The 72,089-nt window shown below is 42.2% G+C and overlaps 2 protein-coding genes across 2 annotated transcripts; both read right to left on the reverse strand.

Moving 5' to 3' along the window:
* Window positions 1-4,364: 4,364 nt before the first annotated feature.
* YEATS4 (YEATS domain containing 4) lies at window positions 4,365-32,006 on the reverse strand. Its single transcript, XM_070409754.1, has 7 exons — window positions 31,734-32,006; window positions 26,402-26,521; window positions 24,009-24,075; window positions 23,807-23,901; window positions 14,941-15,033; window positions 14,767-14,854; window positions 4,365-4,803 (listed from the first exon to the last, which is right to left on the reverse strand). Exons 1-7 carry the CDS (start codon window positions 31,782-31,784, stop codon window positions 4,634-4,636), a joined length of 684 nt encoding a protein of 227 aa, XP_070265855.1. The 5' UTR covers window positions 31,785-32,006; the 3' UTR covers window positions 4,365-4,633.
* A 4,242-nt stretch (window positions 32,007-36,248) lies between these two features.
* LOC139006920 (lysozyme C-like) lies at window positions 36,249-40,690 on the reverse strand. The gene is made up of 4 exons (XM_070409755.1): window positions 40,513-40,690; window positions 39,448-39,612; window positions 37,695-37,773; window positions 36,249-37,151 (listed from the first exon to the last, which is right to left on the reverse strand). Exons 1-4 carry the CDS (start codon window positions 40,646-40,648, stop codon window positions 37,085-37,087), a joined length of 447 nt encoding a protein of 148 aa, XP_070265856.1. The 5' UTR covers window positions 40,649-40,690; the 3' UTR covers window positions 36,249-37,084.
* Between the last annotated feature and the right edge of the window lie 31,399 nt (window positions 40,691-72,089).

A 72,089-nucleotide genomic window follows, 5' to 3' on the forward strand; every position in this document is an offset into this window, starting at 1 on the left:
CTAGTTTATATATTTACTACGTTACACTTCTTGTCATTTTGTTTATTTAATTGATTTCAGAGAGAGGAAGGGAGCGGGAGAGAGAAACATCAATGATGAGAGAGAACCATTGCTCCACTGCCTCCTGCATGCCCCCTACTGGGATGGAGACCGAAACCTGGGTATGTGCCCTTCTGGTTCATGGGTCAATGCTCAACCACTGAGCCACAGCGGCCGGTCCTCATTGTCATTTTAGAGTGTACTCTTTCTACTTAAAAAAAGGTTTGCTGTACAACTGTGCTGTGTTATGTGTGGGCATCAGCCTCAGACATTTTGTGTACCTTTTCTGAGTGCAGATATACAAATACTTACCATTGTGTTACACTTGCCTATAGTATCTAGCACAGTAACACGCTGTGCAAGCTTGTGTAGCGTAGGAGCAAAAGGCTATACCACAGGGCCCAGGTATGTAGCAGATGATACCATCTAGGTTTGTGTAAGTGCACACTGATGTTTGTATGTCAAAACCCCTTAATGGTGCATTTCTCAGAAGGTATCCCTGTGACACATGACTGTACTTTAAAGCAAATCTCAGGAGATTCCTAAACTCATTCAATTTGGAACTTAGAACTTTATGATTTCTGGGTTTCTCACTGTACTTTAAAAATTCTTTGCAATTCTAAAAACAGTATTTACTCCTGTTTTTACTCCTCATTTTCCTTGGTTTCAATCTCAAGAGTTTAAAGTCTATTACTGTTTTTTAAAAACCAACTGGAGATATTAGTGGGATATGCTAAGGAATGTCTTGTACAAGAGATTTCAAATATCTATTCTTTAATATTCCACCCACCAGAACTTAACACCAGAATCCTTTTACATGTTACTAATGCCTAGCAAGCTTCTTATCCCAATGTTTTGTATTTATGCCACCTGATGTTCAAATTTGACACAGTCTTAAATTACTCCAGGGAAAGAAATTTGCTAAGTATTTAGGCATGAGCTAACGCTTTGAACCTGAGAAGAATTGTTATTGAGGCAGAAAGGCTGTAAATTACTGGTCTGAGTCCATTGCTAGATGACTAACCCCTTAATCTCCTATCTCTTACATGCAAAATATGGATAGCAGCCCTACCTACCTACCACACTGTTTAGAAAAATGAGACTTACACTTTGCTCTTCTTTAAAGAAGTGAGCTACCTAATTAGCTGACTTTACTTGTTCTTAGTCGTTATCTCAAAAGTAATTAATCCTTGGTAAACACATATTCTCTTCCATTTGTACAAGAATGGAGAAAATCAAAACCTTGTGTTTTTAATGTTTGCTTTAAAATTCTAAACAAAACTTGTCATGTTTTACAAATGTTGAGATAAATTTACACAGTATTAAAACCATGTTTAAATGTACAATTCAGTGTTTTTAGTATATTCACAAGATTGTGCAATCATCACTACTAACTCTAGAACATTTCATCACCCCAAATGGAAATCCCCTTTGCCCCATCCCTTGGCAACAAGTAATCAAGTTTCTATTTTTAAGAATTTGCTTATTCTGGACATTTCATATAAATGAAATTATATAATATGTGGCTTTTGTGTCTGGCTTTATTCATTTATATTTGTTTTCAAGATTCATTCTGTTGTAGCAAAATTAGTACTTATTTCCCTTAGGTTGAATAACATTCCACTGTATGGCTATGCCCCATTTTACTTCCTTCATCGCTGATGGATATTTGGGTTGTATCCTTTTTGGCTATTATGCATAAGTCTGCTACAATCATGTACAAGCATGTTTTCATTTCTCTTGGGTGTACACCTAGAAGTAGAATTGCTGGGTCATTAGAATAACTAAGATTAGCTTTTTGAGGAATTGCCAAACTATTTTTCCAAGTAGCTATACCCATTTTACATTCGCACCAGCAACATGAGGGTTCTAATTTCTCTATATCCTCACTAACTTATTTTAAATATATTTTTATTGATTTCAGAGAGGAAGGGAGAGGGAGGGATAGAAACATCAATGATGAGAGAGAATCATTGACTGGCTGACTCCTGCAGGCCCCCTAACTGGGGATCAAGCCCACAACAGGGGCATGTTCCCTAACCAGGAACTGAACCATGACTCCTGGTTCATAGGTCGATGCTCAACCATGGAGCCACGGTGGCCAGGCAGAAACATCGATTTTGTTGTTCCACTTATTTATGCATTCATTGGCTGCTTCTTGTATGTGCCCTGACTGGAGATCAAACCTGCAACCTTGATGTATCAGGATGATGCTCTAAGCAACTAAGCTACCTGGCAAGGGTGTTACTTACATTTTCCAAAATACTTTCCTATCTATTGTTGTCCCTCGGTTGCGAAGATAGTTCAGCCAACATGATCTTAAACATTAAGTACTACTAAATGCTCAAATCACAGTAGGTGAGTCCAAAAGTAGAGGGCTCACCATGTGGATGTGAACAGAAGAGGCTGAGGAAGAGGTAGAGAAATTAGGGGTAAATGTGACGGTGATGCACTGGTGCTTCCTGTGCGTCTTTGGGACAGGATGAGAGATTAAATTGTTCCCTGTGAAAACTAGTGACACTACAGGGTAGTTAGGCAGAACAATACTTAAGATGTGATCTTTGCCATCAAAGAGCTTCTGTTACTACAATGGATGCCAATAAAAGATGTGTGGTCACAATACTATGAAGACATTAATTGTAATAAGAGAGCTCCAGTCATCAGAGAAAGGAAGAAACCTTACAAGGCAGGAAACGGGTCAGTAAACTATATTTATTGAGTACTTACTGGATACTGGTACATCAAATACAAAAGAGTCAGGATGAACAGGAACAATGACCCCTAGGAGCACCTCCATCTGGGAGAAAGCCACCCCTGAATTCCTGCCCTGATGTCAGACAGTCCACTTCCTCCCTGTATGTCCCTGGTTCACCCAATGCCGCCGCCCAGCGCTGGAGCTTGGAGGAAGCGGGACTGTTCTCAGCATGAAAAGGAACAGTTAAAGAAATATATGGAGTTAAACCTATCTCTGCAATATAGCTTGCATCAAGAAATGAAGAAAAATGGTGAATTAGAAAAAGAGATTACCAGAATGATGATCTTATAGCAAAAGTGCAACCTGCATCTTCAAAATCTATACATCTGGATGAAAAAAATACACTTCAAAAGAAATGTGAAAAACTAAGGAATATAAAAGAGAAGTGGAAACAAGCAGCAGTAAACCTCAGAAAACATGGAAATTAATATGGTAGAATACTGTAAAGTAAAACAGTATAAACAGAAGATTTAAGAAAGAACAAGACAGGATATAGCAGAAAAATTAGAACAAGTCAATCTATTTTTACAGACACAAGCATGTCTGTAAACTGCTCAAGAAAATCTAGAGCAGTTAAGAGAGAATAATAGTGCGCTTCAATAAGAAGCCAGTTTGAACTCAGAATTAAAGATGTTGAATCTGAACTCTCCAACATGAAAACTTAAGACTGTAAATGGGGAAAATATAGGCAACTCTACCGAGAAGAAACAGGATGTAGAAAGTCATCGGCAAATGAACTACACGAGACTAACGAGAGGGGAGCAGAGGTCAGCACCGAACTCCTCCTGCAGAAGCACCAGCACAGCCTTCACGCAGCACTCCTCATACGAGGCCAGCCTAGAAACACTGTGTTGGAAATGTTAGTAATAGTTCTGTACCCAAAAGGAATTCTACTCCAAGAGTAGTTGGTGATTCCTACCTCAAGAATCCTTTTTTTTTTTAAAGTATATTTTATTGATTTTTTACAGAGAGGAAGGGAGAGAGATAGAGTTAGAAACATCGATGAGAGAGAAACATCGATCAGCTGCCTCCTGTACATCTCCTATTGGGGATGTGCCCGCAACCCAGGTACATGCCCCTGACCGGAATCGAACCCGGGACCCTTCAGTCCTCAGGCCGACGCTCTATCCACTGAGCCAAACCGGTTTCGGCAAGAATCCTTTTTATGACTTAAATAAACTTGTAATACTAAAAGGAATCAGGATGAAGGCAGTTAAGAACTTAAGAAATTAAATATACACATTAATTTTACCACTAATTCTAACTACCAGGGAAGTACGAACTGTGTATAAATTACATTTTATAATGATTTTTAAAAAATATATTTTATTTTTTTTTACAGAGAGGAAGGGAGAGGGATAGAGAGTAAGAAACATTGATGAGAGAGAAACATCGATCAGCTGCCTCCTGCACACCTCCTACTGGGGATGTGCCCGCAACCAACGTACATGCCCTTGACCGGAATTGAACCTGGGACCTTTCAGTCCGCAGGCTGATGCTCTATCCACTGAGCCAAACAGGTTAGGGCTATAATGAATTTTTATGCCTGTCTAAAGGATAAGCTATACAATATAATAAAAAAAGTTTTTAATTGTGCTTAACAGCATAGAATTTACCCTAAAATGGGTTAAAATGCATATACAGAATTCATATCTATTATATACATATGTTTCACATTAAATATTGCTTGAAAAGTACAAACACTTTGACCGCATTGCTGAGGAACCGATGGTCAACAACTATATATGCAGCTCTCTAAGAAGCATTTGCAATCCATTTCCCCTTCAAAGTCCACCTTATTTTCAGTTTAGTTTCCTACCAAGTTCTCTTCAGAACTGTTTACATCTCTTTTGTTTGATCATCTTCTTCGAGTTTCCTGATTTCATTTTTTAAACAATTTATAGTTTCACGACTTGCTTTTAATCTCTCCTTAAGCTCTGCAATTTCAAAACTTGTTTTTTTCTTCGCAGCTTCTAATTTTTCTCTGGTTTTCACTTCAAGTTCTGCAACTAAGAAAAACATACACTTTTAATGAACTATTTCATTTTTCTTACACGTCTAAAATATGTCATAGAGTAATATATAAGGCATTTCCTGAAGTCAATGTTCCCATGATGAAATATGGGCAACTTAAGAGATATAACATTAAACATAAGAGGGTGGGTAAGAAAATCTGAACTACCAAGAGAGAATCTTAGATGTTTTCTTTAATAGTAAAATTATGGCCACTAATATTTCAATTTATAGTTAGAATTTTGTAACATAATATCCTTGTTTTTCTCTATATACATGTTAATCTGGAAATAAGGGGGCATACAATCCAAAGACATCCAGCTAATAAGAACACTAAATATATAGTGTTCTTACATTTATGTACAGGTAAAACTGACATAAACCAAAAAGAGAGCAGTAACTGTCTAGGTTTGAATTCTAGTTCTACCATTTATTAGCTGTACTACTCTGAATAATTTATTATCTCTATGCTCATTTCATCATTTCTAAAATGGATATTATAATTTAAAAACCACCTCCATATTCTTTTTTGAGGAGATTTTAAGTGAATTCATGTATATAAATTATCTAGAATATTATCCGGTACATAGAAAGTCATATTAACTACTATTATGACAGAGAAACATTAAATGATATAACATTCAAGCTGCCTATATAACAAGTTACTAAAGAAAATATCACTAAGCAAAATAGAATTCATCTATTTAAATATTCCGCTAGTGTAGCATTCTATTTTACAAAGAGAAATGTCTACTTTCACCCAACATCTCCATCTTGTGGACATTTCAGGTAATTGCTGCTGATAACCATTAAAGCATAGTTATGCTTTAAGTAAAGCGTAAAATGATCTCTAATTGGAAGAAGCAAGGTTTGGTGAAGGAAAAAAACCCAAAAACAAAAAACCTTTTGAGCACTGCTGGCGAGGCTCAGTGGCTGAGCATCGACCTATGAACCAGGGCACACATCCAGGTTGTGGGCTCGATCCCCAGTGTGGGATGTGCAGGAGGAGGCAGCCTATCAATGATTCTCTCATCACTGATGTTTCTATCTCTTTCTCCCTCTCCCTTCCTCTCTGAAATCAATAAAAAAAAAACACATACACAAAAACCTTTGAAATCTGAAAGACTTGAGTTCAAATATACCCCTGGCCCCTTATTAGCTGAATGCTGACATCTCTAGGTCTCCCTCAGTCTCATCTTTCTGTATGATACAGTTAAAATTCTGTATTTCTCAGAGGATTTATAAGGATTAATCAATAGAGCTGGCCCTTTGTATCCATGGGTTCTGCATCTGTAGACCTAAAATACTGGGGTGGGGGTGGGGGTCGAGGGAGAATGTTACCTTGTTATTAATGTGTACTATGCAGTTAGGCCTAGATGACCACATCTGTACTGAACATGCACATACTATTTTTTTGTTATTCCCTGAACAATACAGTTCAATAACTATTTACATAGCATTTACATTGTATTAGGTAGTATAAGTAATCTAGAGATGACTTAAAGTATATAGGAGAATATGCATGTTATATGCAAATACACCATCCTACCCTATATAATAAAAGGCTAATATGCAAATTATCCCCTTTACCAGGAGATGGACCAGGAGTTGAACCAGGGGCCGGGGCCAGCTGACCAACTGCCTGCAGCCCCTCTCCTCGGCCAGCCCCAACCCCGATCAGCCCCCCACCCTGATTGGGGTGGGCCAGCCAGACCCCACCAGTGCACAAATTCGTGCATCAGGCCTCTAGTTTTATATAAGGGACTTGTGCATCAGCAGATTATCATATCCTCCGGGTGTCCTGGAACCAATCCCCAACGGATACCAAGGGAAGAAGACTGTATGTATATGTGAGACATTTAGCACATTCAAAACATGCAATGTTTTATTTTGCTCATTGCTAGTGACTTTCTTTTTGTGATACATTTTGTAATACAGATATTTATATTGCCAAAACAATCCATATTTTTCTCTGTACTTTCTTTCACTGCTTTTATTTCTAAATTTTTTTCACCTCCATTTTTAAAAAAAAGTTTTGGCCCTAGCTGGTTTGGCTCACTGGATAGAGAGCATTGGCCTGAAGACTGAACGGTTCCGGGGGGTTCAATTCCGGTTGAAGGCACATGCCTGGGTTGCGTGCAGGAGGCAGCCAATCAATGATTCTCTCTCATCATTGATGTTTCTCTCCCTTCCTCTCTGAAAACAATAAAAACATATTTTTTAAAAAAGTTTTACCTCACGGAGATGTAAAGCAGGGCATAGGCAATACTAGTATAGTCAATAATATTGTAATAATTATGTTTGGTGCCAGGTGGGTGTACTAGAAACATCAAGGGGAATACTTTATAAAGTATATGACTGTCTAACCACTATGCTGTGCACTTGAAACTAATGCAAAATACTACTGAATGTAAACTGTAATTAAAAAATAAAATTAGCCCCGGTCAGTGTGGCTCAGTTGGTTGGAGCGTCATCCTGATATGCCAAGGTTGCAGGTTCAATTCCCCACTCAGGGCACATACAATAATCAACCAATGAATGTATAAATAAGTAGAACAACAAATTGATGTTTCTCTTTCTCTCACCCTTACTCTCTCTCTCTAAAAATAAGTAAATAATTTTTTAAAAATTAAAAAAAAAGTTTGTACCTTTTGACCCCCTTCATCCATTTTGTCCACCCCCCACCTCCTGGCAACCACCAATCTGTTCTCTGTATCTTTGAACTTGTTTTTTTTTTTTTTTTTTTTAATTCCACATATAAGTGAGCTTATACGGTATTTTTCTCTCCCTGTCTGACTTATTTCACTTAGCATAATTCCTTCAAGTCCCATCTATGTTGTCACAAATGGCAAAATTTCCTTATTTCTTATGGCTGAATAGTATTTCACTGTGTATATATAGATACCATATCTTCTTTATCCATTCATCCATCAATGGACACTTAAGGTAGTTTCCATATCTTGAGTACCATAAATAATGCTTCAATAAACATGGCAGTGTGTGTGTATGTGTGTGTGTGTGGTGTGTATATTTGTATGTATGTGTGTGTATATATATATATATATGTATATTTAGTATTTTCATTTTCTTTGGATAAATACCCAGGAGTAGAATTATTGGATCATAAGTGGTTCTATTTTTAAGATTTTGAAAACCCTCTATACTGTTTTTCCACCATGTCTGCACCAATTTACAATCCCTCCAGCAGTGCATGAGAGTTCCCTTTCTCCACATCCTTGCCAACACCTGTTTGATGCCTTTTTTTTTCTGTTTGTTTTCTCTTTGTTGCTGTTGATGCATTTTTTATAATAGCAATACTGACAGTTGGGAGGTGATTATTTCATTGTGGTTTTGATTTGCATTTCCCCGATTAGTGTCGTTGAACACCTTTACAGGTACCTGTTGGCCATCTGTATCTTCTTTGGAAAAATATCTATTCAGATCTTCTGCACATTTTAAAATTAAATTGTTTGCTTTTTTTACTCTTGAGTTGTATGAGTTATTTATATATTTTGGATATTAACCTCTTATCAGATACATGATTTGCAAATATTTTCTCCCATTCACTAGGTTGCCTTTTTATCTTGTTGATGGTTTCCTTTGCTGTGCAGAAGCTTTTTGGTTATTGGTTACTGGCCTTTCAAATGAGGTGTAGGAGCTCTTTATATATTAAAGAAATTTGTCATTTGTGATATGAACACAATAGTTTTTCATGGTTTGAAACAAAGTCTTCACACTTTGTTTACAGTGCTTTGTTTACAATGCAAAATATTTTATTCCCTTGCTCTCTTCTCCATATCAATTAAAAAACACTGTTACATGCTGGGGTACAGACGTAGGAGATGGAGAAGAAAGAAAAATGCAGTACAACGTCATAAGATAATCATAGGGAGAAATGAAAGCAGACTGGATTTATACTAAGGGGAAAGGAAAGGGTATGTGATTATGAAGGAAGGCATCTTGGAAGTAGGAAAAACTGAACAAAGTTCTACAGAATGAAAAAGGAAGTAGGTAGAGGAAGTACACATAGCAGGCCCTAGAGCAGCCGTGGGCAAACTACGGCCCGCGGGCCGGATCCGGCCCGTTTGAAATGAATAAAACTGAAAAAAAAAAAAAAGACCGTACCCTTTTATGTAATGATGTTTACTTTAAATTTATATTAGTTCACACAAACACTCCATCCATGCTTTTGTTCCGGCCCTCCGGTCCAGTTTAAGAACCCATTGTGGCCCTCGAGTCAAAAAGTTTGCCCACCCCTGCCCTAGAAACAGCACATGTACATTTGGGGAACAACAAGGAGTCCTGTATTATTGTAAGTCTTAAATCTAGTCAGGAAGACCTGACTCATTTGTCAGAAAGACAGCATTCACAGTAGATACACATTCTGTTGGTCTGATTTAGATACCCTTTATTCTTGACAAATCATAAGATCGCAAAGGGCAGGATATATCTGGAAGAAGGCCTAGGTTAATTAGCAATGAGATCATGGGGGAAAACATTTTTAAACCTCTTTTATTTTGTTCCACTTTTCTGCTTTCTACATACTAAATGCTTATATTTTTAAATTTCAAAATGAAGCCTCAAGCTGGAGTAAATTAATCCAAAGAAGAATAATTATTTGTGCAGAGCCGATCTTACTTACTGGTTTGAAGCACAAATTATAAGGCTTTTACACAGAGATCGACAGCTTATTGGTTAAGAGTACAGACTCTGGGTTTAAAATCCTGGCTCTGATCTGTAGCTCTAGGGCAGTGGTTCTCAACCTTCTGGCCCTTGAAATACAGTTCCTGATGTTGTGACCCAACCATAAAATTATTTTCGTTGCTACTTCATAACTGTAATGTTGCTACTGCTATGAATTGTAATGTAAATATCTGATATGCAGGATGGTCTTAGGCGACCCCTGTGAAAGGGTCGTTCGATCGCCAAAGGGGTCGCGATCCACAGGTTGAGAACCGCTGCTCTAGGGTCTTTACTTATACAATGGGACTAAAAGTAGTACCCTCCTCTTATGGTTATTATGGTATCCAATAAGTTATGAAATGTTAAGGGCTTGTCTAGTACATAGTAAGCTCTCACTGCATGTTCATTTAAGTTATTCCTTGTAAAAGCAACTATTACTTTAAAAGCTATATCATTAGTGTTTAACTAAATTTGCATGGGTTTACTACTAGCACAAGTATCTTTATAAACTTTTAATATGCTTCATAATGAGAAATGTCTATCCTGAATATCACTCTATCTAAAAATATTACTAAGTTTTTAGAGCCTAAGTTCTGAGGAGTGCTTGGGATGTAGTCCTGACTCTACCAATAATTAGCTGTATTCATGGGCAAGTAATTTAACTTATCTATACCTGTTTGCTTTTATAAAATTGGAGTACTTAATAAAATAATTGTAGAATTAAATTTTATACATGTACAGATTTAGAAGAGTACAAATATTAAACACTCTGCCCTAGCCAGTTTGGCTCAGCAGATAGAGTGTCAGCATGTGGACTGAAGGGTCCCAGGTTCAATTCCGGTCAAGGGCACATGTCCAGGTTGCTGGTCTGATCCCAGTAGGGGGTGTGCAGGAGACAGCCAATGAATTATTCTCTCTCATCATTGATGTTTCTAGCTCTCTTTAAACACTTCCTCTCTAAAATCAATAAAAATATATTTTTTATAAAACCATAAAAACAAAAACAAATAGTAAGCACTCAATAAATCTGCTATCTTATTATTACCAAATATTGAGTATAATGCCCTCAAATTGGTAAGAGTGTACATATCTTTTTAGGTCTTTGATTAACATTCATAAATTGTTTTCCTAAGAGGCTAAAGCAATTCATACCCACACAAACAATTTATGAGAATGTAAAGTTCAACACATCCTCACTATTCTTTAAAATATATTTTATTGATTTCTTAGAGAGGAAGGGAGAGGGATAGAGAGTTAGAAACATCGATGAGAGAAACAATGATCAGCTGCCTCCTGCACACCCCCCACTGGGGATGTGCCCACAACCAAGGTACATGCCCTTGACCAGAATTGAACCTGGGACCCTTGATTCCGCAGGCCGACGCTCTGTTCATTGAGGGCACATCCTCACTATTAAAGATTCCTTTTGCTGATTTGATACCCATTGTTTGCTTGACAGTTTTTAAAATTTATCTTTTCATTTTATTTTTAATATATTTTTATTAAACATATTTCAGAGATGAAGAGAGAGGGAGAGATAGAAATATCACTGATGAGAGAGAATCACTGATGAGAGAGAATCACTGATCGGCTGCCTCCTGCACACCTGCTACTGGGGACTGAGCCCACAACCCGGGCATGTCCCTGACCAGAATCAAATTGTGACCTCCTGGTTCAGAGGTTGATGCTCAACCACTGAGCCATACCAGCAGAGCTCACTTTATTTCTTTTTAAATTTATCTTTATTGTTGAAAGTATTATAGATGTTCCCCCTCCCAGTTTTTTGCATTTTAAAAATTACTAGCAGGGACAAATATTTTCCCATTTTATTTACTAGTGATCTCTTCTTTCACCTGTCCATGTCTTTTGTCCATTTATCAATTGAAGTTTAAAATTTTTATACAGTGTCCCAAAAAAATGTATGCATATCCTATATAATAAAAGTCTAATATGCTATGTGTCTGGTAGTCCAGTTGGCCGTTCAACCAATCAAAGCATAATATGCTGATGATATGCTAAGGCCACTCAACCGCTTGCTATGATGTGCACTGACCACCAGGGGGCAGACGCTCCAACCAGTAGGTTAGCTTGCTGCTAGGGTCCAGCCAATCGGGACTGAGCAAGATAGGCAGAACATGCTCTGGAGCCCTCTCACGGTCCCTCCCCAGCTGGCCAACCTCCCATGTCCCTCCCCAGCCCTGATTGTGCACCCTTGGCCTGGCCTGTACCCTCTCGCAACCTGGGACTCCCTGGGGGATGTCCGAGAGGCGGTTTAGGTCCAATCCCACAGGCCAGGCCCAGGGACCCCACTGATGCACAAGTTCGTGCACGGGGCCTCTAGTTCTTTGAATAATTATAAAAACAGTGTTTATTAAAATAAATTTCATTTAAAAAAACTGAGCTATCAGCTTTTAAAATGTATATACATTTTTTTGGGGACACCCTGTATTTCATTTGTCCATTTTAGGGTTTTTAAGATACTAATCTTTTGCCATATTTCTACAAAATTATTTTTCTTCTTTGCCCTTTTGAAATGTAGAAGTTAAATATTTTTTACAAAATCAGGTTTTTCTTTCCTTTAATGTAATTTCTTCTAACATCTCAGTTTTAAAAACTCTTCCCCAGCCAGGTCAGCCATTTCTCTAATCTTCTACACGAATAAAAGAGAAACATGGTAATTAGCGTACGACTGCTACCCTTTTCATTGGCTAATCAGTGAGTATATGCAAATTAACTGTCAGCCAAGATGGCGGCCGGCAGCCAGGCAGCTGGAAGCGAACATGAGGCTTGCTTGCTGCAGTGAAGGAGGACTCCAACATTCCCCACCTCACTTGCCAGCCTCTGAGTTGCAACTCTAAGCAACTATGTACTATGTTGCAAATAAGAAGATAAACAAAACCCCAGAAACCGGCTTTCATTCAGCCGGGCTTTAGCAGCATTGTATTGATGTTTTCAGCGGCGAGGCCTCAGAGCTAAAGCTGGCCCAGAATAAAAAAAAAAAAAAAAAAAGAAAACAAGGAGCGGGAAGCTTCAGTCACTCGCTTCCAGAAAACAGCCCTCAGCCCCTCACCCAGACTGGCCAGGCACCCCAGTGGGGACCCCCACCCTGATCCAGGACACCCTTCAGGGCAAACCAGCCGGCTCCCACCCGTGCACCAGGTCTCTATCCTATATAGTAAAAGGGTAATATGCCTCCCAGCACGGGGATCAGCGGAGCAGTGAGGCTCCCAGCACCGGGATCAGCGTGACAGGAGGCAGCGCCCAAACCCCCTGATCGCCCTGCGGCTGTGTGTGTGACAGGGGGCGGGGCCACAACCTCCCTATCTGCCCTGCTCTGTGCCTGATAGGGGGGAGCTCCCCAATCCCGATTGCCCTGCGGCTCTGTGTTTGACAGGGTGCAGCGCACCAACCCTCTGATCGGCCCTGCTCTGTGTGTGACAGGGTGCAGCGCCCCAACATCGCCCACCCCCCCACGGGCCCTGCTCTGTGTGTGACAGGGTAGAGCCATAACCTCTCCATCAGCCCTGCCCTGAGTGTGACAGTGGCAGCGCCCCAACCCCCTTATCCTCCCTGCTCTGTGTGCGACAGGGGGCGGTGCCCCAACTCCCCTATCGGCCCTACTCTGTGAGTGACAGGGGGGAGCTCCTCAACCCCCTGATCGGCCCTGCTCTGTGTGTGACAGGGGGTGGCGCCGCAACATCCCCATCAACCCTGCCTTGAGTGTGACAGGGGGCGGTGTCCCAACCCCCCAATCGGCCTTACCCTGAGCGTGACTGAGGGTGGCATCGAACCTCCCGAACCGCCCTGCTCTGTGCATGACGGGGCGGCGCCCCAACTCCCCAATCGGCCCTGCTCTGAGCCTGACCAGGGGCTGCGCCTAGGGATTGGGCCTGCCCTCTGCCACCCGGAAGCAGGCCTAAGCCAGCAGGTTGTTATCTCCCGAGGGGTCTCAGACTGCGAGAGGGCACAGGCTGGGCTGGGGGACCCTCTCCCCCCCTCCCCGCCCCGAGTGCACAAATTTTTGTGCACTGGGCCTCTAGTTTTTTAAATAATGGGTTGACTGACTTTAAAAAACATTTAACTATTTTTAATTAAACTGGAATCTGTTTTGATAAATGCTATGAAGCAATGATCTAAATTAAGTTTTCTTCTCAAAAGCTTATCAACTGTGCCAGTACCACTTTTGAAATTATCTTGTTTTTCCTTACTGATTTGATATTATTAAGAAAATAAAGTGAATATAATTCATAACATGCAATTTACTGGTAAAAACTTCCCAAGGATATACAGCTCCATGGATAAGCTTTAACACATAAAATATATTTTATAGAAAAGCTTTTTTATAAAACACATTAATTACTTGTACCTACTTAAATGAGTTATTTGTTTTGTTGAAAACACAAAAATGTGGTCACTTAAATTTTAAAAGAATTTTCCTCTATCAATTTGGTACATTTTATGCTATGGGAGAAAGAAGATCTATGGAGCACAAATGACCAATAACAAATTAAAATAGCATATTAGGTGCTTTTTTACCTTGTCAAAGTGGTCATATACATGTTTTATGTTCATAATGAAGTAGGCCAGGTAAATACATTTGCAGATGCAGAAAGTGAAGCATAAAACTTTTAAATGAGTATGATTTTAAATTTTAAATGACTACCAAGTGGCAAAATTATAATCAATACTCAGATCTTTTAACTTCTAATCATGAGTTTCATAAAAATACAAACAAAACAATATTGAAACCAACAAGGGTTAAACAGAAACTGCCTTCTCCCCTGTATTCTCATCCCCAACCCATTCTTTTACTGGGTCCCATCACTTCTTTCAGCCTATAAATATACTGGTTTATTTCCCCCTGAAAACACTACCCTCTAGACCAGTGGTTCTCAACCTTCCTAATGCCGCGGCCCTTTAACACAGTTTCTCATGTTGTGGTGACCCCCAACCATAAAATTATTTTCATTGCTACTTCATAACTGTAATTTTGCTACTGTTATGAATCATAATGTAAATATCTGATATGCAGGATGTATTTTCATTGTTACAAATTGAACATAATTAAAGCATAGTGATTAATCACAAAAACAATATGTAATTATATATGTGTTTTCCGATGGTCTTAGGTGACCCCTGTGAAAGGGTCCTTCGACCCCCAAAGGGGTCGCAACCCACAGGTTGAGAACCGCTGCTTTAGAGCATTACGGGCACCTAGTTTTTCTTTCTCCATACTCACTATTTTCCAGGATTAATTATAAACTCATGGCACTTACATTCTGTTTCATGCTTGTAGGCTCCTAATGTTAGCTGACGAGATGTTGTTAATAATTGTTGCATCATTGCTGTTGGGTCTTGAAATATCTAATGAGATAAAATGAGAAAAGGCCTAATAACTTCAAAGTTCTACAATTTAAAATGCTTTTAAAACTCTCGTTATAAAATCTTACCATTTCATCATAGAACTCTGAAACCACTGTCTTTTTCCCCAGCATTGCATTGGTATCTGATTGGAATAGCTTTAATAAATGATACAGGGTTACCTGTGAAATAAAAACAGACATCAGATCTGTACAATGGTTACCTTCATCATTGTGAAATGCTGTCATTTCTGTAACTGAATTAGAGACTGGAATTAGTAAACATACCAAATTCAGGATCTTGTCTCAACTGTGGCAAATCACTCAAAACTCTCTGTACTTTTACTTTCCTATTACGTATTACCATCATCCACATCTAAACATGAACATTCTGAAGATGGTAAGTAAAGATCTGTTAGAAAGCATTTCTAGAGAGTGACTGTATACAAAAATAACATAAGATACAGCTCTGGAAATTAAACTGGAAAATCATTAACACAAGTGAAATTAGATTATGACAGTTGTTCTGTGAAGATTAAAGTTTAAAAATTTGCTATGGGAAAAAACATTTTGATACTTTCAAAAGGAATGACTAATACTAAAATGCTTATGAGGGTAAGATAATTTCTTTGGCGACCTATAAGATTATTACGTAAGGAGGAGAACCAAGATGGCGGCGTAGGGAGTAGACCTGTGCGTGCTGCCCTCTCACAACATCATTGAAACTACCAACTATAAGACAAACAACCACCATTCAGAACCATGGGGAAGTTGGCCCAGTGGGAGATCTACAACTGGAAGAAAAGAAAGAAGCGCAGTGAGACTGAGTAGGAGCTACAGAGGCGTCAAAAACAGAGGTACACAGTCACGCGCCAGGCGGGCTGCAACTGGATGTGCGGTTTTTTTTTTCAATCGGACGCAGTTACAAACCCTCGAATCCTCTGGGCTTGCTCGGGGCGGGTCTCTGAGGCCCCAGACCCCATGGGGGAGAGGCAGCACGGCCTTGCAGTGGTCGGAAAGCGAGGGAAGCTCTGAGGCGCGGCTATTCGCAGGCACTGGGGGACACGAAGTCCCGGTGTGGTGGAGAGGCGAGGAGCCACAGAAACGCCACCAATGCTATCTGCTCCTCGCTGGCGACTCCCTGAGACCACGCTCTACTCAATTTACATCCCCATCCGAGCTTTGCCAGAGGCACAAGAGGAAATGCCTGTGCTTTTACAAACTCTCAAATCCACTGAGCTGGTTTGGGCGGGTCTCTGAGGCCCCAGGCCTCAGGCCCCACGGAGAAACAGCACGGCCTTGCAGCAGTCAGAAAGCAAGGGAGGCTCTGGCACGCGGCTGCTCACCAACACTGGGGGACCCAAAGTCCCGGTGTCCTGGAGAGGCGAGGGGCCACGGAGACCCCGCCCTATTCAATTTACATTCCCATCCAGGCTGTGCCAGAGGCACAAGAGGAAATGCCTGCGCTTTTACAAACTCTCAAATCCACCGACCTGGTTCCGGTGGGATCATGAGGCACCAGACCCTACGGGGAGAGGTGGCATAACCTTGCAGCCGTCAGAAAGCGAGGGAGGCTCTGTCGCACAGCTGCCCGCCGGCACTCGGGGACTCGAAGCCCCGGTGTCCCGGAGAGGCGAGAGGCCGAGGAGATGCAGCCAGTGCTATTTGCTCCGCCATGGCGACTCCCTGAGACCCAGCCCTAATCAATTTACATCCCCATCCAAGCTGTGCCAGGTGCACAAAAAGACCCACCTGCGCTTTTGCAGCCTAACCCAACAAATTACAGACTTCAAATCCTCGCACCCATGGGAGACACACTCAAGAAGCAGACCCAGGAGAACCAAGATGGCGGCGTAAGGAAGAGACCTGTTCGTGCTGCCTCCCACAACAACATTGAAACTACCAACTATAGGACAAACAGCTATCATACGGAACCATGGGAAAGCTGGCCCACTGGAAGCTCTACAACTAGAAGGAAAGAAAGAAAGAACACTGAGACTGAGTAGGATGTGCAGAGACACCAAGTACAGAGCCCAACCCAGCAGGCTGCAGATTTCAGCTCCTCGCATCCGGGAGGGACACACTCGGGGGATGGAGTCGGGTTGGGGCAGGCCGGAGCCAGGCCCAGCTGGGTCAGTGATGTGGAACCGCTATACCAGCAGGCGCACAAGCATGCCCACCGGTTCGTCTCAAGTGGGACGCTGGGGACGGCAGACAGGCAGTCTGTGCACTTGGTGGAGGGCGTAGTCCGAGCAGGCGTGCTGGATGTTCAGCCACCAGGAACACCTCGAGATTCTGTCTGATGGGGAGCCGCCCAGCAGGGGACAGAGGGCCAAACTTCGTGTTTCCCCAGTGAGGCTGGGACGGCCCCGGTGAGGACGATACAGCCCCGGTGAGATGGGGAGTGCCCTAGTGAGGTCGGGATGCCCCCGGAAAGATCAAGACAGCCCTGGTGAGGTTGAGACTGCCCCGGTGAGGTCGGGATGGCCCCTGTGAGGTTGTGATGGCCCCGGTGAGGCTGAAATGGCCTGGGTGAGGTCAGAATGGCCCCGGTGAGGTTGGGACTGCTCCAGTGAGGTTGGGACAGATAATGGGGACCAGTATAGACTGATGAACAGGGGTAGATGCAGAGGCAGAGCAACATTGAACAGACTGTCATACTATAGTGGGAAGCCTGGGGAGGGTTGGGGGGGGGATTAAGAGATCAACCAGGGGAAGCCGGGGTATTGTCAAAGGCGGGGGGAAAAAAAGGACACATATGTAATACCCTTTGTAATGCTTTAAGCAATAAAAAAAAAAAAAAAAGAAAAAAAGTCAACCGAAGGACTTATATGCATGCATATAAGAATAACCAATGGACACAAGACACTGGGGGGTAGGGGCTGGGGAAATGTCAAGGGGGGGAAAAAAGGAGACATATGTAACACTCTTTGTAATACTTCAAGAAATGAAAATTATAAAAAAAAAAGATTATTATGTAAGTAACAAAGTCAGTGGTAATTCACTTTGGCATGAACATGTCTTCAAAATACTTAAAAAAAACAAGTGTAGTAAGACATCAAAGGAAAAGTTTTGTAGAACAATGTGTGATTACTTTAGCAAAATAAAACCCAGCTGGCAAAATATCAGAGTTCATGTTGAAGTTGGAGAAACCAATTCAGAGGCCTCAGAGAATTTTCCAAAACTTAGCAAAAATCATTATAAGTAATTGTGCATCAATCACAAGCCATATTCCAAGCAGATAATTTGAGAAATGTATGGAATAGACAAGGGCATGTGACTACATGGATGGCTATTCCATAACAGGGAAATCACAACCTGGAAACGTAGGGAAGAGAACTGTACACAGGTGGGAGCCGGCACTCCCAGAGGAGCCCCAGAGAGGTTCAGAGCTCAGAGTTGGCAGGTGGAGAAATCAAGAATGCTGGGGGCGGCTGGGCCTGCTAGCTTTCTACTATCTTCCTTCACACATAGACAAGAGAACATGCATATCTTCTTGTGGAACCTAGAATTTTTCACCCAAACAGTATGAAGTAAAAATAAAGAATTTTCAGATAGCAATGGCTCTGAAAGTTTATTTCTCAGGCATCCTTTCTGAAGAAATTCCTCCAGCAAAATGAAAAACAGAAACCTGGAAAGATGAAGAAAAAGATCATCTGTCCCCATTAGTAGTTGACAGGCACTATCTAAAAGAAAAATTCAAACTATATGAGATGCATGGGAGTAATTTCTAGAGAAACAGAAAAGAATAACTATGGTTTTCCTGGACAAGGGGCCAGATATGGGAGAAAACAAGATGTTATGGGTTGAACTGTGTCCCCCAAAACGATATGATGAAGTCCTAATCCTTAGGCCCTGTGAAAGTGACCTTATCTGGAAGTAAGGTTTTTGCAGATGTAATCAAATTAAGTCAGTAGGATGTGCCCAAATCCAATGTGACTAGTGTCCTCATAAGAAGAAACACAGAGAAAGGCCATGTGACAATGAAGACAAAGATGAAGTTATGCTGCCACAAGCTAAGGATCCTGGGGCTACCAGAAACTGGAAGTGACAAGAAAGAATCCTCCCCTAAAGGCTTTGGAGACAGCAGGGCCAACACCTGGATTTTGAACTTCTAGCTTCCAGAGCTGTGAGAATAAATTTCTGTTGTTTAGCCACTCAGTTTGTGGTACTATGTTATGGCAGCCATAGGAAACTAGTACAAAAGACTTGTACTTTTTGTTTTTAAAAACTTAAAAAAAAAATCTGCATGTTTGACTTTTATAATTCAAAAAATATATAAAACTGTCCTCCCCTCAATTAATCATTTAGACTACCAGAGGCATTCATGAAAATATATAGGCAATGAAAAATTTCAAGACAGATGTCTCCAATTTTGAGCTGTGTTTGGTGATTCTTAGAGCAATGAATACACCTGTACTTACTACAGATGTATTTCTAGGCATAGAAATTTTAGCTTTTGTTTTGTTAATCTTTACCCGAGGATATTTTCTCCACTGGTTTTTAGAGAGAGAGTGGAAAGGTGGAAGAGAGGAGGAGGGAAGGAGAGAGAGAGAAACATTGATGTGAAAGAGACACATCAACTGGTTGCCTCCTACATCTGCCACGACCAGGGTCGGGAATCAAACCTGCAACCCAGATACTTGTCCTTGACCAGGAATCGACCCCTCGGCCCTTTGGAGCACAGGCCGATGCTCTACCACTGAGCCACACCGGCCAGGGCAACAATTTTAGCATTTGCTTTTAGAAACACCATTCCTTTTACAATGGCTTGACCTATAATAGGTTAATGGATAATAGAAGTAAGTCACAAGTTACCAGCGTCTTTTATATTTTAAATAAGCTCTCATATGACATTTTCTGTAAGAACCAACTATTGAAAAAGTAATAATGGTTTCATTATACTAAAAGAATATTACAATAGTTTTTGGGGACTAAAATTCAGGCATAGCCCTGGCTGGGTGGCTCAGCTGGTTGGGCACCAAAAGGTTGCTGGTTTAATTCTTGGTCAGTGCACATGCCCAGGTTTTGGGCTCCATCCCTAGTAGGGGGTGTGTGGGAGGCAGCCAATCAATGTTTCTCTTTCTCTCTCTCCCTTCCTCTCTCTTTAAAAAGTAATATATATATATATTTAAATTCAGGCCTATGTAGATCTATATGGAAACCTATTTTATAAATTAATCACTGCAGAAGTGCAAAAGAACATATTACTTTACTCTTCCAAGAGTGGACTTTAAAATTACATGATATAAAGATTTCTTTCAGAGATGTATTTTCCAATTGGGATAGGAGGGGACAACAGATGAAGAGATAGGTAAGGGCACACATTCTCAAAATTAAAATGAATTCAAAGCAATCTTACAAAGTTAAAAAGAGCTTCTGCTCTAGTAACATTACTGACTTCTTATCTCTTTCAATATCTGCTAAATTTTGTGCTCCAGTCTCTTTAACAGACTATTTATTTGTTTAATTCTCACCTGTGGATATTTTCCCACTGATTTTTAGAGAAAGTGGAAGGGAGAGGGAGAGACAAAGAGAAAAACATCAATGTGAGAGAGACACATCAATTGCTTGTCTACCACATGCTCCCCAATCAGGGCCAAGGACTGAACCTGAAACTGAGGTATATGCCCTTGACCGGAATCGAACCCGGGACCCTTCAGTCCACAGGCTGACACTCTATCCCAGTGTTCCCAAACGTATTTGGCCTACCACCCCCTTTCCAGAAAAAATATTACTCAGTGCCCCCTGGAAATTAATTTTTTTAAAATTTCAATAGCAATTAAACAGAAAGATATATGTATTAATGTTTCTACCTTTTTCATAAAATATAGTAAAGAAAGGTGTAAATTAGAAACATTGAAGTTTGAAATTATGAAACTATTTATTGAACTCAGAATAGAAAGGTAATACAAAAAAAGTTAAAACAAATGCACCTGTGGCCATCACCGCCCCCCCTGGATCGCTGCAGTGCCCACCAGGGGGCGGTAGCGCCCACTTTGGGAATCACTGCTCTATCCACTGAACCAAACTGGCCAGGGCTTAAAAGACTATTTTGATTAAGAACAAAAGCAGTGCTTCATCTTTGTATCAAGATATTTGAATAATATTTTGCAAATAATGAATATTTAATAATTTCTTGCCATACAGAATAGTTGTGAGAGTACTCTAGAAAGAAAACAAAAATGGCAGACCTGGAAACCGTATCACATGAAAAATATTTAAATGAGCCACAGATGTTTATACAGGAAAAAAGAAAACTAATGTATGAATGATTATCAATAAAAAGTTCAAGGAAGCTTATAATAAAGTAGAGCTTTCTTTTTTTAAAAAAAATGTATTTTATTGATTTTTTACAGAGAGGAAGGGAGAGGAATAGAGAGTTAGAAATATCAATGAGAGAGAAACATTGATCAGTTGCCTCCTGCACACCGCCCACTGGGGATATGCCCGCAACCAAGGTACATGCCCTTGACTGGAATCAAACCTGGGACCCTTCAGTCTGCAGGCCAACGCTCTATCCACTGAGGCAAACCGGTCAGGGCAAAGTAGAGCTTTCTTAAAACTAGAACCACCCCACACCATGCCCAGCAGGCATGGCTCAGTGGTTGAGCATTGACCTATGAACCAGGAGGTCATGGTTCGATTCCCAGTCAGGGTACATGCCTGGGTTGCAGGCTCCATTCCCAGTGGAGGTAAACAGGAGGAAGCCAATGAATGATTCTCTCTCATCACTGATGTTTCTATCTCTCTCGCCCTCCTCCTTCCTCTCTGAAATCAATAAAAATATATTTAAAAAAACAACAATTAAAAAAATCCTAGAACTACCCCAAACCTGAACGGGATGTTTCACTTAATGACAGAAGTCAATATTCTCCATACTGAAATTAGCAAAACCCAAAGGAGATTATTTCAGAGACAGCATGAAGAAATTCCTACCTAGGAAGAGTATGGCCTCTGTCAATGGGTTCTAAATCTTACCTTGTATCAAAATCACCTGGGGTGCTGGCTCCTCTCCAAACCTACTGAATCAGACTCTCTAGGGCAGCGGTTCTCAACCTGTGGGTCGCCAACCTGCGGGTCGTGACCCCTTTGGGGGTCGAATGACCCTTTCACAGGGGTCGCCTAAGACCATCGGAAAACACATATATAATTACATATTGCTTTTGTGATTAATCACTATGCTTTAATTATGTTCAACTTGTAACAATGAAAATACATCATGCATATCAGATAATTTACATTACGATTCATAACAGTAGCAAAATTACAGTTATGAAGTAGCAATAAAAATAATTTTATGGTTGGGGGTCACCACAACATGAGGAACTGTATTAAAGGGTCGTGGCATTAGGAAGGTTGAGAACCACTGCTCTAGGGGATTGGGCCTATTCGTTTGAACTTATAAAAAACACCTCGGGTACTTCTAATATAGTTAGTTAAGAACCAATCCTCTGAGCCCTGGCCCGGGTGATACTCAACTTCTTTAAAACCACATATAGTTTTAAAACTTTAATCTGATAATGAAAGTCTAAATGTTTGGTGCCAAAGGAATGAGCTTAAATCTATCAAGATGAAAATTAGTGGTGAGAACTATTAAAGCAAGCCCTGAAACAAATTAAACACCAGCCACACAAATGTGAAATGAGAGAGCCATAACTGAGTTGTGGCCTTCTAGGTTTAAAAATAAAACAGGCTTATGCCAAGGTTGTGGGTTCGATCCTCAGTCAAGACACATACAAGAATCAACCAATGAATGCATAAATAAGTGGAACAATGAATCCATGTTTCTGTCTCCCTCCCTCCCTCTCTATAAAAGCAATCAACCAATCAATAAACTGAGGCTTAGTGGTTTGTCAAAAGAAAGAGTAACGGAAAGAGTGTGGGGTCTAAATCTAATACTTGGGTTCAAAACGAGCTTTGCCACAACTAACTGTATTTTTGAGTCTGTGACTTGACCTCTGAGCCTTAGTATTCTCCTATCTAAAATGAAGATATCACCAACTTCACAAAGTTGCCGAGGGATCACAGTGAAAGGTTTGAGGGACTTTTTGCATTATCAAGCAATGACCTTATAAGAAGAGACCATAAAATGAAAAAGTTGGTGGTTATCAATAAGGATTCACAAGTAAGATATAAAGTAAAGCTGCTAGTACTTTTTGCTTTGAAAAAGCAACAAGACTTTCTAAGGCTTTTAACTATAAAAAACTGGATACTCCAATTTCAGATAGCATATGGACTCAACTTGTTTATTACTAGTAACCAAATGATATTAGTGAATTTAAAATTTTTGCTGTGGTATCCCTGGACGAGTAGCTCAGTTGGTTGGAGCATTGTCCCAATACACCAAGGTGACAGGTTTGATCCCCAGTCAGAATATATACAAGAAGTAACCAATGAATGCATAAATAAGTGGAACAATAAATTGATGTTTGTTTTCTCTCTCTCCCCATTCCTCTCTCTAAAATCAGTAAATTAAAAAGTAAAATTTTTGCTGTAGTAATCATATGATTTTCATGGTTTGTTTCCAATAAATGTTCACATTGTATTCCTTCTTTCTATACTGAAAAATAAAAGCCTTGGAAGGCACATCACTTACAAATGAAAAATCTTAACTCATGGCAAGATACACCATGCCAGCCCTGCTTAAGTGTTGTCCCATGCACCAAAAGGTTGCTGGTTTGATTCCCTGTCAAGGCACATGCCCAGGTTGCGGGCTTGATCCCCAGTAGGCAGGAGGCAATCGATCAATATTTCTCTTTCTCTCCCTCTCCCTTCCTCTCTCTCTAAAACCAATAAAAACATATTTAAAAAAAAATACACCATACCATAAGAGTACATAAAGTAAGTCTGAATAAAAATGTTAACACATAATATGCTCTTCATTAAGTATTGTTACATTTTCACAATTACTAAAAAAATCTGTTTTAAATTTACAAAGATTACCATTACTTACAGGTCTCTCATTAGGATCAATAAAAAATATTTTGATGATTATTTCGAATTCACCCCATCCTGTTTCAGTAATTTCATATGGAGGCTTAGTAACAACTGAAGAAGAGAAAAAAAAAATAAAACAATTATAACTGTAAATTACTGATGTAGTTTCCTAGCTCTTTTTAAATTTGTATATTATAAATGAAAAAACTATACTCTACCTCTTAAAGGATTGCCATAGCTTTCATGTAACTTAAATTGAATTTTCTTCACATATGCTGACATATCCTGAAATACAGAGGAATTAATTAGTTCTGCCACCTACATATAAAAACTAGGAGGGAAATACACTAAGCATATGTACCTAATTTTATAAAACACATTTCCCCTCAAATATTATAGAATCTAATTTTCTAAAAAAAAAAAAAAACCACCATGAATTATACCTAGGAGATTTGTTTTCTTTTTATTTTAAACAAGAAAACCGGTGAATTCTCTCATAATTCATAATATATAGGCATATACATATCAATTCACTTATTTTGCAAATAGTTTTTTATATTTATCTATAGACAATACTCTAAATCAAAATTTTCCCATAAAAACAATAGTACACTTCCAATATTTTTATAATAACCATATTATCCAAAGCAAATTTAAAAACTAAGCAATGTCAAAGAAGAAAATTATATCATATAAAGCTAAGGTCATCTCAACTAAGCAGCTAAAACTGTTGGATATAAAACTGCTCCTTTTCTTAATTTTATTTTGAAGCACAAGAGCATATTCCTTAGTTCTGACACATGAAAGGGATTCTCCTAGCTAACGTGTCTTTTTCAAACATACCACATTATAGAAAAATGCAAAACAGAATAAGCCAAACAATAGAAATGTTTATTAATTTTTTTCTTTCAGGAATTTTTGTGTGTGCTTATTACCTTGCATCCAATATGTTTAAATTGGAATCATACTATAATGATATATTAATATCTGCTTTCATGACTTAATATAATATTGTGAACATTTCCCCCCCTTTTTTTTGAATTTACTGGAGTGACACTGGTTAACAAAATTATACAGGTTTTAGGTGTATAATTCTACAGCACATCATCTGTATGAACATTTTTTTCTGAGGTAGATTTTCCTAAGTATCTTTGAAGTCTGTTTTGGAAATAGTTTCATTCGTTTTCATTCTACAAGTATGAGTGACTACTAACTTTGGGTACTAGATGCCCAAATGGTAATAGGGTCTTGCCCTCAGGATCTGTCTATGGAGTAGGCGGCAGACAAGAAAATCAGTATTTCAGTGTAATCTGTGTCATTGAGGGCACGAGGTATAAGACCATAGGAGAGGCACCTAACATAACAGTTTTTGGAGGTCAAGAGAGCAGTTCTAAAGAAAATACACTTGAACTAAGACTAAGGAAATAGTAAAAATAGGGAGGGAGGGAGGGAGGGAGGGAAGGAGGAAGGGAGGGAGGGAGGAAGGAAGGAGTTTAAGAGTGCTCCTTTGAGAAACTAGAAGTAATTTAGTATTGGTAGAATGTAGGGTATAAGGAAATGAAGAAGCAAATACAGACAAGGTATAATGCTGCCGGGATAGGATAATGAAAGACCACAGCATGCCTCTAAAATAAGATAGTTTTACCTTTATGAGGTTAATAGGTAGTCATTGAAGGTGGGTTTTTTTAAATAACAGCTTTATTGAGATATTCACACACCAAATAATTCACCCACTTAAAACGTAGCATTCAGTGGCTTTTTAGTATATTCAGAGTTGTACAACCATCACTATATTCAATTTTAGAATATTTTTATCATATAAAAAGAAACCCCATACCATTAGCACTCATTCTTAAGTCCCTCTTCCTCCCACCACTGGCAACCACTAATCTATTTTCTGTGTCAGGATTTGCTATTCTTGACATTTTATAAAAATGATATCATAGAATATGTGGCCTTTGTGTCTGGCCTCTTTCTCTTACCGTAATGTTTCTCAATTTCTCCATGTGGTAGCAGCATGTACCAATACTTTTTTTTTTTTTACTGCCTAATGACATTCCATTGCATGGATATACCGTATTTTATTTATTCAAGACACTTGAGTTGTTTCCATTCTTTTGTGTGGATTTTGAAGGGTTTAAATAGATGAATAGATTATTCACTTAATAAATATCTGTTGAATACCTACTATGGACGGGCTGCATTCCAGACATTAGAGATTCAGCAACAAAACAAAATTACCAGCAGCCAGATTATATAGCAGTTTTGTTTTTTAATCTTCTCTGATGATAACCAACCAAATTATCACTTAAAAATTAACTACTATTCTTGAAACATCTGATTAAATACTAAGCTAACTTAAGACATGGTGATTGGAAGATGTGCTGTGTTTATAGCACAGTTCTTGTTAGTGTAATTTAATTTTAATTAGAAAACATTTTTGGAAAATTTCTACTGAACAATCATATGAAAATGACAGCTCTCACTTTATTCTTTCAACTTTTGGGGTGGGTAACTTTTCTAAAAAGGACCAATTTTATAATCAGAGAGTCACTATAATATTCAAATTTATTTTCAAGCAAAACAAACTATAGGAAAAAACAGTACCTACCTCATTTCTATATGGTTTTACATATACTGTCCATTGATGGGTATGCCCATCCTCTTCTCTTTTCTTTCCAAAATATCGAGCAACATTGCCATAAACTATTGGTTTAACGATAGTAACCCCCTAAAAGGAAAATTTTAAACACAAATTAATATTGTATCGTTACCCAAATAAACAGAAGAGTTCTGAAAGTTTGTTTTAAGAAATGGCAGGCATATAAGAGACTCAGTTTAGATGGAAAGCTACAGACTAAAAGTAAAGGGATGGAAAAAGACACTTGGAGAAAATGGAAACAAAAAAAGCTGGGGTTGCAATACTTATACCAAACAAAATAGACTTTATTTTAATTAAATCTTTACTGTTGAAAGTACTACATATGTCCCCTTTTTTCCTCCATTGTCCCCTTCTAGCCCACCTCCCTATTGTCTGTGTCCATGGGTTATGCATATACGCATACAAGTTCTTTGGTTGATCTCTTCCCACCCACCCACCTACCTTTAAAACAAAGGCTATAACAAGAGACAAAGAAGGACTCAGCAATTCCATTTTGGGGTATTTATTTGAAGAAATCCAAAACACTAATTCAAAAAGACATACAGTGGGGCCTTGACTTACGAGTGTCCTAACGAGTTTTTTGAGAGACCAGCTGTCTCTCAGCCGATTTTTTGCTTTGAGTTGACAGAGTAATTTGAGTTAACGAGCTCCTTAAAGAGCTCCATAACGAGTTCGGTCTCGGAAAGAATTAAACTCGTAAGTCAAGGCCCCACTGTATGTTCATTACAGCACTATTTAAAATAGCCATGATATGGAAGCAACCTAAGTGTCATCAATAGATGAATGGATAAAGAAGTGGTAGATATATACAATGGAATATTATATACAATGGAATATTACTCAGCCATAAAAAAGAATGAAATCTTACCATTTGCAACAACATGGATGGGCCCTAGAGGGTATTATGCTATGTGAAATCCATCAAACAGAGACAGACAAGTACCATATAATTTCACCTTTATGTGCAATAAAGGAACAAACAAAACAGAAACAAACTCACAGACAGAGAATATTTTGATGGTTGCCAGGTTGGAGGGGGATGACAGGGGTGTGAAAAAGGTGAAGGAATTAAGTACAAATGGGTAGTTACGAAATAGTCATAGGGATGTAAAGTACTGCATAGGGAATATAGTCAACAGTACTGTACTATGTATGGTGTCAGATGGTTACTAGATATATAAGGGTGATCACTTTGTAAGTTATATAAATGTCTAATCACTATGTTGTACACCTGAAACTAATATAATATTGTGTCAACTGTAATTGAAAAAAACAACAAAAACTAGAGTTTGCTTATAACATTATTTCTCTCAGTAAATCAATTTTAGAAAATTATCCTCATTTCATATTAATACAAATAACTAAACACCAGATTAATTACAATGTCCCCACTTTGAAAATGTCTATTTTAGCCCTGCACATGAGGCTCAGTGGTTGAACATCGACTTATGGAGCAGAAGGTCAGGGTTCGATTCCTCGTCAGGGCACAGGCCTAGCTTTCGGGTTCAATTTCCAGTGTGGGGAGTGCAGAAAGCAGCCAATCAATTATTCTCACATCATTGATGTGCCTGTCTCTCCCCCTCTCCTTTCTTTCTGAAATCAATAAAAATAAGTTTATGTTAAGTACTTTGAGAGCTTTTCTGAAAAGAAACACAAAAGGATCTTTATTCACAAACTTTAAAGTGAGGCTCTGCAATGAAGATCGCCAACTTCAACTGCAATCAGCTGATGATAATGTCCTATTTATCAGCTCATGGCAGTGTTTTCCAAAGCACAGTACAAATACTAAAGACAACTTGGAAGAAGATTTTAGGTAAAATAAGAGCAAACATAATAAACGCATTTTATTATTTATGGCTTTACTTTTTCCACTATTTGAAAAACCGTAACTATAACTAGCAATTCAAACCCATAATTTCAAAAATATTAATGCTGCGGAACGGGCTTTTAACCCTTTGCACTCCGCTGTCCCCTCTCAGGGGACATCGGAATTCTAGCATATCACTCGGATGTCCCCTCTCAGGGGACATTGCAGTTTATTAGTGATTACGGGGAATTGAGTTATTTCAACGCAACTTTTTGAGACATGCATATTTCCCTGAAGTTTTATCTTGAAATGGCACAAGAAATTAAATCAAAATATCGTAAAATTACTAAGATATATACAAGAAATGTCAGCGGGTTTTGTGTCGGATTAAACAATAAACTACATATTCCCGATGTGGGACAAAGAAAATGGGACTGCATTGTGTGTTCTAACAGGAAAACACCTGGTGGCAGGCGTCAAACCACTTATTACTGTCAAACATGCACTAATCAGCCTGCAATGCATATTGGGGAGTGTTACAAAACTTATCATACTGTACAAAATTATAAACAATAAAATAGTTTTTTTTGCAAATATACATTCCTCGATGTCACCCAACTCATATAAGTCCAATATCATTATAATACGTTACTTGGTTCCAAAATTATACTAAATAATACGAGGGTCTGTAAATGCACGTTTCCGCCGCAAAGTAGCGTCGAGTAGCTGGTAGCCAATGTCCAGAATGGTTTGGAGTGCAAAGGGTTAAAAATTAATCTAAATTGCTGAACCGGTTTGGCTCAGTGGATAGAGCGTCAGCCTGTGGACTCAAGGGTCCCGGGTTCGATTCCGGTCAAGGGCATGTACCTTGGCTGCGGGCACATCCCCACTGGGGGGCGTGCAAGAGGCAGCTGATCGATCTCTCTCATCGATGTTTCTGGCTTTCTATCCCTCTCCCTTCTTCTCTGTAAAAAAATCAATAAAATATATTTAAAAAAGAAAATTAATCTAAATAAAAATGTTAAATATTACAGCTGGATTTGGATAATGATGAAGTGTCACTTGGACGACTGATGCTCGTTTACTGCCAATGGCCATGCTTCCTACATTTGGGTTCATTTCTGAGATGTACATACATGTTTCTCATCACATCTGGTGAGTGTAAAGGCAGTGAGTGTTGACAGATTATGATGGAGGAGAGAAAAAATTTTAAGTGAAGACAAAATGCTGAGTGTTACACATGAATTTCAGATCAATTGTTCAGTAGTAAGAATGTATCTGAAGGTCAAAGAGCAAGATATACACATGTGATAAGTGTTGTGCCAATGTAACCAATAAGAAATGAGGGAAAGAAGTGAACAAATGAAAAACTATTAATTGTGGCTGAATAAGTAACATAAATTCAATACCTATTAGCCTACGTTAGTCCAGAAGAAGGCGAGCTGTTTGTATAAGAATGTAAATAATCACGGTAAGTGCTACTGACACTTTTGTGGAACCACAGATGGGGACTCAGGTTCAAGGCCTGAATGAGTGAGTATAAGAAGAGCTGACTTGGGGAGTGGCTAAAAGATCCCATGGCTGCTATGGTGTTGGAAGGAACTTGCAGAGTTCCTCAATGATAAAAAACGGGCTCATCTGTCAACAGTCTTTCTACCTGGATAAAATTTATCTAAATTGGAAAAAGATGCCTACAAAACCACATAACAATGAGTGAGGAGAAGTAAGTCCCTAAGTTTAAAACAGCAATTTCAACTGGCATGCTGCAAGAAATTTTAAAACATGACATACCTAACTATTTAGCCAGGGGCACTGAGCTATATTCTCTTGATTATCAAATTAAAAAAATAACAACACCCAATACAACAAAAGCCATCCAGTGTGAATGAATCAAAATTATACCTCCCCCCTTATTTTTGGGTCAGATCAGCAAAATATATATTTTTGGTGCACCACAGAATTTTAGTAATTAGTTTATGTGTGCTATGAGATGAAAAAGGTTGAAAAGCACTAGTTTTAAGCTTTACATGACTAACTCACGCCTATGTTTGTAGAAAAGCATTTGAGGGCTACAGGCCTAATCTCAAGTCCCTTGGGACTTAAACTTACAAACTTTCAGAACCTAATATGATTGATTACAAGTATTGAAAGTTCTGTGAGTTCTTCTCCAAAATCTGTCTTAACCCTTTGTTTGCTAGTACTTCCCTATCAGTCTAAAATCTTGCCCCAAAGTCTGGGCAAAATGTGTATGTTTATCAATTTACCCTGCATCTCTTTTTGATTACATTAAATTTCAGTAGCTTCTGAAATTTCAGAAGAACTCCCACTTTACATATGATATTAAAGCACTATGTGTGGTAGTTGTAAACACAGTATAGAGTTAAAATTATGTGAAAACAACACGACAGATAAGAACTCTTTAAAAACCTATACTAGCTAGATTGTTGCAAAAGTGGGTAATTTCTTTTTAAAGAAAAACTTCCAGCCCTAACCGGTTTGGCTCAGTGCATAGAGCGCCGGCCTGCGGACTGAAAGGTCCCGGGTTCGATTCCGGCCAAGGGCATGTACCTTGGTTACGGGCACAACCCCAGTCGGAGGTGTGCAGGAGGCAGCTGATCCATGTTTCTAACTCTCTGTCCCTGTCCCTTCCTCTCTGTAAAAAAATCAATAAAATATATTTTTGAAAAAGAGAGAAAAAACTTGCTTTCTGGGCTAAATAAACATCCTAAGGGGTAGAAACAGGTGTTATATTGGGAACCAGTTGGTCCTGCCTTAACAATGAATGTGCGCCTTAGGGGATGTAAGAAAGTGAGAGGGAAACGTGTCACCGTGTCAAACATTACGTTAGGCTCTATGATAACTTGAACTAAACACGGAAGCAGCTGGTGTCCATGTCCCTATGTGCCAGGCAATGCGCTTCTCATGCCCTGGTTAATATCCGGCCGCAGCTGTGGCAACACCATGAACCTGGGCAAGTTGTCTGCCCTTTCCACCTCCCAGCTCTGAGTTCTGGCAAATGCTCTGGGTAACCCGGCCTCTGTCAGGTTCCGGGGGCCCGCAGCGGAGAACCGGGTAAAGCTTTTGGCCAAGGTGCTGGGCAGGCGGAGGGCTCACCCAGTATCTGCTGCTGTTTCCGCCCTCCCCAGCGGGTGGGCCGACCCCGCCGACCGGGACCCCAGCGGACAGACCGAGGCGGGCTTTCCCTGGCCTCGACGAGGCTGGTTTCCAGGACAACCGTGTCCGGCGTTCTGCCCCCCTCCCCGCCGCTCCCCCCCCCCCCCCCCCGCCTCGCCCCCCAAACAGCACGAAGTCTGTGTTGTTGGCGGGGACGGGAGGAGGCGGTGACGCCGTGAGGTGCGGGCCCCGGGAAACACAGATGCTCCCTCCGGGATCGGACTCGCTCCCGCCTGGAAACCTCGGGGCACCGCGGCCCTCCCCACGCCGCGCAGGGAGGACCGGCGGGCGGGCACTGACCTTCACTCTCCCGCCGGAGTCAGGCCCAAATTCGGCCATTCTCTTGAACATATTGTCCCACGGAAGAAGCCGCCGCCGCCAGGGAAACACACGAGGCCGGCGGGGTGGCCGCAGCCCTCAGAGGCGCCGCTGCTCCTGCGCCGGTCCCGGCGGACGGTTTCTGGCCGAGGGAGGGCGAGTCGCCGGCGCTCGCGGAGACAGAGGAGCAACCGCCCGCCACTCGCCGGCGGCGCAGAACCCGAAGCCCATTCAGCCCGCGGACGGAGAGCGGAACCCGAAGGGGCGCGGGGCGCCGTGCGCAGGCGCGACCGGCACAGGCGCACTACGCACGCGCGGGTCGCTGCCGCCGCGCGGGGGGCGGGGCCTTTTGTCTCCAGGGGCCTCAGGGACGCCGGAGTCTCCCGTTTGCTTGTCACCCTCCCCGACACCTGAGCTGCGTGGTGGCTGAGAAAGGCCTTTCGGGGGCAATCCTCTGTCATCGCCGAAGCGCTCCAATTCTGAAATCAAGTTCCTGAAATCTCGCCCACGGACAGCTTTTGTCTCCATTCAGAACTCCATGCTTGAACCGCTTACTTCTCATTTATCTCCTTCCTTTTCTACTCGGTTTGCAATCCAAGGTGCATAACTGGACATCCACCCCATTGCCTTTCTGTGGCGCTAAATACTGTGCCGATGAGTGCAGTGCCCTTGACTGGGAATCGAACCTGTGATCCTCTGGTGTGCAGGCTGACACTCTAACTCAGTGGTTCTCAACCTTTCTGATGCCGTGACCCTTTAATACAGTTCCTCATGTAAAATTATTTTCGTTGCTACTTCAGAACTGTAATTTTGCTACTGTTATGAATCATAATGTAAATATCTGATATGCAGGATGTATTTTCATTGTTAAAAATTGAACATAATTAAAGCATAGTGATTAATCACAAGAACAATATGTAATTATATATGTGTTTTCCGATGGTCTTAGGCGACCCCTGTGAAAGGGTCGTTCGCCCCCAAAGGGGTCGCAACCCACAGGTTGAGAACCGATGCTCTAACCACAGCACAGGGGCCAAGGCCATCTGTACTTCTTTCTTGGTGGTTGTGGTTAATCCTCCCCGAAGATTCATTGATTTGTAGGGAGCGTGGAAGAGAGAGGGAAAGACAGAGAAATGTCCATGTGAGTGAAACACCTGCACCCAGGGCTGGGGAGGAAGGAACCTGCAACCAAGGTACATGCCCTTGATCCGAATGAGAATCGAACTCAGGACCCTATGGTCCGCAGGCTGACGTCCTATCCACTGAGCCAAACCGGATAGGGCTGTACTTCTCAATCAGAGGGAGTCTTTTTCCAGTTTAAATCAGTCCTTCAGTCTGTGTTCTTCAGCTCATTCCTTTTTGCCTTTTCAAGGATTTTGCCCCAGCAACCACCCCCAATCTGTCCCATATTTTCTACCTTCCTTCTTTGGTTCTTTCCCGTGAGAAGAGTTAAACAAGCTTGAATCTCACACCCATCAAAAGGACGAGTATCAAAAATTCAACAAACAAGTGTTGACAACAATGTGGAAAGAAGACATCTTGTACACTGTTGGTGGAATTGTAAATTGGTGTAGTCATTATGGAAAACACTATGGAGATTCCTCAACAAAACAAAAATAGAACTACCATATGACCCAGCAATTCCACCTCTGGCTGTTTATCTGAAGACAAGAAAACACTCATTCGAAAAGATATGTAACCACTATGTTCATTGCAGCATTATTTACAGATGAATGGATAAAGAAAATGTGATATATTACATATGCACATATTACTCAGCCATAAAAAAGAATGTAATCTTCCAATTTGCAACAACATGGAAGACCTAGAGGATATTATGCTAAGTGAAATAAGTCTAACAGAGAAAGACAAATACTGCATGATTTTACTTATGGGTGGAATCTGAAAAGATAAAACAAATTAACAAAACCAAACTGAAACGGACTCATAGATACAGAGAAAAACTGATGGTTGCCAGAGGGGAGGTGGATGAGAGGTGGAAGTTGGGTGAAGAAGGTGAAGGGAAACAACAGATACAAACTTGCAGTTATAAAATTAATAAGTCATGGGGATGTTATGTATAGCATAGGGAATATAGTTAATAATATTTTAATAACAGTGCAGTAACTAGAATTATGGTGGTGATCACATCATAAGGCAGTGATGGCAAACCTTTTGATCTTGGCATGTCAGCATTTTGAAAAACCCTAACTTCACTCTGGTGCCGTGTCACATATGCAATGTTTTGATATTTGCAACCATAGTAAAACAAAGACATATTTTTGATATTTAGTTTATGTATTTAAATGCCATTTAACAAAGAAAAACCAACCAAAAAAATGAGTTCACGTGTCACCTCTGAGATGCATGTCATAGGTTTGCTATTAATGTCATAAGGTATATAAATGTTGAGTCGCGATGTTGTGCAACTGAAACTAATATAATATTGTATGTCAACTATGCTTTAATAAAAATAAATTAACTAATTGAATTTTAAAATGGTAAAAAAAAAAAAGCAACCCATAATCTTTAATCTGGCATATTTCTATCACTGTATTGCCCTTCAAAATCCCTCTGACCTCCCCCAGAGGGAGGCCAGGCTGCGGCTTAGGCCTGCTCCCCACAGAGTAGGACATCCCCTACGGGCTCCCGGAGTGGGAGAGGGGGCAGGCTGGGTTGAGGGAATCCCCTCCAGTGCATGAATTTCATGCACTGGGCCTCTAGTTATTACTCTATTCAGATAAAATAAGAAGTAGTAAATCTGACACAACACAAGGTTGAGAACCACTGTCCTAGTTCATAGGTCTAAGCTCAACCAGTGAGCCATGCCTGCTGGGCGGGATATCTCGGCTGTGGGAAAAAATGCACCAACGTGAGGAGCAAGGGGTCCTAGCCCCACACCACCCTCAGCCCAGGGTTCCAATGACAGGAAGACATAGCGGCTTTACCTAATACATAGAAACAAACACAGGGAAACAGCAAAAATTCGGAGACAAAGAAACATGCCACAAAAGAAAGAACAGAAGAGATCTCCAGAAAAAGAACTCAATGGAATGGAAGCAAGCAAATGATCAGGTACAGAGTTAAAAACAATGGTTATAAGGATGCTCAAGGAACGTAGTAACAACATCAAGGAACTTAGTGGCAACATCAAGAAACTTCAAGAGAACATCAATGAGTTAAAAAAGGACCAACCAAAATGAAGCATACACTACCTGAAATGAAGAATAATTTCAGGGAATCAATAGTAGAGTAGAGCCCTAGCAGGTTTGGCTCAGTAGATAGAGCATTGGCCTGTGGACTGAAGGGTCCCAGGTTCGATTCCAGTCAACGGCTTGTACCTTGATTGCAGGCACATCCCCAGTAGGGATTGTGCAGAAGGCAGCTGAACAGATGTTTCTCTCTCATCAATGTTTCTAACTCTCTATTTCTCTCCTTTCCTCTCTGTAAAAAATCAATAAAATATGTATTTTTAAAAATAGTAGAGTAGAGGACACTGAGATTCAAATCAGCAATTTGGCATATGAGGAAGCAAAAAGCATCCAATCAGAACAGCAAAAAGAGAATGGGAGGTGAGGAGTGGAACTAGTGAGTATAGATATCTAATCGCAGACATGTTGCTGCAAAAGGGAGCAGAGAATGATGCGGTCGTTGGAGGGCTATGTAGGCTCAATAGAGAGTCATTTGTAATGGAGGTTATTAGGGCAGTTTGCACAATGATGGGGTAATTGCAAAGAGGGAGAGACGCAGGATGCATGAAACAGCCTACTGTGGAGCAGTGAGAGGGATGAGATGGAGACTGCATGTGGAGACACTGCCATTGGCAGGAGCAGAGGCCCTTCATCCCGGGGATAGCAGGGCAAGAAGGACGAATGGACCTAGGGGAAGTGTGGGCCCTGACAGGGGAGAATTTATATGAGATTGTTTCTACTCTCTCAGTGTACTATGCGGCCAATACTGAGAGCAGAGATGGGTAGAAGGTGAGTGGTCAGGCACCTGTGCTACGACGTTGGAGGAGGAGGAAGGGAAGTAAAATAGTAATAGTCATTTTGGAGAGTGGGGACACCAACCCAGAAGGATTGCAGACAGGTGACTAAGATGCCTGGCAGATTTGAGGGCCCATATGAGATCTGTGGTAATGAATTTAAATGTATTTTCATTCATTTCAGACAGGGGGAGAGGGAGAGAAACATCAATGATGAGTAGAATCACTGATTGGCTGCCTGCTGCATGCCCCCTACTGTGGAACAAGCCTATAACCCAAGCATGAGCCCTGACAGGGAATTGAACCCTGACCTCCTGGCTCATGAGTTGACGCTCAATCACTGAGCCACACTGGCCAGGTGTGGTTATGAAGTTAAAGTGAGATCTGTCAGCATGCCTGTGGGTTGTTGTTTTTTCCCAGCAATATAACCTGTTTGGGTACAGGTGAGGTATAAGAAAATGTTAAGAGGGCTAAGTCATTTCTTTTCACAGAAGAGAAAGACAAGGTATGAGTCCTTTAATGAAAATGTTTATTTTTTTAACAACATGGTAAGTTCATACTTGTGGTTAATTAGCAATTATGTCAATACTTTCAAACTCATTTGCTTCCAGTTTTAGTCATAATGCAGGAATCTAAGCTTATAAAATTAAGAAACAGCAACGGCTAATCTAATCCTTCTTGATATTCCTTCATGATCAGCAAGATGCATAAAAAAGTTCTTTAAAGGACTAAAGTAGATGGATATATAAATTGTGAGTTCATTTTTAAAGCTGTATAAAAGAAACATTTCTAAGAAAGCATTTAAACCAAAGATCACACTTAATCAAAACAATATTCTTAATCCAGGCCGTCTCCATTTTCAGCTATTTGGCATTCTGTTCTTTTGTAAATTTGATATTGCCCAACAAAGAATGGTTATCTTTTACTGTTTTGGGAGACGCATGAACAGATGAACACATCAAATGCCTACACAGCTGAGATTTTGCCTGAGGTCAATTTGTTTTAAGATAGTCTTTTGTTACATATATATCAAACATTGAGGAATACTGGTGTCATTCAAGATGAAGTCTTTGATGAAGAACTGAATATATTGGAGACGTATTTGGTAATCAAGATTTAGGTAAATTTTCACCAGCAGTAGCTCTATCAGCACACTGAAACATGTTGTAGACATACTACCCAATAATTAACACATTAGACAACATTGGCCTCTTAGAAGAAAGACCGTATTTTGCTCCTGCTTCTGTAAAAACATTATTTATTTGAAAAAGGTGTGAACTTTTACTCAACTGCTACTCCCTGAATAGGAAAATGAGAGAAAAGGAGCTGAAGAAGGAAAGCTGTCCAGTTACACTCCACAGCCCCGGGTATACTGAGAGACATCTTTGTTTTGACAGTGATTTCTCCAAGCCACCCTGTAGAGAAAGGTGAGACACATGGTGATAAGGTTAAAGCGTATCTTCACTGTGGTAGACATACATCAAATCCTTTGTGAGGACAAACTATTTTAACACTATATGAAATACAGGCTTTTGATAGATCCAGGTATTGCTATTTATTAAATGGAGATATGTACACCCAACTTCACTTCTCCCCAAAGCCCTGGCTACAGCATAATATGCTGACCACGAGAGTCACGTGCATTTCCTAACAGCCACTGCAAAGTGCATTCTACATTTACCTCATTCCAAACATTTCAAAATAGGACAAGGAACTGGTAGAGTGTGGAGAATCTTAAAAATTCTAGAAATCCTCCCAAATTAATGGAGGAATAAGAGGAAAAGATTCTGAATCCGTTAAAATGTTAAAATAGATTGCTTTTAAGTGATACTTAGTTTAGCATAAATCTAAAGCTGCAACTTTCAGTTCTCAGTAGCATATGGTGGTCCTTGAAAATCTTCTCTCACCTCTCTCCTAACACAGGGCAAAAAAGCTTTCCCCTCTAAGCTTACACATACCATGCTTTGATGCCTTGTGGATCCTTGACAACCCTCTTGGCACAGGTTGCAGCTTTAGTGATGTCATCTTGAAGCAAATCTGAAAAACAGGTGGTTAGGAATGAAGACAACTTTCACAGAAATTTCATTTTAAGCTTAGGTTTAGCCCATTTTATTGTCTAAAGCTAAGGAATGGACACTACAATTCTTTTCCACAAGTTATGCATCTGTGAATGTTGGGAGGAATCTCAGATACCAAAGTCATTGGAAGTTCTGGAATTATCAACTACTGTGATAGATAGATAGTTCTCTTTGTAATAGGCACTATTAGAAGAAAAAGAGGAACCAACCTAGTAATTTTTAATCAGCAATTCTACGACTAGAAATTTCCCCTAAAGAAATAAGAGCCTTGGCCAGTTTTTCTCAGTGGTTAGAGCACTGGCCCACAGATCTGAAGGGTCGAGGGTTGGAATCACAGTCAAGGGCGTGTACCTCGGTTGCAGGCTCTATTCATGGATCCAGTCTGGGCACATGTGGGAGGAAACCAATCAATGTGTCTCTCTCTCATTGATGTTTCTCTCTCTCTCTCTCCCCTCCCCTCTATAAAAAAAAAAAAATGGAAAAAAGATCCATTTTTCTCAAAAATAAAATAAAATAAAATAATAAAAATAAAATAAAAAATTAATAAAATAAAGATTGGTATTTGTTAACATATAAATAATTTTGTGTGATAAAGAACAAATTGTAAAGCAGTATATATAGTACAATTTCATTTTTCTTAAAACACACATTGTGCCTGGCCGGTGGGCTCAGTGGTTGAGCATCAACCCATGAACCAGGAGATCACGGTTGGATTCCTGGCCAGGGTAGATACCCAGGTTGTGGGCTTAATCCCCAGTAGGGGGCGTGCAGGAGGCAGCCAATCCATGTTTCTCACATTGATGTTTCTCCCTCTCCCTTCCTCTCTCTCCAAAATCAGTAATAATAATAAAAAATAACCATAAAGAACACCACACATTATTACATGTTTATATGTAGGTATATTTATACATGACATAGCTTTATGTTCACAGACATGATTGATATGTATTCTATCTAGAACAATATATACCAAAAGTTACTAGTAGTCATAAATCTCTTGGTAGTAAGAATTTTTATTCAGTGACCACAGATTATTATAGAATACAAAATATTTTTTAAATAAATTAACTGGATACAAAAGAATATTCTAAGAATAATCTTTTCCATTAGAATTTTCACATTTAGAAATTTAACGATATCAATTTTATAGTACTTCTCCAATATTTTCATTTTTATGATTTTATTTTATTTTTTACAGTCAGAGTCACCTCTTTTTTTTTTAAATCCTCACCTGAGGATATGTATTTTTTTTTTATTTTAAAGTAAGAAGGAGAGCGAGAGGGAGAGGGAGAGGGAGAGGAAGAGAAAGAGAGAGAGATAGAGAGAGACATTAATTGGTTGCCTCCCATATGCACCCCAACGAGGGACTGAACCCACAACCTAGGTATGTGCCCTGACAAGGACTCGAACCTGAAACCTTTTGTTGTACGGGATGATGCTCCAACCAACTGAGCCAACCAGCCAGGGCGAGATGGCGATCTTTTAGGTCCCTGTTGAATTTTTCAAAACCTTTTTATTTCTTTTTCCCCAACCACTCCCCACCCACGCCCCCTTTCGTTTGTATTGAATCTCTATGCTTGTAAGCATAAGCAGATGGGTCCTGTGCCATCACATAAACGTTATTTTCTCTTACCGGTGCAGGGTATACCACAGGCATTAACTGCTCCTGGAGTTTTGCCATCATTACACCAGTAGCGGCTATTGATCTGGAATATCCCATAATCCGTGCTTTTGTCTCCAGGATTGTTGTTTGTAGCTCGTGTGTTGTAACTACTTTCCCATTTGGCCAAACACATCCCTGAAAATAATATATTTTTAGTAATAAATAGCAATACCGTATGACACATACTGCATACCATAATCAGTTCTATATAGCTAATTTTATTTTCTAATGACTTACTTCATGAGGACAAAGATGTAGAAGAGGAAAGACTATTTCATAGTCCATCCATCCATATATCCATCAAACTATTCATTCATTCATTCAAATATAGTTATTAAGAGGAAGTGTTCGATTCAACCTAAACATACATTGATAACATTGACAAAAATGGGCTAAAATACAAAGTAACTTTTACACAGGCACATCTTGGATTGCATAGAAGAAAATGAAAACAGTTAATCAACTAGAGTGAGAAAGAATAATAAGATAGCATTTCATGCTGCATTTCAGGGATCCTGACATAAACAGTGATTGAGAGGAAATAGGTTCCTACTGCCCCTGTATTGAGATTTCAACATAATTAAAAAACAACAATAAAAAAACTTTGCTATGAAAAGCCTCATGTCATGCAGGGGAATTAAAAAAGAGAAAAACACTGAATTATTCTAGGCTCACAGAGCCCAGGTTCCACACGGAAAAGAGCTGGAGTCAAGCACGTGCTCAAATGTATCAGTCAGCCTACATGTGCCACTGAGTCTGAGGCAAGTGGCAAGCTTGGTAGCACTCGCAGAGTACAACGGGTGGTGGTTTACTTAGAATGGTGCACAATTTTGCACTCCCGTGCCCTCATTCCTTCATCTGGCATTTCTGTTTATAAAGAAAGTAGTTGATATATTTTTTTAAACCATTTTAAGTATAAAAATCCTCAACTTTTTTTTTAAGTGCATTCACGCAAAGCCCCTTTCTCATTATTCATCCTCTATTAGTCTGTTGCACACCTGGCTGGCTATTTGGAAGTAGGGAGAGGTAACTTACAGTTTGCCAGGCTCACTCCACTGTAGCCATCCATTCCAAGTCTTTTCAAGGTTCTGGCCAGGTCACACCTCTCATAGACCTTGGCCCGGACGGCGACAGAGAGGAGGAGAAGCCCCAGAGTCAGGAGAGCCTTCATGTTGACTGCGAAGCCAGACTGCTCAGCTGGCCAGGGGAGGCTGGCCCCAGTATTTAACCTCTTTTAACTTCCTTCTTCTCCTAGTGGTTTGGAGGCCCCACCCTTTGAGCTATGTGGAAAACGGGAACAATTTTTTGGCTCACTGACTTCAAAATGTTACAAGAATTAATTACCCACGAAATTGATGGATGACATTGTTTAAAGACCTGGCTCAGGAATAATTGGTATTAGCACTGTTTTCAAAAAGAGAACTTTCTCTTATTTTTTTTAAAATTAAATCTTTATTGTTCAGATTGTTACAGGTGTTCCTCTTTTTTCCCCCCATAGCTCTCCTCCACTCAGTTCCCACCCCACCCTCTGCCCTTACCCCTCCCACTGTCCTCATCCATAGGTGTAAGATTTTTGTCCAGTCTCTTCCTGCACCCCCACACCCCTTTCCCCCCAAGAACTGTCACTCCACCCCCTTTCCATGCTCCTGGTACTATTATATTCACCAGTTTACTCTGTTCATCAGAATTTTTATTCACTTGATTTTTAGATTCACTTGTTGATAGATATGTGTTTGCTGTTTATTGTTGATGTTGTTTGTGAACGGAGACACTGAGGCAAGCTTGGCGCGTAGGATGAAGTAGAGCAGAGGGCTACCGCTCGCTCAGGCGTGTAGCAAAAACCCTCTGATCCCTTCTGGCTTTTATTGGGGGTGAGCACAGCAAGTGACAATGATTAACAAGCATGCTTATGAGACCATCTGAGCTAAGTGATACATTACACTCTTAATTTCCTATGTTATACAAAGACTCTTTCCACCTGTAGCAGTGCACCCTCCCTTAAACTTTCCATGCTCTCATGGACTATTTATCACCTCAAGGAAAGTTCTGCCCCTGAACAATAAGTCTTGCGTGCAAGACTTATTGTTCTGTCTCTGAACAGTAAGTCTTGCATGCAAGACTTACTGTTCTGCCTCTGAACAGTAAGTCTTGCATGCAAGACTTTGTTCTGACACGGCCTGCTTGCAGGCTCCCGCCTTTTCCTGGCAGAACATCCTCTTCTAGTTTCGCCACTCTCCTGGCTTCTTCCTACCACCAGGATTTAAATTGCAGATATTGCCCTGGGGCCAATACTGCCTTAGCTATAGCATTCCAATGATAAGGAATTAATTTGTAATCTGCATAAATTAATTCTGTATTAATATATAAAATTAATAACATATATAATTATATATAATATATATAACCCTTGAAGGTATTGAGCATTAGCAGGTCTTTGTGTCCTCAGGTGGATGGTGGAGACTCAGCTGCTAAGGCCTGATTAATGACTAATGCTGCATTACTTTCACTTTTCGGCGGCGGTGCAGCCAACTCCTGAGGACTTTTATTTTCTTTCTTTTTCTTACTACTGTGAGCAATAATTCTTTTTTTAAAAATTTTTTTATTGCTTAAAGTATTACAAAGTGTATTACATATGTGTCCTTTTTTCCCCCGCCCTTGACAATCCCCTGGCCTCCCCTACCACCCAGTGTCTTATGTCCATTGGTTATGCTTATATGCATGCATACAAGTTTTTCGCTTGATCTCTTACCGCCCCCTCCTGTCCCCCAACCCTCCCCAGCCTTCCCGCTGTAGTTTGACAGTTTGTTAGAGGCAGCTCTGCCTCTGTATCTATTTTTGTTCATAAGTTTATAATGGTCTCTATTATCCATAAATGAGTGAGATCATGTGGTATCTTTCCTTCATTGACCGGCTTATTTCACTTAGCATAGTGCTCTCCAGTTACATCCATGCTGTTGCAAATGGTAAGAGTTCCTTCTTTTTTACAGCAGCATAGTATTCCATCGTGTAGATGTACCACACTTTTCTAATCCATTCATCTACTGATGGGCACTTAGGCTGTTTCCAGAACTTAGCTATGGTGAATTGTGCTGCTATGAACATATGGGTGCATATATCCTTTCTGATTGGTGTTTCTGGTTTCTTGGGATATATTCCTAGAAGTGGGATCACAGGGTCAAATGGGAGTTCCATTTTTAGTTTTTTGAGGAAACTCCATACTGTCTTCCATAGTGGCTGCACCAGTCTGCATTCCCACCAGCAGTGCACCAGTGTTCCTTTTTCTCCACATCCTCTCCAGCACTTGTCGTTTGTTGATTTGTTGATGATAGCCAATCTGACAGGTGTGAGATGGTACCTCATTGTTGTTTTGATTTGCATCTCTCGGATGATTAGTGACTTTGAGCATGTCTCTTGGCTTTCTGAATGTCCTCTTTTGAAAGGTATCTATTTAGGTCCTTTGCCCATTTTTTTATTGGATTGTTTATCTTCCTTTTGTTAAGTTGTATGAGTTCCCTATAAATTTTGGAGATTAGGCCCTTATCAGATATGACACTGGCAAATATGTTTTCCCACGCAGTGGGTTTTCTTGTTGTTTTGTTGATGGTTTCTTTTGCTGTGCAGAAGCTTTTTATTTTTTTTTATTTTTTATTTTTTTTTTAATTTTTCTCTTAAAGTATTACAAAGGGTATTACATAAGTATCCTTTCCCCCCCCCTTGACAAACCCCTACCCTCCCTTACCCCCCAGTGTCTTATGTCCATTAGTTATGCTTATATGCATGCATACAAGTCCTTCGGTTGATCTCTTACTCCCCTCCCTCCTGTCCCCCAACTCTCTCTGGCCTTCCCACTGCAGTTTGACAATCAGTTTGAGGCAGCTCTGCCTCTGTATCTATTATTGTTCAAAAGTTTGTAATGGTCTTTATTATCCATGAATGAGTGAGATCATGTGGTATTTTTCCTTCATTGACTGGCTTGTTTCACTTAGCATAATGCTCTCCAGTTCCATCCATGATGTTGCAAATGGTAGGAGTTCCTTCTTTTTAACAGCAGCATAGTATTCCATCGTGTAGATGTACCACAGCTTTCTAATCCATTCATCTACTGATGGGCACTTAGGCTGTTTCCAGATCTTAGCTATGGTGAATTGTGCTGCTATGAACATCTGGGTGCATATATCCTTTCTGATTGGTGTTTCTGGTTTCTTGGGATATATTCCTAGGAGTGGGATCACAGGGTCAAATGGGAGTTCCATTTCCAATTTTTTGAGGAACCTCCATACTGCCTTCCATAGTGGCTGCACCAGTCTGCATTCCCACCAGCAGTGCACAAGTGTTCCTTTTTCTCCACATCCTCTCCAGCACTTGTCGTTTGTTGATTTGTTGATGATGGCCATTCTGACAGGTGTGAGATGGTACCTCATTGTTGTTTTGATTTGCATCTCTCGGATGATTAGTGACTTTGAGCATGTTTTCATATGTCTCTTGGCTTTCTGAATGTCCTCTTTTGAAAGGTGTCTATTTAGATCCTTTGCCCATTTTTTGATTGGATTGTTTATCTTCTTTTTGTTAAGTTGTATGAGTTCCCTATAAATTTTGGAGATTAAGCCCTTATCAGATATGACGTTGGCAAATATGTTTTCCCACGAGGTGGGTTTTCTTGTTGTTTTGTTGATGGTTTCTTTTGCTGTGCAGAAGCTTTTTATTTTGATGTAGTCCCATTTGTTCAGTTTCTCTTTAGTTTCAACTGCCCTAGGAGCTGTATCAGTGAAGAAATTGTTTTGGCATATGTCTGAGATTTTGCTGCCTTTGTATTCTTCTAGAATTTTTATGGTTTCCTGTCGTACATTTAAGTCCTTTATCCATTTTGAGTTTATTCTTGTGTATGGTGTAAGTTGGTGGTCTAGTTTCATTTTCTTGCATATGTCTGTCCAATTTTCCCAACACCATTTATTGAAGAGACTATCTTGGCTCCATTGTATGTTCATGCCTCCTTTGTCAAAAATTAATTGAGCATATTGGTTCGGGCTAATTTCTGGACTCTCTATTCTATTCCACTGATCTATATGCCTGTTCTTGTGCCAGTACCAGGCAGTTTTGAGAACAGTGGCTTTGTAATACAGCTTGATATCTGGCATTGAGATCCCACCTACTTTGTTCTTTCTCAGGATCGTTGCAGCTATTCTGGGTCTTTTTTTATTCCAGATGAATTTTTGGAGAGTTCGTTCTAGATCTGTGAAGAAGGCCATTGGTATTTTAATGGGAAGTGCGTTGAATGTATAGATTGCTTTGGGTAGTATGGACATTTTAATGATGTTGATTCTACCAATCCAAGAACATGGTATGTTCTTCCATCTGTTTATGTCTTCCTCTATCTCTTTTTTCAACGTCCTGTAGTTTTCTGAGTAGAGGTTTTTAACCTCTTTAGTTAAGTTTATTCCTAGGTATCTTAATTTTTTTGGTGCGATGGTAAATGTGATTGTTTTTCTGATCTCCCTTTCTGAAAGTTCACTATTGGTGTATAGAAATGCCTCAGATTTCTTGGGGTTAATTTTGTATCCTGCTACATTGCCAAATTCATGTATTAAGTCTAGTAGCTTTTTGATGGAGTCTCTAGGGTTTTGTATGTATAATATCATGTCATCTGCAAATAAGGACAGTTTTACTTCCTCTTTTCCAATTTGGATGCCTTTTATTCCTTCTTCTTGCCGAATTGCAATGGCTAATACTTCCAGTACTATGTTGAACAGGAGTGGTGAGAGTGGGCATCCCTGTCTTGTTCCTGTTCTTAGGGGAAATGGTGTTAGTTTTTGTCCATTGAGTATGATGTTGGCTGTGGGCCTGTCATATATGGCTTTTATTATGTTGAGGTATGATCCTTCTACTCCCACCTTGCTGAGAGATTTTATCAAAAATGGGTGTTGGATTTTGTCAAATGCTTTTTCTGCATCAATTGATATGACCATGTGGTTTTTTTCTTTCAATTTGTTTATGTGATGTATCACATTTATTGATTTACGGATGTTGTACCATCCTTGCATCTCTGGGATGAATCCTACTTGGTCATGGTGTATGATCCTTCTGATGTACTGCTGGATCCGATTTGCTAAGATTTTGTTGAGGATTTTGGCATCTATGTTCATGAGGGATATTGGCCTGTAATTCTCTTTCATTGTGATGTCTTTACCTGGTTTTGGTATTAGGGTGATGCTGGCTTCATAGAATGAGCTTGGAAGCGTTCCTTCCTCTTGAATTTTTTGTAGTAGTCTGAGGAGGGTAGGTTTTAGTTCTTCCTTGAATGTTTGGTAGAACTCCCCTGTGAAGCCGTCTGGCCCTGGGCTTTTGTTTGCTGGAAGCTTTCTGATGACTGCTTCAATTTCTTCCATAGTTATTGGCCTATTGAGGTTTTTAGATTCTTCCTGATTGAGTTTTGGAATGTTGTATTTTTCTAGGAATTTGTCCATTTCCTCCAGGTTGTCCAGTTTGTTGGAGTAGAGTTGCTCGTAGTATTGTTTAACAATCATTTGTATTTCTGTGGGGTCTGTTGTTATTTCGCCTCTATCATTTCTGATTTGGTTTATTTGGGACCTCTCTCTTTGCTTCTTGGTGAGCCTGGCTAGGGGTTTGTCAATCTTGTTTATCCTTTCAAAGAACCAGCTCTTGGTTTCATTGATTTTCTGTATTGTTTTTTTGGTCTCTATTTCATTGATTTCTGCTCTAATCTTTATTATCTCCTTCCTTCTGCTCACTCTGGGGTTTTCTTGTTGCTCTCTTTCTAATTCTTTGAGTTGTAGAGTTAGATGATTGACTACCATTTTTTCTTGTTTTTTGAGATAGGCCTGTAGAGCTATAAACTTTCCTCTCAGGACTGCTTTCATTGTGTCCCAGAGGTTTTGGATTGTTGTGTTTTCATTGTCATTAGTGTCCAGGATGTTTTTAATTTCTTCTTTGATGTCATCGGTAACCCAATCAATATTTAATAACATGCTATTCAGCTTCCAAGTGTTTGAGTATTTTGGGTTGGTTTTATTGTAGTTTATTTCTAACATTATGCCATCGTGGTCTGAGAAGAAGCTTTTTATGATTTCAATCTTCTTGAATTTGTGGAGACTTTGCTTGTGACCCAATATGTGGTCTATTTTTGAATATGTCCCATGAGCACCTGAGAGGAATGTATATTCCGAAGCTGTGGGGTGAAGTGTTCTGAAGATGTCAATTAAGTCCATCTGATCTAGTGAGTCATTTAGGATTGCTGTTTCTTTGCTGAGTTTTTGTCTAGTGGATTTATCCAGTGATGTCAGTGGTGTATTAAAGTCCCCTACTATGATTGTATTGTTGTCGATCTCTCCCCTGATATCTTCCAGAAGTTTTCTTATGTATGTGGGTGCTCCTGCATTGGGTGCATATATGTTTACCAGGGTTATATCTTCTTGTTGTATTGATCCCTTTAGTATTATGAAGTGGCCTTCCTTATCTCTGGTTATGGCCTTCACTTTGAGATGTATTTTGTCAGATATAAGTATTGCTACCCCAGCTTTCTTTTCCTTTCCATTTGCGTGAAAGATATTTTTCCATCCCTTCACTTTCAGTCTGTGTGAGTCCCTTCTAATGAGGTGGGTCTCTTGTAGACAGCAGATGTATGGGTCATGTTTTTTTATCCATTCAGCCACTCGATGTCTTTTGGTTGGAGCATTTAGTCCATTTACATTTAAAGTTATTATTGAAAGGTATTTGTTTGTAGCCATTTCTTTTTTGTGTGTGTGTATGTGGCTGTTTTCTTTCTGAGCTTGATATTTCTTCTTTTTACACCAGTCCCTTTAGCATTTCTTGCATGGCTGGCTTGGTGGTGATAAACTCCCTTAGCCCTTTTTTGTCTGTGAAGCTTCTTATTTCCCCTTCAATTTTGAATGATAGCCTTGCTGGATAGAGTATTCTTGGATTCAGTCCTTTGCTTTGCATCACTTTGTAGATTTCCGTCCATTCTTTTCTGGCCTGATGTGTTTCTGTTGAGAAATCATTTGATAATCTAATGGGAGATCCCTTGTATGTTACTTTCCGTCTCTCTCTTGCAGCCTGTAAGATTCTCTCTTTATCCTGAACATTTGCCATGGTAATTATGATGTGTCTTGGTGTGGGTCTTTTCGGGTTCACCTTGTTTGGAACTCTCTGGGCTTGTGTGACTTTTTTCTTCCCCACCTCAGGGAAGTTTTCTGATATTATTTCTTCGAATAGGTTTTCTAATCCATGTTCGTCTTTCTGTTGCTCTGGCACCCCTATTATTCGTATGTTGTTTCGTTTCATGTTGTCCCAAAGCTCCCTTAGGCTCTCCTCCTGTCTTTTAATTTTTTTCTCCATTTGCCGTACAGTTTGAGTGTGTTTTGCTTCCTTGTCTTCTAATTCACTAATTCGGTCCTCCGCTTCTCCCAGTCTACTGTTGATACTTTCAATGGAGTTTTTTATTGAAGCTATGTCACTCTTCATTTCTTCTTGGGACTTACTTAAGTTGTTGATTTTTTCATCTGTTTCTTCTAGCTTCTTGCATAAGTAGTTGAGTTTTTCATCTGTTTCTTCTTGCTTCTTGAACATGTGGTGCATGTACTCTAGGAACCTTATTCTGAATTCTTTTTCCGTCATGTTGCATATCTCTGTCTCACTTAGCTGCTTTTCTGGGGAGTCCTCCTTTTCTTTCCTTTGGGGGTTTCTTTGCCTACCCATGTTTGATCTCGCTGACATATGTAGATGTTGAGATGTTCAGTGGCTGCTCCCTGGGTGGCAGGGGCTCCTTGGGTTGTGGTTGCTGCTCAGATGGTTGCGGTAGCAGCTGCTTTCCAGTTGTCAGCAGCTCCTCTGGTGGGTGTTGTTCACAGCTGTGTTGGCTCTTCTGGCTGGTAGGGGGAGGCTTCAAGTACAGTTGCTGTTCCACAGACAGAGGGTGTGGTGATCAGGAGGCTGTGGTGATCAGGAGGCTGCGGTGCTCAGGGGGCTGCTGTTGCTTGGATCTGCTGCGTTGATTTAAAGGCACAAAATACAACAGAGCAAGGCACAACGTACCAGGCACTGAACACAAGTATATTCACAATATTAATAACCCCAAATAAAGGTGACCACCCGAATTGAGAGAATTAGGGGATAAGGGAGAAAGAAGAGAAGAAGATAAAAGAGAGAACAGAAAAGAAAAATAAGAAAAAAACAAACAAAAAAGGAGTGAAAAAATAGAATTGGGAAAAAAGAGGGGGGAAAAAAAGAGAGCGAAAAAAGAGAATGAAGTAGAAGCATGGAAGAGACTCCCCGTATGAGGAGCAAACTCCAATAGAACTGCCACTAATCTCAACAAATTCCAGCAACAGATCCCTGGAGATGAATGCAAACTACAAACCACCAATAATATCCAGAGGGGTAAGGGAAAACAGAAGCACAAAAATAACTGGGGTGGGGTGGAGGAGGGAAGGGAAAAACCAGCAGAAAAAAAAGAAAAAGAAAAAGAAAAACAACCTCACAACCAGTTCTAAAAAAGAAGAAAAAACACAACACAAAACAAACAAACAAATTAAAAAAAAAAAAAAAAAAAAAAAAAAAAAGCCCAATAAATTCAACAATCAAGAAAACAATAAAGATAAGAGAGAAAAAAATGTTTGGAAAGTGAAGAAGGATAAAGAATAGGTGTATAAGGATTTAGAGCAGTAGATTGGAAATAGGATATATAAGTAGGGTGGAATTAGACAGGGGGTAAAAAGAGGGAATTGGGAAAGTCTGGAGCAGGAATAGGGTAAGAGAAACAGGACACCAAAAGGGGAAAAGTAAGGAAGAGGGTTTTAGCAAAGAGGTGGAATTGAGATAGGGAAAATTAATGCTAAAGGAACGATGAAAATAGAATGGAGAACACTAATCCCAAAAGAAAATAAAGAGAAAATAAAATGGCACTTTAAAAAATGGTAAAATGGTAGCAGTAATAATACTGATTAAAAATAAAAATGTGGTAATTGAAAGGGTAAAATCAGGTGATGGAAAAAGAAGAAAAAGAGAAAAAAAAATTTGGTTTCTTGGTAAAAAGGTGAAAAAATTAAAAAGAAAAAGAAAAAGAAAAAATTTGCAGTAGTGATGGTCTTTCGGTTCTTCTACTCTTCAGCCTGGTTCGCCTTAGTCCTGCCAGGTATTTAGGAGAGTGTTGAATTTCCCTGCATTACACTCTTCCTCCGTGTTGTAAATCACAGTCCTGATTTTAAAGCAGGCCGTATTTGTGATCCAGTCTGCCTTAATTTGTATTCCCCTAAGAGTCAGTTTGTGGCTCAGCCTCTGGGTGGCAGTGTTTTTGGGTTGGCCTCTGAGGCTATACAGCTTCTCTATCCTTTTTTAATCCTTACCCTGCTCTGTGTTGTTGGTGGGACTGAAAATCCCTCTATAGGCCAGACCCTGGTAACTCCCAGGGGCTAATCAGCTTGTTTTAGTCCTTTATCTCATACAGGGTGGAATCTGGGAGTGGCTGTGCTCCTTGCCTGGGGGGCTAGGGGGAGGAATTCCACCCTCTGGAGGAATGGCTGCCCCAGTCCTGGGCCCAGGGGGGGTCTCAGCACTCAATTCGCTGCCACCTCCTCCGGCTCCCCCTCTTTCCTCAGCCTCTCCCCAGATTCCCCTCGTCTGCACCTTCACCCTCTCTTCAGCACAGGTGAGTGTCTGTATCCGAACTGTCCTATGAGCAGGGTTCAGTGAAAACAAAGAAACAGACAAACGCCGGCCGGCCGCGGAAACGCTCCCCTCTTACCGGTCTGGGAAACGCTCCTCTCTTATGGGCACTGCATGGTCTGATCAGTTCCTCAGGATGCCCCCTTTAGTCTCAGTTCTCCGCAGTCACAAAATCCAAATCTCAAATCTCCTGGCGCCAGCAAACCCGCGGAACTCCTTACCCTGGTCAGGGTCTGTGTCTGTCCCAAGAGACGCGGCTGTCTGCCATGTGGTCTCCCTCCGACCCTCTGGGCTCAGGTCTGGCAGACTTTCCTGCCCAGATCCCTGGTTTTTAACCTTTCCAGGGGAGGTCTGCCCTTCCAGGCTGCAAGCCGTCTCACCAGCTGAGTAAATTTGCCAATTCGGGGTGGGTGTTATTAGTTTCAGCTGCTTACTCCGTTTGCTCCGGGACAAGACCTGGGACGCGTCTGCCTATATCGCCGCCATCTTCCCTCGCTCTAGTCTTTCAGCGAAGCTTTTTATTTTGATGTAGTCCCATTTGTTCATTTTCTCTTTAGTTTCAACTGCCCTAGGAGCTGTATCAGTGAAGAAATTGCTTCGGCATATGTCTGAGATTTTGTTGCCTTTGGATTCTTCTAGAATTTTTATGGTTTCCTGTCGTACATTTAAGTCTTTTATCCATTTTGAGTTTATTTGTGTGTATGGTGTAAGTTGGTGGTCTAGTTTTATTTTCTTGCATATATCTGTCCAATTTTCCCAACACCACTTATTGAAGAGACTATCTTGGCTCCATTGAATGTTCTTTCCTCCTTTGTCAAATATAAATTGAGCATATTGGTTCGGACCGATTTCTGGGTTCTCTATTCTATTCCATTGATCTATATGCCTGTTCTTGTGCCAGTACCAGGCAGTTTTGAGAACAGTGGCTTTGTAATACAGCTTGATATCTGGTATTGAGATCTCACCTACTTTCTTCTTTCTCAGGATTGCAGCAGCTATTCGGGGTCTTTTTTTATTCCAAATGAATTTTTGGAGAGTTCGTTCTAGATCTGTGAAGTATGCCATTGGTATTTTAATGGGAAGTGCGTTGAATTCATAGATTGCTTTAGGTAGTATGGACATTTTAATGATGTTGATTCTACCAATCCATGAGCACGGTATGTTCTTCCATCTCTTTATGTCTTCCTCTATCTCTTTTTTCAACGTCCTGTAGTTTTCTGAGTAGAGGTCTTTTACCTCTTTAGTTAAGTTTATTCCTAGGTATCTTAATTTTTTTTGGTGCGATGGTAAATGGGATTGTTTTTCTAATCTCTCTTTCTGACAGTTCACTATTGGTGTATAGAAATGCCTCAGATTTCTTGGGGTTAATTTTGTATCCTGCTACATTGCCAAATTCATGTATTAAGTCTAGTAGCTTTTTGATGGAGTCTCTAGGGTTTTGTATGTATAATATCATGTCGTCTGCAAATAAGGACAGTTTTACTTCCTCTTTTCCAATTTGGATGCTTTTTAGTTCTTCTTCTTGCCTAATTGCAATGGCTAATACTTCCAATACTATGTTGAACAGGAGTGGTGAGAGTGGGCATCCCTGTCTTGTTCCTGTTCTTAGGGGAAATGGTGTTAGTTTTTGTCTATTGAGTATGATGTTGGCTGTGGGCCTGTCAAATATGGCTTTTATTATGTTGAGGTATGATCCTTCTACTCCCACCTTGCTGAGAGATTTTATCAAAAATGGGTGTTGGATTTTGTCAAATGCTTTTTCTGCATCAATTGATATGACCATGTGGTTCCTTTCTTTCAATTTGTTTATGTGATGTATCACGTTTATTGATTTTCGGATATTGTACCATCCTTGCATCCCTGGAATAAATCCTACTTGGTCATGGTGTATGATCTTTCTGATGTACTGCTGGATCTGATTTGCTAAGATTTTGTTGAGGATTTTGGCATCTATGTTCATGAGGGATATTGGCCCTGTAATTCTCTTTCATTGTGTTGTCTTTACCTGGTTTTGGTATTAGGGTGATGCTGGCTTCATAGAATGAGCTTGGAAGAGTTCCTTCCTCTTGAATTTTTTGTAGTAGTCTGAGGAGGATAGGTTTTAGTTCTTCCTTGAATGTTCGGTAAAACTCCCCTGTGAAGCCCTCTGGTCCTGGGCTTTTGTTTGCTGGAAGGTTTTGATGACTGCTTCAATTTCTTCCATAGTTATTGGCCTATTGATTGTTGGAATGTTGTATTTTTCTAGGAATTTGTCCATTTCCTGCAGGTTGTCTAGTTTGTTGGAGTAGAGCTGTCCATAGTATTTTTTAACAATCATTTGTATTTCTGTGGCGTCTGTTGTTATTTCGCCTCTATCGTTTCTGATTTTGTTTATTTGGGTCCTCTCTCTTTGCTTCTTGGTGAGCCTGGCTAGAGGTTTGTCAATCTTGTTTATCCTTTCAAAGAACCAGCTCTTGGTTTCATTGATTTTCTGTATTTTTTTTTTTTTGGTCTCTATGTCATTTATTTCTGCTCTAATCTTTATTATCTCCTTCTGCTCACTCTGGGGTTTTCTTGTTGCTCTTTCTAATTCTTTGAGTTGTAGAGTTAGATGATTTACTACCATTTTTTCCTGCTTTTTGAGATAGGCCTGTAGAGCTATAAACTTCCCTCTCAGGACTGCTTTCAGTGTGTCCCATAGGTTTTGGATTGTTGTGTTTTCATTGTCATTAGTGTCCAGGATGCTTTTAATTTCTTCTTTGATCTCATTGGTAACCCAATCAATATTTAATAACATGCTATTCAGCTTCCAAGTGTTTGAGTATTTTGGGTTGTTTTTATAGTAGTTTATTTCTAATATTATGCCATCGTGGTCTGAGAAGATGCTTTTTATGATTTCAATCTTCTTGAATTTGGGGAGACTTTGCTTGTGACCCAATATGTGGTCTATTTTTGAATCTGTCCCATGAGCACTTGAGTAGAATGTATATTCCGCGGCTTTGGGGTGAAGTGTTCTGAAGCTGTCAATTAAGTCCATCTGATCTAGTGAGCCATTTAGGATTGCTGTTTCTTTGCTGATTGTTTGTCTAGAGGACTTATCCAGTGATGTCAGTGGTGTATTAAAGTCCCCTACTATGATTGTATTGTTGTCGATCTCTTCCTTGATATCTTCCAGGAGTTTTTTTCATGTATTTGGGTGCTCCTGCATTGGGTGCATATATGTTTACTAGGGTTATATCTTCTTGTTGAATTGACCCCTTTAGTATTATGAAGTGGCCTTCCTTATCTCTTGTTATGGCCTTCACTTTGAGGTCTATTTTGTCCGATATAAGTATTGCTACCCCAGCTTTCTTTTCCTTTCCATTTGCCTGAAAGATATTTTTCCATCCCTTCACTTTCAGTCTGTGTGAGTCCCTTCTAATGAGGTGGGTCTCTAGTAGGCAGCAGATGTATGGGTCATGTTTTTTTATCCATTCAGCCACTCGATGTCTTTTGGTTGGAGCATTTAGTCCGTTTACGTTTAAAGTTATTATTGAAAGTTACTTGTTTGTAGCCATTTCTTTTTGTGTGTGGCTGTTTTCTTTCTGAGCTTTTTATTTCTTCTTTTTACAGCAGTCCCTTTAGCATTTCTTGCATTGCTGACTTGGTGGTGATAAACTCCCTTAGCCTTTTTTTGTCTATGAAGCTTCTTATTTCCCCTTCAAGTTTGAATGATAGCCTTGCTGGATACAGTAGTCTTGGATTTAGTCCTTTGCTTTGCATCACTTTGTAAATTTCCGTCCATTCTTTTCTGGCCTGATGTGTTTCTGTTGAGAAATCATTAGATAATCTAATGGGAGATCCCTTGTATGTAACTTTCCATCTCTCTCTTGCAGCCTGTAAGATTCTCTCTTTGTCCTGAACATTTGCCATGGTAATTATGATGTGTCTTGGTGTGGGTCTTTTCGGGTTCACCTTGTTTGGGACTCTCTGTGCTTGTGTGACTTTTTTCTTCCCCACCTCAGGGAAGTTTTCTGATATTATTTCTTCGAGTAGGTTTTCTAATCCTTGTTCCTCTTTCTGTTGTTCTGGCACCCCTATTATTCGTATGTTGTTTCGTTTCATATTGTCCCAAAGCTCCCTTAGGATCTCTTCCTGTCTTTTAATTTTTTTCTCCAATTGCAGTACAGTTTGGGTGTGTTTTGCTTCCTTGTCTTCTAATTCACTAATTCAGTCCTCGGCTTCTCCTAGTCTACTGTTGATGCTTTCAATGGTGTTTTTTTTTTTTTTAAATATATTTTATTGATTTTCTACAGAGAGGAAGGGAGAGGGATAGCGAGTTAGAAACATCGATCAGATGCCTCCTGCATATCCCCACTGGGGATGTGCCGCAGCCAAGGTACATGCCCTTGACCAGAATCGAACCTGGGACCCTTGAGTCCGCAGGCCGACGCTCTATCCACTGAGCCAAACCGGTCAGGGCTCAATGGTGTTTTTTACTGCAGCTATATCGCTCTTCATTTCTTCTTGGGTCTTGCATAAGTTATTGATTTTTTCATCTGTTTCTTCTTGCTTCTTGCATAAGTACTTGATTTTTTCATCTGTTTCATCTTGCTTCTTGCATATGTTGTTGATTTTTTCCTCCATCTGGTTTATGCACACTAGGACGCTTATTCTGAATTCTTTTTCTGTCATGTTGCATGCCTCTGTCTCACTTAGCTGCTTTTCTGGCAAGTCCTCCTTTTCTTTCCTTTGGGGGTTTCTTTGCCTACCCATGTTTGATCTCACTGACATATCTAGATGTTGAGTCATTCAGTGGCTGCTCCCTAGGTGGCAGTGGCTCCTTGGGCTGTGGTTGCTCCTTGGGTGGTTTTGGTAGCAGCTGCTCCTCAGTTGGCAGCAGCTCCTCTGGTGGGTGCTGTTCACAGCTGTGGTAGCTCTTCTGGCTGGTGTGGGGAGGCTTCACGTACAGGTGCTGTTCCTCAGACAGAGGGTGTGGTGATCAGGAGGCTGCTGTATCTTGGATCTGCTGCGTTGATTTAAAGGCACAAAATACAACACAACAAGGCACAATGTACCAGGCACTGAACACAAATATATTCACAATATTAATAACCCCAAATAAAGGTGACCACCTGAATTAAGAGAACTAGGGGATAAGGAGGAAAGAAGAGAAAAAGAGAAAAAGTAAAAGAAAAGAAAAATATGAAAAACAAAACAAAAAAGAAGTGCAAAAATGAAATTGGGAAAAAAAAGAGCGAAAAGAGAGAATGAAGTAGAAGAGGGGAAGAGACTATTTGTATCAGAAGAAAACTCCGATAGAACTGCCACTATTCCCAACAATTTCCAGCAACAGATCCCTGGAGATGAATGCAAACTACAAACAACCAATGATATCAAGAGAGGCAAGGGAAAACAGAAGCACAAAAATAGCTTTGGGGTGGGGGAGGGGAGGGAGGGGAAAAACCAGTAGAAAAAAAGAAAAAGAAAAACAACCTTACAGCCAGTCCTAAAAAAGAAAAAAAAAACCACAAAACAAAACAAGCAAAAAGAAAAAAAAAAAACACAGACAAACAAAAAAACCCAATATATTCAACAATCAAGCAAACAGCAAGAAAAGAATAGAAAGATAAGAGAGAGAAAATGTTTGGATAGTGAAGAAGGATAAGGGATAGGTGTATAAGGATTTAGAGCAGTGGATTGGAAATAGGATATATAAGTAGGGTGAAATTAGACAGGGGGTAAAAAGACGGAATAGGGAAAATCTAAAGCAGGAATAGGGTAAGAGAAAGAGGACACCAAATGGGGAAAAGTGAGGAAGAGGGTTTTAGCATAGAGGTAAAATTGAGGTAGGGAAAATTGATGCTAAAGGAATGATGAAAATAGAATGGAGAACACTACTCCCAAAATAAAAAAAAGAGAAAACAAAATGGCGCTTTAAAAAATGGTAAAATGGTAGCAGTAATAATACTGGTTAAAAATAAAAATGTAGTAATTAAAAGGGTAAAATCAGGTGATGGAAAAAGAAGAAAAAGAAAAAAAATTGGTTTCTTAGTTAAAAGGCAAAAAAAGAAAAAAAAATTTGCAGTAGTGAAGGTCTTTCGGTTCTTCTACTCTTCAGCCTGGCTCGCCTTAGTCCTGCCAGGTATTCAGGAGAGTGTTGAATTTCCCTGCAATACACTCTTCCTCCGTGTTGTAAATCACAGTCCTGATTTTAAAGCAGGCCGTATTTGTGACCCAGACTGCCTTAATTTGTGTTCACCTAAGAGTCAGTTTGTGGCTCAGCCTCTGGGTGGCAGTGTTTTGGGGTTGGCCTCTGAGGCTATAAGGCTTCTCTACCCAGCAGCAAGGGTTTATTTTTTCTATTGCACTTAAAACTGGTTTGGGGAGGTCAACTGCCCAGAGCTGGTTCTTAAATAATCGTTACCCTGCTCTGTGTTGTTGGTGGGACTGAGCAATAATTCTTTTAGACTCCCAAAAAGCTCCTTCATCTCTCTTTCCCTTCTCGCCACTCTTCTTTTCCTTAACTTAGGGGGGTGGGTAACGATCCTCTTCCAAACCAGGAGAAGATGAATCCTCCAGCTCTGAATGGCTGGCTGAGGTTATTCTTTCACTAGAGGCCCGGTGCACAAAAATTTGTGCACTCTGGGGGGGGGGGGTGTAGGAAGGGGGGGGTCCCCAGCCCGGCCCCTGTGCCCTCTCGCAGTCTGGGACCCCTCGGGAGATAACGACCTGCTGGCTTAGGCCTGCTCCTGGGTGGCAGAGGGCACGCGCAATCCCTAGGTGCAGCCCCTGGTCGGGCTCAGAGCAGGGCCAATTGGGGAGTTGGGGAGTCACCCCCTGTCATGCACAGAGCAGGACGGATCGGGAGGTTGCGATGCCACCCCTAGTCATGCTTAGGGTAGAGCCAATTGGGGGGTTGGGGCACCGCCCCCTGTCACACTCAAGGCAGGGTCGATGGGGAGATTGCGGCGCCACCCCCTGTCACTCAGGGGGGTTGGGGCTCCATACCCTGTCACACACAGAGCAGGGTTGATCAGGGGGTTGGGGCTCCATACCCTGTCACGCACAGAGCAGGGCCCATCAGGGGGTTGAGGAGCTCCCCCCTGTCATGCACAGAGCAGGGCCAATCAGGGGGTTGAGGAGCTCCCCCCTGTCACTCACAGAGTAGGGCCGATAGGGGAGTTGGGGAACCGCCCCCTGTCACACACAGAGCAGGGCGGATCAGGAGGTTGGGGAGCTGCACCCTGTCACACTCAGGGCAGCGCAAATGGGGAGGTTATGGCTCTCCCCTGTCACACACAGAGCAGGGCCCGTGGGGGGGGGTGTTGGGGGCGCCGCACCCTGTCACACACAGAGTAGGGCCCATCAGGGGGTTGGGGTGCTGCCACTGTCACACTCAGGGCAGGGCTGATGGAGAGGTTATGGCTCTACCCTGTCACACACAGAGCAGGGACCGTGGGGGGGTGGGGGGGCTTGGGGCGCCACACCCTGTCACACACAGAACAGGGCTGATCAGGGGTTTGGGGAGCTGCACGCTGTCACACATAGAGCTGCAGGGCAATCAGGGGGTTGGGGAGCTCCCCCCTATCAGGCACAGAGCAGGGCTGATCAGGGGTTTGGGGAGCTCTTCCCTATCAGGCTCAGAGCAGGGCGGATAGGGAGGTTGTGGCCCCGCCCCCTGTCACACACAGAGCCACAGGGCGATCAGGGGGTTGGGGCGCCTTGCCCTGTCACACACAGATCCGCAGGGCTATCAGAGGGCTTGGGCGCTGCCCTGTCACGCTGATCCCGGTGCCGGAAGCCTCGCGGCTCTGCTGATCCCAGTGCTGGGAAGCATATTACCCTTTTACTATATAGAATAGAGGCCTGGTGCCCGGGTGGGGGCCAGCTGGTTTGCCCTGAAGGGTGTCCTGGATCAGGGTGGGGGACCCCACTGGGGTACTTGGCCAGTCTGGCTGAGGGGCTGAGGCCCATTTTCAGGCTGGCGGGTGATTGAAGCTCCCAACTGCTCCTTTTTTTATTTTATTTTTTTAAATTCTTGACCAGCTTTAGCTCTGAGGCCTCGCTGCTGAAAACATTGATACAATGTTGCGGTCAGGCTGGCTGAAGCCCGCCTAACTGAAAGCCGGTTTCTGGGGTTTTGTTTAGCTTCTAGATTTGCTACATAGTTGCTTAGAGTTGCAGCTGAGAGGCCGGCAATTCAGGCGGGGAACGTTGGAGTCCGCAGTTTCTGGAGCAAGCAAGCCTCCCTGTTCGCTTCAGTGCATGGTTGCCGGCCGCCATCTTGGCTGACAGTTAATTTGCATAAGGATATGCTGATTAGCCAATGGGAAGGGTAGCGGTTGTATGCTAATTACCATGTTTCTCTTTTATTAGTGTAGATAACCTCCTAATTCATTTTTGCAGCTATTTTCCTGTCCTTTTCTTGACTTTCTCGGTTCAGTGACCTCTAACGGGAGCGGCTCGGGTGGTGTCCTTCACTTTTACCCCTGAGCTCTTTAACAATGATTTCAAGACAGCTATACATTGACTCTGCGTCGACGGGCTATTCCCCATGACTCTGACTCTATTGCCGAAAGTTCCGAGTACTCTGCGCTGGCAAAACCCTTTCGGTCCTACCGTTCCCAATTTCTTACCTTCGGGTCCCTGATCTGATCAGGCGCCATTTGTTGATGTTCTTGTGAACGGAGACACTGAGGCAAGCTTGGCGTGTAGGATGAAGTAGAGCAGAGGGCTACCGCTCGCTCAGGCGTGTAGCAAAAACCCTCTGATCCCTTCTGGCTTTTATTGGGGGTGAGCACAGCAAACAACAATGGAGTACAGCAAGTGACAATGATTAACAGGCATGCTTATGAGATCATCTGAGCTGATTTATACATTACACTATTAATTTCCTATGTTATACAAAGACTCTTTCCACCTGTAGCAGTGCACCCTCCCTTAAACTTTCCATGCTCTCATGGACTATTTATCACCTCAAGGAAAGTTCTGCCTCTGAACAATAAGTCTTGCGTGCAAGACTTTTTTCTGACGCGGCCTGGTTGCAGGCTCCCGTCTTTTCCTGGCAGAACCTCCTCTCCTGGTTAACTTTTCATTCCACTTTACCGCAACCGTTTATAATTTTTATCTTTACCTTTTTCTTCTTCCTGTTCTTAAAGAATACCTTTCAGCATTTCATATAATGTTGGTTTGGTGATGATGAACTCCTTTAGATTTTTCTTATCAGTGAAGCTCTTTATCTGACCTTCAATTCTGAATGATAGCTTTGCTGGGTAAAGTAATCTCGGTTGTAGGTTCTTGCTATTCATCACTTTGAATATTTCTTGCCATGCCCTTCTGGCCTGCATAGTTTCTGTTGAGAAATCAGCTGACAGTCCTATGGGTACTCCCTTGTAGGTAACTGACTTTTTTCTCTTGCTGCTTTTAAGATTCTCTCTTTGTCTTTTGCTCTTGGCATTTTAATTATGATGTGTCTTGGTGTGGTCCTCTTTGGATTCCTTTTGTTTGGGGTTCTCTGCGCTTCCTGGACTTGGAAGTCTATTCCTTTCACCAGGTAGGGGAAGTTTTCTGCCATTATTTCTTCAAATAGCTTTTCAATATCTTGCTCTCTCTCTTCTTCTGGCACCCCTATAATTCTGATGTTGGTACACTTGAAGTTGTCCCAGAGGCTCCTTACACTATCTTCATATTTTTGGATTCTTTTTTCTTTTTGCTTTTTCGGTTGGGTGTTTTTTGCTTCTTCGTATTTCAAATCTTTGACTTGATTCTTGGGATCCTCTCGTCTGCTCTTGGATCTCTGTATATTATTCTTTATTTCAGTCAGTGTATGCTTAATTTCTAGTTGATCTTTTTTCATATCCTCCAGGGTCTCACTAAATTTATCAGCAGTTTCCAGAAAATTCTTGAAAAACCTTATAACCGTGGTTTTGAACTCTATATCCAGTAGTTTGCTTTCCTCCATTTCTGTCATTTGTGACCTGTTTCTTTGTCTCCACATTTTTTATGCTTCCCAGTGTTGGTAGAGTGGTTTTGTGTGCTAGGTGTCCTATAGGACCCAGTGGCTCAGCCTCCCCAATTACCTGAGGTGGACACTCTTGGTGCACCCCCTTGTGGGCTTTGAGCACAGTCTTGTTATAGTTAAGCCTTGATTGTTGTAGGTATTACTGGGAGGAATTGATCTCCAGGCCAATTGGCTGTGAGAATTGCTGGGAGCTGGTCCATCCTTGCTGCTTGACACAGTCGCTGCAGAGAAGAAACATCTGCACAACATATGTTTCAAGGGACCTGGCGTATATGGCATACTGTTCTTAATATGTTTGCTCCCTTTAGCACTAGGTGTTTTAACCAAGGTCACCTCTCCGAGAAAGGTTGTTTTCCCAGGTAGGGATTTTTCCCTGAAGTTAAGGAGGGGATAAAACCTCTTAACTAAGTGCCAGGTGGGTAGTTAATCACTTTAACTACAAACAATCACCCTTAAGCTACATAATCTTTACTCCCTGGAATGGAGATAAGAAACGCCCTAACCTTTGCAATAGAAATTGACAGGATTAAAATCAACTGGTATAAATACAGATGTAACAAGACAACAAGACACAGAACCTAGAGAGAGAACCTAGCGAGAGAACATGGCAAAAGATCCTGGACAGAACATGGCTACAGAACTTGGCTGGAGAACCTAGAGACAGAACCTAAAGACAGAACCTAGAAACAGAACCTAGCGAGAGAACCTGGCAGAAGAACCTAGAGGCAGAACCTAAAGACAGAAGAACCTAGAGACAGAATCTAGGGAGAGAACATGGCAAAAGCACCTGCACAGAACCTGGCTACAGAACTTGGCTGGAGAACCTAGACAGAACATAGCAAGAGAACCTGGACAGAGACTGGCTAGAGAACCTAGCAAGAGAACCTGGACACAGAACTTGGCTAGAGATCCTGACCAGAACTTGGCTGGATCCTAACCAGAACTTTGCTGGAGACCAGAACTTCACTGGAGATCCTGACCAGACCTCGGCTGGAGTTCCTGGCTTGAGATCCTGGAGGGAGAACCTTGCTATGCTGATCAACTGACATAGCCTCCATGTCATTCCTTCTTTGCCGACTTCGTCCACACCTTTGGGGACCCCTGGACCCGCTAGGGTTGGACCCCAGCAGAGAATCAGCTGTGTCTGCAGTGGGAGAACATCTGTGCTGAAGACACCCTTCTGGGGCCAGACCTGCTTCAACAGGGCTTTGGTGCTCATTGAGTTTGCCCCCTAAGTGTGTTCCTTATGGATCTGAGGAGTTGTAATCTGGATGGTCCCACTCTGACCACCGGGTACACTGGCTCTTGGACTCTAAGGAGGTGCTAATTTAGCCTCTACCTGAGGCTATCCAGCAGGAGCTATGGAGAGATCTGCAGATTTCTTTTCTTTGTTTGAGGTTTGGAGGTGCCCAGATGAGGCCCAGCTGTGAAGCAATGCAAGCTGCTGTGGGGCCATGGGCCTTCTTTTGGAAGTTCTGGGTCTCTGTGGCCCAGCTGCAATTTGTTAGGTAATTTTCAGACTGCAAAGGGCCAGGGCATTCATATGCAAATACCTCTGCCACAGCCTGGGTGGGGCAAGGTCTCGGAATCAACAGGGCGGAGCAAGCAGCTATGGCTGATCCTCAGCCCTGCCCTAAGGGGCCCCATGTCTCAGTGTCCCGGTAACTGCTGCAAGCACCTCTGAGGGAAAGTCCCCCTCAAGTTCCGAGTTATGCCTGCTGCCAGACAGTCCAGTGTCTCCCCGTATGAGTCCTGGGTACCCAGAGACTTCCCAGAACTGGAGTTCAGAGCAGTTGGGAGCTTGTGATTCCCTCCCAATTCAAAAAGACAGCCTCGTCCTCAGGTGCCAGCCCCTTTTCTCGTGCGCTCGAGCCTGCGTACCTCTGCACTTTACTTCCGCATCTCCTCTGAGTATCAGCGTGCTTTTCTCTGTCACAGGGTGTGGGACTTAGCCATGGAAAGGGTTGCAAAATGTTACAGAATGTGCTAAGGGGAGGAAAGGAAACATGAGAAACTGAATGTACTGGGAGGGGGGACTGACGTATGGAGAGTGATTGTGTAGGACTGTGTCAGGGTCAGAGAGCATGGAAGAAAAATTGCTAGATTGTCTTAGAAAAGCAATGTGTTATGATACGCTCCAGCCAGGTGTGACTCTGATTACCTCCCCTCCGTTCTCATGAACTTTTTGTAAACTTCTAATGAAATGCTTTGTAGTTTTTTTTTTTTTCTAACACTATGTAATTTTGCTATAAAAATCATACTGCACACTTGCTCTTGGCCACATGCTGCGAGGCTTCCCAGAGTGGGAAGGTACAGGCTGTGGTCAGCTGGCCAGCTTAATAAAGGCTCTTAAATTTAAATTCTAAGTTGGTGGTCTATCTCTTTGAGCCAACCCATAACATTTGGAGGCTCCCAGCGACATTCCTGGCAGGGGTGAGAGGGACCCCTTGTTTAGGGCGGGAGGCTCTCCCCCGGCAGAAAGGAGAGGTTCCCCCTATTCAAGGCAGGAGGCTCTCCCCCACTTGTCGCCGGGCACTCAGCGAGATACCCCACACCTGTGGAAAACGACTACCAAGGAGGCCTCCAGTCCACCCAAAACTTTCAATTTGGAAACAGAGCTGCCTGGACTCTCGAGAGAGGTAAGGACCGGTCATTAAACTGGAATTGGGACATCCCACAGAAGGACCTATTCGGAGGGCTGGACGCAGTGGTACTCCTGGTCCTGACCCGTGGCCATGACGGTGGCTGGGGTCCCTGTTTGTGTGGCTGTAGGCTGCACAGGGTTTGTCTGTCTGGTGTTTGTTGTCTTGGTGTTTGTCAAAATGGGTCAAAGGTTGTCGTCGTCTGCTTCTGTGTGCACCCCGCTGCAATGTTTTCTGCACAATTTTCAGGACTTCAAGAAGTGAGCTGAAGGATATGGCCATAATGTTAATACTTTTGATTTGCATAAATTCTGTGAAAGGGAGTGGCACACATTCCAGGTGGGATGGCCTGACGTAGGGACTTATGATTTAACCACTGCTTATTGGGTTCACCATGTTGTCTATGGCCAGCCAGGTCACCCCGACCAAATTCCCTACATTCAAGTGTGGGTCCATATTTTGACTGAAAAACCAAGGTTGTTACAGAGTTGTCAGAATTAGAAAGAGAAATTGGGACAGAGACAGACAGTCCTCTTGGCCTCAGCCAAGGAGGGCAAAACTCCCCCTGTTCTGCAAGATACGGGTGAGGAGGCACTCCCCAGGGTCAGGCCTCCCCCGTATGCTCCTCCCCCCACCGGTTCCACGGTGGCAAATGACCCCGGTCTGGAGCCCCTGCCTTCTCCACAGCCAGTTTCCTTTCCTCTGGAAACTCCAGTCCAGGGCCCGGCTCCGTTCTCCCCTCCTCACACGAGGCAGGGGACAGTGTTTGGAGAGAGACAGGGGGAGGGGGAGAAGCTGCGGGACCCTGCGGCATCCTCCAGTCCTGCAGCTCCCATGTTGCCATTAAGGCAAGCAGGCCCTCTAGATTTAGGTCCAGACGGGCAGCCTTTCATGGTTTATGTCCCCTTTTCTACCAGTGACCTATATAATTGGAAGAACCAGAATCCTCTTTCTCCCAGAACCCACAGGGGTTGATCTCTCTTTTAGAGTCTGTGTTTTTTACCCATCAACCTACCTGGGACGATTGTCAACAGTTGATGCAAACTCTTTTCACTTCAGAGGAGAGAGAGAGAGTCAATCGGGAGGGGGAGGAGATTTGTGCTGGGTCCGGATGGGCAGCCTACCTCTGACCAAAACAGATTAGAGGCTGTGTTTCCCTCCAGGCCACCCAACTAGAACCCCAATAGTGAGAGGGGAAAGGAGGCTCTTGATCGGTATCGCCAGACTCTATTGGGGGCCATCCAGCTGCTGCTCGGAGACCCACAAACCTCTCTAAGGTGACAGAGACAGTCCAGGGGCCTAATGAGAGCCCGGCAGCTTTCCTGGAGAGGCTGTACGAGGCCTATCGGGTGTTACCCCCATTGACCCTGATGCCCTGGAAAATCGGAGGGCTGTCATTGTTGCATTTGTTTCCCAGTCGGCCACAGATATTAGGAAAAAATTGCAGAAGTTAGAAGGCTTTGAAGGGAAATCAATCTCTGAGCTGGTTGAGTGGCCCAGAAGGTTTTCAACAATTGGGAGGACCCCACGGCAGATTTAAACACCGGATGGCCAAGGTCCTCCTGGCATTAAACGAGGAAAAAGGCCCAAGGGGCCGGAAAGACAATAAAGGCAAAAGAAAGCCCTCCAGGAAAAAAGAAGTCCAACCCAGGCTTGGGAAAAATCAGTGTGCACTTTGCAAAAAGGAAGGACACTGGAAAAGGGAGTGCCCTGAATGTGCGGAGGAGCCGAATCCCATGCTGGTGGAGGAGGTGGATTAGGGCTGTCAGGGCTCAGCTGGCCCCCAAGAGCCCAGGATAAGTCTGACAGTGGGGGGCCAAAAGGTGGACTTCCTTGTGGACACAGGAGCCACCTTCTCTGTCCTGCAACAGCCAGTGGGTCCGGTCTCTAAGGCCAAAATCCCCATCAAAGGGGCAACTGGAAAAGTAAAATCCTACCCAGGGACTAAAGGTCGGATCAGTGACCTAGGAAACGGCTCAGTGACTCACTCGTTTCTAGTAATGCCAGAGTGCCCGTACCCTTTGCTAGGCTGGGACTTGCTGAGTAAATTGCGGGCCACAATCTCTTTTGAAGGGCCAGGGCCAGAGGTCAAATTGCAAGACCCAGGGACTGCGGGGATATATCTCCTGACATTGCCCTTACAGGAGGAATATTTACTACATGAGGAGGAGCCTGGGGAAGTCTCAGCAGATGCCTATCTCCAACTATTAAGGCAGGCTATCCCGGGAGTTTGGGCGGAGGACAATCCACCAGGGCTAGCTAAACACCGGCCTCCAATTGTAGTCCAGCTGACCTGCAGTGCCACCCCAGTCAGAGTCCGGCAATATCCAACGAGCCAGAAGGCGAGAGTGGGAATCGCCAAGCACATTAAGAGGCTGCAATCTTGATTCCTTGCCAATCTGCTTGAAACACTCCCCTGTTGCCAGTACAGAAACCAGGGACTGAGGATTTCAGGCCTGTGCAGGACTTAAGGGAAGTAAACAAGAGGGTTGAGACTATCCATCCTACGGTTCCAAACCCTTACACTCTTCTCAGCCTCCTCAAGCCAGAACACCGGTTCTATACTGTTTTAGACCTAAAGGATGCCTTTTTCTCCCTTCCCCTGGCAAAGCAGAGTCAACCTATCTTCGCCTTCGAGTGGGTGGACCCGACAGAGGGAGAGTCTGGACAGTTAACTTGGACTAAGTTGCCACAAGGGTTTAAGAACTCACCCACTCTGTTCGATGAGGCCCTAAACCAGGACCATTCACGGGTGACTCTGCTCCAATATGTAGACGACCTCTTACTGGCCATGGAGGAGGAACAGGACTGTAGACAGGCCATTCGAGAGTTGCTGACCACTCTAGATTGTTTGGGGTATCGGGTCTCAGCCAAGAAAGCTCAGCTATGCACTACCCGAGTGACATATTTGGGTTACAACATAGAAGCGGGTAGGCGAACTTTATCCAGTAGCAGAATAAAGGCCATCTTGTCAATCCCCAGGCCTACCACCAAAAGGCAAGTCCGGGAGTTCCTCGGGGCAGTGGGTTATGGCAGGCTATGGATACTAGGTTTTGCAGAGATTGCAAGGCCATTATACTCTGCAACGGGGGGAAAGGAAGCCGCCCTGGTCTGGACAGAAAAGGAAGAAGAGGCTTATAAAAGCCTGAAAGAAGCCCTGGTAAGCACCCCAGCACTCGCCCTGCCAGACTTAACCAAACTCTTCCAGCTATATGTAGCTGAGAACAAAGGGGTGGCGAAAGGGGTCCTCACACAACCCCTAGGACCATGGAAACGCCCGGTAGCTTATCTCTCTAAGAGACTTGACCCAGTGGCCTCGGGATGGCCCAACTGCTTGAGAGCCATTGCAGCCACTGCCCTACTGGTAAAGGAAGCCTCAAAGCTAACGTTTGGCCAAAATCTCCAAGTAGTTGCCCGAATGCAGTTGAGAACTTATTAAGAAGCCCCCCGGCCTCCTAAAGCCAGTTGGCCTGGTGATCAAATCCCTCTGGTGTTAACTACAACAATTAAGGCTTGGCTAGAACAAGACTGCGCACAGAGACCACAAGGGGGTGCACCAAGAAAGCATAAAAGATGCAGAGACAAAAAAACATGACAGAAATGGAGGATATGGAGCTAAGAATCGCAATTTTGAGGGCTTGCCATAAATTTGTGCAGAGCCTCACGAAAACTAATGAGACCCTCGATGCTACGATAAAGAAATTAGAAAGTAAGCATACACGGACTGAAATAAAGAATATTATACCCAATAGCAGACCAGAGGAGCTCAAGAATCAAACCAAAGATTCGTCAAAAAACACCCAATTGGAAAAACAAAATGAAAAAAGAATCCGAAAGTGTGAAGATAGTGTAAGGAGCCTCTGGGACAGCTTTAAGCGGTCTAATATCAGAATTATTGGAGTGCCAGAAGATGAGAGACAGCAAGATATTGAAAACCTATTTCAAGAAATAATGGCAGAAAACTTCCCCCACCTGGAGAAAGAAATGGACTTACAGGTTCAAGAAGCGCAGAGAACCCCAAACAAAAGGAATCCAAAGAGGACCACACCAAGACACATCATCATTAAAATGCCAAGAGCAAAAGACAAAGAGAAAATCTTAAAAGCAGCAAGAGAAAGAGGCTCAATTACCTACAAGGGAATACCCATACGACTGTCAGCTGATTTCTCAACAGAAACTTTGCAGGCCAGAAGGGAATGGCAAGAAATATTCAAAGTGCTGAATACCAAGAACCTACAACCAAGATTACTTTATCCAGCAAAGCTATCATTCAGAATTGAAGGTCAGATAAAGAGCTTCACAGATAAGGAAAAGCTAAAGGAGTTCACCACCACCAAACCAGTATTATATGAAATGCTGAAAGGTATCCTTTAAGAAGAGGAAGAAGAAGAAAAAGGTAAAGATACAAATTATGAACAACAAATATGCATCTATCAACAAATGAATCTAAGAATCAAGTGAATAAATAACCTGATGTACAGAATGAACTGGTGATTATAATAGAATCAGGGACATAGAAAGGGAATGGACTAACTATTCTTGGGGGGAAAAGGGGTGTGGGAGATTCGGGAAGTGACTGGACAAAAATCATGCACCTATGGATGAACACAGTGGGTGGGGAGTGAGGGTGGAGGGTGGGGTGGGAGCTGGAAGGAGGGGAGTTATGGGGGGAAAAAAGAGGAACAAATGTAATAATCTGAACAATAAAGATTTAAAAAAAAAAAAAAAAAAGAAGCCCCCCGGAGAGATGGATGTCTAACGCCCGCATTACACAGTACCAGGTGTTGCTGCTAGACCCACCACGAGTCAGTTTCTTGAAAACAGCTGCCTTAAACCCAGCCACACTCTTCCCTGACGAGGAGGCAGAGGCCCCTCTGCATGACTGCGAGGAGACATTGACTGCCCTCACTTCCCTCCGAGAGGACCTCGTGGACCAGCCCCTGCAGAATCCGGATGAGAGAATCTACACGGATGGGAGCAGCTTCGTAGAAGGAGGTACCCGGTATGCGGGGGCGGCAGTGGTGACACAAAAGGAGATTCTCTGGGCACAGGCCTTAGGACGAGGCACCTCAGCCCAAAAGGCAGAACTCATAGCACTCACTCAGGCCCTCTGGTGGGGAAAAGGAAAAAGAGTGAACATTTTCACGGACAGTCGGTATGCTTTTACCACAGTACATGTGCATGGGGCCCTATATCAAGAAAGAGGTCTCCTGACATCAGGAGGAAAGGACATTAAAAACGAGTCTGAAATACTTAATCTCCTGGCAGCCATATGGGGGCCAAAGAAAGTGGCAGTAATTCATTGTTGGGGGCACCAGAAGGGAAATAGTCCCGAAGCACAGGGAAATCGATTTGCAGACCAAACCACCAAGGAAGTGGCTAAAAGACCAGTAGGGCCCCTAGAAGTTCTCGTAGCCCTGCCAGCACGAAGGCTCCCAGAGAAGCCTACTTATTTACTAGAGGAGCAGAGGCTAGCTAAGAAGCTAAGGGTCCGGGAAGGAGAGGATGGATGGCTAATTCTGCCAGTTGGGAGGCCTATAGTACCAGAAGTCCTGGGGCGGACCATCGCTTCCCAGACCCACCAAAGCACCCACCTGGGGGGGGGAACGAAGCTATCAGAACTACTGGGAAGAGAATTTTACATTCCAGGGCTCCAGAAAATATCCCAAGACTTGGCCAGAAGGTGCCAAGTATGTGCCCAGGTGAATCAAGGGCCCCCTCTTGTGGCCGCACCGGGGCAGCGATTCCGAGGTCAGAACCCTGGAGAACACTGGGAAGTGGACTTCACTGAGAAACCAGGAGGACAAGGAGGATATAAGTATCTGCTGGTTTTTGTTGATACCTTCTCTGGATGGCCTGAGGCATACCCAACCAAGGCAGAGACAGCACAGGTAGTGGTTAGGAAACTCCTCACTAAAATTGTCCCCCGGTTTGGCCTGCTACTATATATGGGGTCCGACAACGGTCCAGCCTTTATCGCCAAAGTTGCACAATTCATAGTTAAGGCCCTGAGAGTAACTTGGAAATTACATTGTGTTTATAGACCACAGAGTTCTAGACAGGTAGAGAGGATGAATCTGACCTTAAAGGAAACATTAACTAAGTTAAAATTAGAGACTGGCGAAAACTGGGTAAGTCTCCTTCCTTTTGCCCTCCTCAGAGCTAGGTGCACCCCGTACATAAAAGGACTCACCCCTTTTGAAATTATGTTTGGCAGGCCTCCACCTCTTCTTCCCCACCTAAGGGAGGAAGAAATTGCGTGGCTGTCTCCCCGAAATATGCTTAAGTCCTTACAGGCTTTGCAGAGCAGCACCAGGTCAGCACAACGGGTGGTGAGAGCCTTACGAGAGGAGGACGCACCGAGAACCAGTCCAACGCAGCCTGCCTTCTCTCCGGGTGATCTCGTCTGGGTAAAATCCCACAGCCCTGGCAGCCTGGCACCTAGATGGGATGGACCCTCCCAGGTGGTGCTGAGCACTCCAACAGCCATCAAAGTTGCAGGAAAGAGGCACTGGATCCATCATACGCAGGTTAAGAAGGCAAACAACAGCGTCGAGGGATGGCGGTTCCAGAGGACCAGAGACCCGTTAAAGGTCAGACTCACTCGGTGTTCATCCTGACTCTTCTTGTCTGCATGCACCAGGATTGGGAAATCCCCATTCAGCCAAGAATTACTCTTGGGAGGTCACAAGTACTATTGATGGGATTGTTATAGGCCCTGTTGTAGGAGTAGGGGTACCTGTCATCCAGACAGATCTCTGCAAACTGTTTGGAAAAAACTGGGGAAATTCCCATAGCCGATCCGTATGGACCAGGTATGGCTGGGGGGACCAACCCTGGGTCACCGGAGTCAGGAGTTATGGGTGCAGAAGCTTGGACTTAGAGCAAGGATTATGGCGCACTGAACATTATGTCTGCCCCCGGGAAGGGGGTAGTGACTGTGGAGGAGAGGGCGACTTCTATTGTACCTCTTGGGGCTGTGAGACCCTAGCCCTATGGAAAAAACCTCCCACCGACAAACTCCTCCGTCTGACCAGAGAGGTTCGAACTGGGGCCCCAAAGAGAAACTGCACTATCGGAGATTGCAACCCCGTCATCCTCATGCCTCTTGCCTGGTGGACTGACCAATGGGAAGGGGGAAAAACGTGGGGGCTAAGACTCTCTGTCAGCAGCCGAGACCCTGGCCAGCTTTTTACCGTTCAGCGCCGGACTCTTCCCCAGTGGCTCAACCCGATTGGCCCCTTGCGTCCCCTAGAAAAACAGAAGAGGCAGAGCTTGCCACAGCACCCAGCCCCAGCAAAACCTCCTGGTTCCCCTGAGTCACAAAAGCCTGGGAACCCCAGCCCTGCTCCACCTGCAGCCACAACCTCGCCAGCCCTTGGGAACATACAACAGCTTTTAGGAGCAGGCACAGGAAGACCAAACCAGCAGCTGCTGGGAACTCTGGACTTAATGTTTTCTTTCCTGAATCGCACCTCCCCAAACCTGACCGCTGATTGCTGGCTGTGCCTTAACTCTGAACCCCCTTATTATGTTGGGATAGGGGCAGAGGCCCAGCTTAGGAAGGATGCCTCTGCCATCAGGAACCTTTCGGTAGAAAGTCTGCCGGACAGACTGTGTATGTGGGGACACAAACAACCAGGACTTACTCTTGGGGACATCCTGAACCCAGGGACTTGTGTGTACCCTAGGAACTGCCCCCTTAGCAGTTCCACCTATACAGATCTATGTAATTCATCTATCATACTTCCAATGAATTATACAGGAGAGACCCCCACCTACTTAGTAGCTCCGGAGGGGACTTGGTGGGCATGTACAACTGGTATAATTCCTTGCATCTTCTCTCCAGTCCTCCAGCATCCAACGAACCCTGGACTATGCATTCTAACTCATATCCTCCCACAGGTGTACTACTATTTGGGAGAAGGGGGCCGAGAACATTTAAATCTTGAACCCAAGAGGGTTAGAAGGGCCCCCATCCTAGTTCCCCTTCTTATGGGAAAAGGACTAGCAGGATCTACGGCCATCGGAACAGTTGCCCTAGCAACTGGCCACCAAAATTATAAAGAGTTAAGCAGACAGATAGATAATATTTGAGCACTCTTGAGAAATCTGTTAGCCAACTGGAGGACTCCCTCAGTTCACTTGCAGAGGTGGTGTTGCAAAACAGAAGAGGCCTAGATCTGCTTTTCCTAAAGCAGGGAGGCCTCTGTCTGGCCCTAGGGGAAACTTGCTGTTTCTACACCAACCACTCCAGGTGGGAAAACGGCTGGCTGACCGAGAAGAGGCAAGAAGGGCAGAGGGAAATTGGTATGAGAATTTATTTTCCTGGTCCCCCTGGCTAACTACCCTGCTCTCTGCACTGGCAGGACCAGTCATTATACTCCTCCTAAGGCTAATATTTGGCACCTGCATTGCCAGATGCCTCCTCAACTTCATACAAAATCGAATACAGGCTGTAAAGTTAATGGTTTTACATACCCAATACTCCAGAATCTTAGAGGAGAATGCTGAATCAAAGATTTGATTCGGGCATAAGTCCAGTAGGGAATGTCACAGGGTGTGGGACTGAGCCATGGAAAGGATTGCCAAATGTTACAGAATGTGCTAAGGGGAGGAAAGGAAACATGAGAAACTGAATGTACTGGGAGGGGGGACTGACGTATGGAGAGGGATTGTGTAGGACTGTGTCAGGGACAGAAGGCATGGAAGAAAAATTGCTGGATTGTCTTAGAAAAACAATGTGTTATGTATGATACGCTCCAGCCAGGTGTGACTCTGTTTACCCACCTCTGTTCTCATGAACTTTTTGTGAACTTCTAATGAAATGCATTGTAGTTGTTTTGTTTTTTTCTAACACTATGTAATTTTGCTATAAAAATCATACTGCACACTTGCTCTTGGCCACATGCTGCGAGGCTTCCCAGAGGGGGAAGGTACGGGCTGTGGTCAGCTGGCCAGCTTAATAAAGACTCTTAAATTTAAATTCTACATCCGTGGTCTATCTTGTTGAGCCAACCCATAACAATACTACCCAAAGCAATCTATGAATTCAACGCACTTCCCATTAAAATACCAACGGCATAATTCACAGACCTAGAACGAACTCTCCAAAAATTCATCTGGAATAAAAAAAGACCCCGAATAGCTACAGCGATCCTGAGAAAGAACAAAGTAGGTGGGATCTCAATGCCAGATATCAAGCTGTATTACAAAGCCACTGTTCTTAAAACTGCCTGGTACTGGCACAAGAACAGACATATAGATCAATGGAATAGAATAGAGAGCCCAGAAATCAGCCCGAACCAATA

This window comes from Myotis yumanensis, unplaced genomic scaffold (assembly GCF_028538775.1).
Source record: "Myotis yumanensis isolate MYYU_CA2020_CCGP unplaced genomic scaffold, mMyoYum1.0.hap1 SCAF_3, whole genome shotgun sequence".
Taxonomy (NCBI): Eukaryota; Metazoa; Chordata; class Mammalia; order Chiroptera; family Vespertilionidae; genus Myotis; species Myotis yumanensis.

What these genes read in the sequence shown, in the direction of transcription:
- YEATS4 (XM_070409754.1), bottom strand. Translation starts at nt 31,784, where the DNA reads ATGTTCAAGAGAATGGCCGAATTTGGGCCTGACTCCGGCGGGAGAGTG. An exon ending in CTATGGCAATCCTTTAAGAG is followed by an intron (nt 23,902 to 24,008) that starts GTAGAGTATAGT and finishes TCTCTTCTTCAG; the next exon opens with TTGTTACTAAGCCTCCATAT. An exon ending in CAGAGTTCTATGATGAAATG is followed by an intron (nt 14,855 to 14,940) that starts GTAAGATTTTAT and finishes TTATCTCATTAG; the next exon opens with ATATTTCAAGACCCAACAGC.
- LOC139006920 (XM_070409755.1), bottom strand. Translation starts at nt 40,648, where the DNA reads ATGAAGGCTCTCCTGACTCTGGGGCTTCTCCTCCTCTCTGTCGCCGTC. An exon ending in CTGTGGTATACCCTGCACCG is followed by an intron (nt 37,774 to 39,447) that starts GTAAGAGAAAAT and finishes CCTGTTTTTCAG; the next exon opens with ATTTGCTTCAAGATGACATC. An exon ending in CCACAAGGCATCAAAGCATG is followed by an intron (nt 37,152 to 37,694) that starts GTATGTGTAAGC and finishes CTTTCTCTACAG; the next exon opens with GGTGGCTTGGAGAAATCACT.